The sequence below is a fragment of the Phodopus roborovskii genome, unplaced genomic scaffold, assembly GCF_943737965.1.
Source record: "Phodopus roborovskii unplaced genomic scaffold, PHOROB, whole genome shotgun sequence".
Taxonomy (NCBI): domain Eukaryota; kingdom Metazoa; phylum Chordata; class Mammalia; order Rodentia; family Cricetidae; genus Phodopus; species Phodopus roborovskii.
In genome coordinates this window covers 15022249-15092662 of record NW_026125444.1, presented here as the reverse complement: position 1 = coordinate 15092662, position 70414 = coordinate 15022249, and the positions used below count along the sequence as shown (strand labels likewise).

At 45.3% G+C, this 70414-nt stretch overlaps 2 protein-coding genes across 2 annotated transcripts; both read left to right on the top strand.

The window, feature by feature from the left end:
• The first annotated feature begins 13542 nt into the window (after positions 1–13542).
• Positions 13543–21786, top strand: Prrt4 (proline rich transmembrane protein 4). Its single transcript, XM_051175797.1, has 4 exons — positions 13543–14207; positions 14315–14419; positions 14737–14862; positions 19939–21786. Exons 1-4 carry the CDS (start codon positions 13568–13570, stop codon positions 21762–21764), a joined length of 2697 nt encoding a protein of 898 aa, XP_051031754.1. The 5' UTR covers positions 13543–13567; the 3' UTR covers positions 21765–21786.
• Positions 21787–26455: 4669 nt separating this feature from the next.
• Rbm28 (RNA binding motif protein 28) lies at positions 26456–57198 on the top strand. The gene is made up of 19 exons (XM_051175796.1): positions 26456–26654; positions 30037–30195; positions 30496–30590; positions 31209–31284; positions 31672–31764; positions 33360–33431; positions 35088–35250; positions 35350–35489; positions 37528–37600; positions 39033–39142; positions 43096–43169; positions 43800–43935; positions 44883–44947; positions 46682–46840; positions 49389–49538; positions 50025–50099; positions 52989–53242; positions 54159–54258; positions 56760–57198. Exons 1-19 carry the CDS (start codon positions 26537–26539, stop codon positions 56892–56894), a joined length of 2247 nt encoding a protein of 748 aa, XP_051031753.1. The 5' UTR covers positions 26456–26536; the 3' UTR covers positions 56895–57198.
• The last annotated feature ends 13216 nt before the right edge of the window (positions 57199–70414 follow it).

The window sequence follows — 70414 nt, the reverse complement described above, 5'->3', positions numbered from 1 at the left end:
AGTAGAAACGAGAGTAGACAAGTCTCTAGAAGACCAAAGAAGTATGTGGAAGTTGCTGAGTGTTTTTCCTCGTCCCTGGGATTTTCCTGTTAATTTTTTTAAAGATGTATTTATTTTTATTTTATGTATGTGAGTGTTTTGCCTGCAATGTAATATGTTGTGTGTAGCACATTCCTGCCTGTGGGGCCAGAAGTGGATGATGCCTGGGACTGGAGTAACAGACTGCTTTAGTCCCCATGTGGGTGCTGGGAACCAAACTGGGTCCTCTGGAAGAACAGCCAGTCCTCTTAATAGCTAAACCACCCATCTCTCTATCTCCTTTCCTACTGGCTTTTAAAATTGTTATAGATGTACTTGCCTTATTTTATGTATAAGAGTATTTTGCTTGCATGTATGGATGTGTAGTATGCACAAGTCTGGTCCTTCGGAGGTAAGAAGAAGGCTTGGATGGGTCCACTGGACCTGAAGTGACTGACAGTTGAGAAATACTATGTGGGTGCTGGGACGCGAACTTGGGCTCTTTGCAATAAGAAATGCTCTTAACCACTGAGCCATCTCTCCTGTCCCCAGCTCTCGCCCCTTTTCTTTTCTGAAACAGGGTCTCACTGTGTGTATTATATATGAGTTTCAGAAAAAAAATATTTCAAAAAATTATATCGAGGGCTGGCTGCTTTTCCAGAGGGTCTGGGTTTGATTCTCAGCATCCATATGGCAGCTCACTGCAGTCTGAAGCTCCGGTCCCAGGGGATCCAATGCCCTCTCCTGGCCTCCTCGGACCATGAATAATACACCTAGTACACAGACGTATGTGCAGGCTGTCTTTTCTTTCTTTCTTTCTATTGTGACAAAGCAACACGATCTAGGCAACTTATAAAATAAAGCTCTTTTATTCTTATTTTTGTTTTTTGAGTCAAGGTTTCTCTGTGGAGAAAAGCAAGCATTTAACTGAGGACTTGTTTACAATTTCAGAGGGTAAGTCCATGGACCACCATGGAGGGGAGCATGGCAGGAGGCGTGGCCTGCAGGAGTTTAGGCCTCACATGAGGAGGCAGCAACTGTGGAGGGCAGGGCTAACAGGGAATGCTGTAAGCATTTGAAACCTCAGAGCCCACCCCCCAGTGACACGGCGGTGGCTCCAACAAGGCCACACCTCCAAATCCTCCTCAGACAGTTCTACCAGCTGGGGACCCAACATTCTGTCATGTGAGCCTACAGGAACCATTCTCATTCAAGCAAACACGAGGCAAAGTAGTCATAAACGTGAAATCATACAGATGTTTTAATTAGGACAGTATTAGAATATTAATCAAATGTGAAAGAATTAATGATCTTATAAAATATTGAAGTGCTCTATTCAGAAACAAAAGTTGGTTTCTCCATTTATCAAGTTATCCCTCTCTCTCTTTTAGGGGGAACAGGGTGTATTAGTCAGGGTCCTCTAGAGGAACAGAATTTATGGGATGAACACATGCGCGCGCGCGCGCGCGCACACACACACACACACACACACACACAAGAGATTTATTAGACTGGCTTACAGGCTGTGGTCTAACAATGGCTATCTACCAACAGAAGTTCCAAGTACCCAGTAGGTGTTCAGTCCACAAGGCTGGATGTCTCTACTGGTCTTGAGTATGTGCTGGGTTCCTGAAGAAATAGGCTCTAATGGCAGTGAAGAGAAGGACTTCCCAGTGAGGGCAAGCAGGCAGAGAGAGCAGGCTTCCTTCTCCCAGGTCCTTTATACAGGCTGCCAGTAGAAGGGGCGGCCAGATTGAAGGTGGATCCTCCCACCTCATAGATCCAGATTAGAAGTTTCCACTTCAAATGATTTATTTAAGAAAAAAAAATCCCTTTTGATGTGTGCCCTGTTTTGGGTTTTAGTTAATTCCAGATGTAGTCAAGTTGACAACCAAAACTAGCTATCACACAGGGTCTCACTGTGTGGTCCTGGTTGAACTTGGAACTCCCTATGTAGACTAGGCTGGCCTTGAACTCAAAGATTTACCTACTTCTCCTTTCCAAGTGCTGAGATTAAAGGCATGCACCACCAGGTCTGGCTTTATCAAGTCCTATTTAATACCAATAAAATTTGTAGTTTTCTTTATATACATATTTCTTGGTATACTTATTTCTTTTTTTACAATTCATTTATATTTTATGTATACAGTTCTCTGTCTTCGTGTATGCCTGCACACCAAAACTCAATTGCAGATGGTTATGAACCACCCTGTGGTTGCTGAGAATTAAATGCAGGTCCTCTGGAAGATCAGTCAGTGCTCTTAATCTCTGAGCTATCTCTCCAGTCTAGATAAACTTATTTGTTTAATGCATTTGCCTATATTGAATGATATTTTTCTGCAAATTCTTGAGTAGCTTAAATTACCCTTTTCTTGTGATTTTCCAGTTGCTTCACAAAATTATGATATTTTGGTTCCTCTTTTCTCTGTGTGTAACACGTGTGAAGAGGCCAGTGGACAGCCTCAGGTGTGGAGAGGCCGGTGGACAGCCTCAGGTGTGGAGAGGCCGGTGGACAGCCTCAGGTGTGGAGAGGCCGGTGGACAGCCTCAGGTGTGGAGAGGCCGGTGGACAGCCTCAGGTGTGGAGAGGCCGGTGGACAGCCTCAGGTGTGGAGAGGCCGGTGGACAGCCTCAGGTGTGGAGAGGCCGGTGGACAGCCTCAGGAGCCATTCTGTTTCAATCTTTTCCTCCTCCACCTTCTCCTTGCCTTCCTGCTTCTTTGTGCTATTGTTTTGGCTACAACTTGCAATACAAAGTTAAATGTCATCATTGATAGTAACAGTGTCGCTTTCACTGAATGGGGAGCCCTCTTGCATTTAGCTGCTCAGTGTGGGGTTAGCTATTCTTTTAGAATGGAATGGCAGTTAAGGAAATATCTTCCATTATCAACTTTTAATATCTTGAATGTCTATTAAAATGACCAACTTCCTTATTGGCTAGTTGATATACTGTATTATGTTAATACATTTACATTTTTGTTGAGAATAATACTTTCAGAAGAGTACATACAAGTGTATGTAAAAAGGGAAAAGCATGTGTGCCTATTTTTATTTTAAAGGTTTCATATTTATTTATTTAAAATGTTATTTTATTTATATGTGTTACTAGTAGTTTCCCCTGCCAGCCTGGTCCCAGGGCCGCAACAACCCCAAATAACACACAGAGACACTGTATTATCTATAAAGCTATTGGCCAGTTATTAGCGTTTCTTATTGGCTAGCTTCATCTTAAATATTAACCCATTTCTATCAATCTAAGTATTTCCATGAGGTCTTATCTTACTGGAGAGAGGGTCCAAACCTCTTCTCTCAAGCCCCTACATGTTGACTCCTTTCCTACATCTCCCAGAATCCTCCTTGTCTCCTAGTCCCGCCTATCTTGCCTTCTTATTTGCCAACAGTGCTTTATTCATTAACCAATAAAAGAAACATATTTACAGAATGACATCTCCCATCATATATGCATTGGTGTCTTGTCTGTGTGAGTGTGTCAGATCTCCTGGAACTATAGATACAGACAATCATGAGCTGCATGTGGGAGCTGGGCTGGGAGTTGAACCTGGAGCCTTGGAAAGAACAGCCAATGCTCTTAACTGCTTACCACCTCTCCAGCTCCACATATTTATTTATTTTTGTGACAAGGTCTCATTATGTATTGGAATTCACCATGTGACTAGGCCTGCCTCTGCCTCCTGAGTGACGGGACTAAAAGCGTGCACTACCATACCCAGATATTTTTATTTCATGATTATGTGTGTCTAAGTGTGAACTTGTGCTGTGACTGCAGAGCCAAGCAGGTATCCTTCTGAAACTGGAGTTACAGGGGGTTGAGAGCCCACCATGGGTTCTCAGAGCAGAACTCCATCCTCTGCAAGAGTGGTGTGTGATCTTACCCACTGAGCTGTCTCTGATATGCTCATGAGAGAAGACAGGAGCAAGCACTCTGAAGCAGAATGAACAGAGCAGTCCACTGCCCCAACTATACTCCAGTCAGCTCCAGCTGGCCGAGTGGTGGTGCTGCAGCCTTTAATTCCAGCACCCGGGGGGCAGAGGCTGGTGGATCTCTGTGAGTTTGAGACCAGCCTGGTCTACAGAGCTAGATCTAGGATAGTTAGGGCTGTTAACAGAGAAGCCTTCTGATGATGGCTGAGCAAGACATTGATCTATATTTGAGTATAGCAGAATGTCATTAGGAGTCATTTTATTGCTGTGCTTTTTGTTGTTGCTTCCTTTTTTGTTTGTTTCGTGTTTTGTTTTTGTTTTAGAACAGTAGTATTTGATTTTTACCCTAGGTCCCTGGGATATATAGTCTCAGGTTCTTGGTCACCCAAGCAGTTTTGGGTGTGGTCTTCATCTCACGGAGTAGACCTTAAGTCAAATTATATATTGGTGGGTTACTCCTATAAGCTTTGTGCCATCATTACCTTGGCACATCCTGTGGCTGGGATGGTGTTTATGTTTCTCTTTTGGTAGCATTCAGAGTACCTTCTGAACATGCCAATACCTTCTGAACATGCCAATACCTTCTGAACATGCCAATGCCTTCTGAACATGCCAGCACATAGCAGTGAAGGCACCAGCTTACCCCCCCCCCTGTTCAGGGACTTGTGTAGGTATTGTCTTCAGCAACAGGACCTTGCCATCAATTTGTGGAGAGCAACCTGTAGTCTTGGCAAAAGCCTGGGTTGTTTGGGGATTCCCATGGCACCCATTTATCTGACAACTCAACTAGATGTAGCTCACTCCAGGTACTGGAAACTTCATTTGCTATCAAGAGATGACCAGGTGAGGCTTTTTGGAGGGGCAGGGAGGTTACAAGGCATGGTTTCTCTGTGTAATAACTCTGGCTGTCCTAGAACTTTCTTTGAAGACCAGGCTAGCCTTGAACTCACTGAGATACACCTGCCTCTGCCTCCCGAGGGCTGGGATGAAAGGTGTGCCCCACCACACCCACCTGTATTCAAGTTTTTATTACACAAATCTTTCACTTGCTTGATTAGCGTTACCCCAAGATGTTTTATGCTATTTGAGGCTATTGTGAAGTGTGTTGTTTCCCTGGTTTCTTTCTCTGTCTGTCATTTGTATCTAGGAGGGCTCTGATTTTTATGAGTTAATTTTATATCCTGCTGCTTCGCTGAAAGTGTTTATCAGCTGTAGGCATTTCCCCGTGTGATATTTAGGGTCATGTATGTATACTATCATATCATCTGCAAATAAAGATACTTTGACGTCTTCCTTTCCGATTTATATCCCCTTGATCTCTTTTGGTTGTCTTATTGTTCTAACCAAGACTTCAAGTACTATATTGGATAGGTATGAAAAGACAATCTTATCTTGCTCCTGAAAGAGAGAAAGAGAGAGACTTATTCTTTTTCTTTGGTCTTTACATTAGGGTTTGAGTATCAGGGCAACTGTAGCCTCATAAAATGAATTGGGCAATGTTTCTTCCATTTTTACTTTGTGGAATAATTTGAAGAGTATTGGTGTTAATCCTTTGAAAATCTGGTAGAACTCTTCATTAAAACTAGTTGGCCGTGGCATTTTTTTTTTTAAGTTGGGAGGCATTTAATGACTTCTATTTCACAGAGATTAAATGTTGCTGGAGTTTCTCTTGTCCTGCCAGATCCTGCTGCTGCTTCAGCCCCAAATGAACACACAGAGATGCTATATTAACTATTAAACTGTTGGCCAAAGGCTACGGCTTCTTTCTTATTAGCTAGCTCTGTCTTAATTATTAACCCACTTCTATTAATCTATGTATTTTCACATGGTCTTATCTTACTGGAGAACGGTCCAGACCTGTTACTTCTTTGTGGTCTACATGGCGACTGTTTTGTGGTCTTCCTTTGCCCGCCTTCCCCAGAATTCTTGTCATCTCCTAGTCCCCCCTATCTTCCTGCCTCTATTGGCCAGTGTTTTATTCATCAACCAATAAGAGTAACACATATACAGAAGGCCATCCCCATCAATATAGTTCTGTTTAAATTGCTTACCTAATCTTGATTTAACTTTGGTAAGTGGGATATTTACAGAAAATATCTATTTCTTTTAGATTTTCCAATTTGGTGGAGTGTAGGCTTTTATGTATGTCCTCATGATTCTATGGATTTCCTCTGTTTCTGTTGTTATGCCCCCCCCCTTTAGATTGTCTCTCTTCTCCTAGTTAATGTGGGTAAGGGTTTGTCAATTGTACTGATTTTCTCAAAGAACTCTTTTTTTCATTGATTTTTGTATTGGTTTTTGTTTGTGTGCTTTTATTTTATTGAGTTTGATTAGTTCTTACTGTCTACTTTTTTTTTTTTTTTTGTATGACTTTTTTTTGTCCTACAGCTTTCAGGAGTTAAGTACTAATTATGTTACTAGTTAAGTTACTAGTATGAGATCTTTCTTTTTCTTTCTTTCTTTCTTTCTTTCTTTCTTTCTTTCTTTCTTTCTTTCTTTCTGTAGGTACCTAGCTCTCTGAACTTGCCTCTTAGAACACTCTCATTGTGTCCCATAAGTTTATAGATGTTGTGTATTCACTTTTATTCAATTCTAGAAAGTCTTCAATTTCTTTCTTAGTTTCTGTCTTGAAAGAAAGAAATGAAATTAAAGAAAGACAACCATTTTTCATTCGTTAGTGAATTGTTCAGTTTCTACGAGTTTGTAAATTTCTGTTGTTGCTATCCAGCTGTAAGCTTGTGGTGGTCATATAGATGTAGGGTATTATTTCAACTTCCTGGTATCTGTTGAGACTTGCTTTGTGTCACAGTATGTATCGGTTTGGGAGAAGGTTCCGTGAGGTGCTGAGAAGAAGGTATACTATTTTATGTTTGGGTGAAATGTTCTGTAAATATCTGTCAGGTCCATTGGTTTATAACATCAGTTAGTTCCAAAATTTCTCTATTTAGTTTTTGTCTGGATGACCTGTCTATTAGCAATAATGGGGTATTGAAGTCTCCTACTATCAGTGTGTAGGGTCAATAGGTGATTTAAGGTACAGAAGTGTTTCTTTTACAAACTTAGTGCCCTTGTGTTTGTTGCAATATTAAGAATTGCAATGTCCTCTCTTGGTGGAGTTTTCCTTTGATGGGTGTGTAGTGTTCTTCCCTGTCTCTTCTGATTAGTTTTGGCTTGAAGTTTGTTTTCTCAGATATTTAAATGGCTACACCAACTCTGGAGGCAGAGACAGGCGAATCTCTGTGAGTTCAAGGCCAGCCTGGTCTACAACAGAGTGCGTTTTAGGACAGGCTCCAAAGCTACAGAGAAACCATGTTTCAAAAAACGAAAAAACAAACAAACACAAAAACAAGAGAGAGAGAGAGAGAGAGAGAGAGAGAGAGAGAGAGAGAGAGAGAGAGAGAGAGGAGAAGCAACAAGAAGAAATGAAATGGATACCTCAGTCAAAGAACATGTTAAATCTAAAAACAAAACAAAACCAATAAGCAAAAACCATAAAACTTTCTGGGATTATGGTGTTCTGGGATTAAAGGTGTATGTGCCCAGCCATTTCGTTTCTTCTGTGGTATCTTCCTCCCATCTCATCTCTTGCATTGGTGAAGCTTGCCTCTGAGGTTCCTGTTTGAGTTCCTAAACTTTTCATTGCCCAATTTTCCTTGGTTTGGGTTTTCTTTATTGATTCTATTTTTACTTTCAGGTCTTGAACTGTTTTTATTCATTTCCTTCCATGGTTTGTGTTTCATAGATTTCTTTAAGGGGTTTATTCATTTCCTCTTTAAGGACCTCTAGCATATTCATAAAGATACCAGGCAGTGGTGCATACCTTTAATCCCAGCAGTTGGGAGGCAAAGGCAGATGGATGGATCTCTGTGAGTTTGAGGCCAGCCTGGTCTACAAAGCTACACAGAGAAACCCTGTCTCAAAAAACAAAATGAAAAAATATCCATAGAGACTATTTTAAGATTTTTTAAAATGCTTAAGCCATGTTGCAATACCCAGGTATACTGTGGTATAGTAGTTGAGCTCTAGTGAAGTCATTGTCCTGTCTGTTATTAATTGTGTTTTTACAATGGTGTCTAGGCATCTGGGTTTGGGACGATTGTTATTCTAGGTGCTGATATCTAGTCTTGTCTTTGTTGGAAGGGCTATTTATTACTTGGTTTCTGTTACCCTCTTTACTTCTTAGAATGTGGTGGCTAGGTGTTGTCTGATAGAAAATTCTTCTGGGATCCTATAGGTGTGGTCACTGGGGTAAAATGTGCTTCTAGGTCCTGGAAGCTGACACTTAGGATTGGGGATGGGCTAGGATTCTGGGTGCTGAGGAGATCCTCTGGAGAGAGGAGAGCAGAGTGTTCCACCAGGATCTGCTCAGTCCCTCCTTGGGAATGGGGACAGAGAAGGAGCTGAGGCCACAGCAGGTGGTCTGTTGCAGAGCTGGGCATGTGTGATTGGATTTGGGAGGATGGAAGAAGAGGTGGAAATCTACAGGTAGCCTACCTGCTTCCCTGGCTAGAGTGGACAATAGCTTCCCAGGGAATGCCTGCAGGGGCTGGGAAGGAATAGGGAGAAGGGATTTTGGAGGGGAAGATCTGGGTGATGCTTGAAGAAGGAGGTCGGGGTGGCAGGAGGCTGAAGCAAGTGGTCTGCTACAGAGCTGGGGAAGCGGCTGGGCAGTGGTGGCCTTTAATCCCAGCACTCGGGAAGCGGGAGCAGGTGGATCTCTGTGAGTTCAAGGCCAGCCTGGTCTACAGAGCCAGTTCCCGGACAGGTTCCAAAACAATACAGAGAAACCCTGTCTGGTGAAACCAATAAGAGACTGGAGAGGGGTTGGAGGAACTGAGGGAGAGGGGAAGATCTGCATTAGCCTACCTGCCTCACTGTCTGAAGTCCTTTGGTCATTGTTAAAATTGGAATGTGGGGGTGAAGGGCTGGTCACAGACATGGTTAATCCCAGCACTTGGGAGGAAGAGGCAGATGGATCTCTGTGAGTTCCAGGCCGGCTGGTCCTACAGAGAGAGAGAGAGAGTTCCAGGGACAGCCAGAGCTGCATAGAGAGACCTTGTCTCTAAAACTCTGAACTCCCAGGCTGAGTTTGGTACTGTATGATGACTGACCTGGGCTGTCTTTGAAGAACTCCTACTATGTCCGCCTCATTGAGTTCTTCTTCTTGGCTTGTGGAATGCCTCAGAGTAGAGTTTTCCAGTCTCCAGCCTGATGAGCAAAAGGGATTGGTTGTATGAGAAGATTCAGAATTTCTGCATTCAGCAGTCCAATGACACCTTTGTTTTTGTATGGTGTCTCAGTTCAGAGGATGCCCAAGCTCTGCCAGTCCAGTGCGTCTTCTCAGAGGAAAACCCCACAGGCCCTACTGGCTATGGGAAGGGTGGATTGCTTCCTTATGCTTCAGAGTTAGGGAAGAAACCCAGGAATCTGATGGTGGTTCGATTGGTCTTTCCTTTAGCCTAGGCTCCCACAGCTCCTGCGGCCTTTGGATTGCTGTCTCTGTGCCTTCGTAGAACAATGTGCAAATCAACTTGACTCTCCATTTCCTTTCTGCCAGCGAGAGACAGCTTTTTGCTCAGGGCAGCCATGTCAGTAACTGCATGGCTGCCTGCCATGCTGCCTGCCTCACGAGGCCTGTAGCTTTTAGCTTTTGTCTCCTTTGTTGCTCTCTCCATCCTTGCAGAGTTACAAATCGACTTTAAAGTCTTCTTATCAAAGTTTTAATAGGGCTCTGGGAGGGAGTGAAATTAGAGGTATGAATTCAGTCACCATCTTCACCAATATCTTTGTAAAAATATAATTTTGGGGACTAGCCCTACTTGGTCATGGAGGATTGCAATGTGAATGTTCTGGGATATATTTATTTCTGTCTTTGCACTTAGAAGTCTTTAAGGGAACACGATTAGCAAGAAATGAGGCTTTCTATGAGGGAAGTTTAAAGAAAATGTCCCCAGTGGGACAACTGTTATCAAGCATCTAAAAAAAAAAAAAAAAAAAAAGAAAAGACAGAATCCTAGTATAGGCAGCCCCTAGTCGACTGAGGGAGTGGGGAACAGAGTAGGGACACATAGGGCATGTCTTTCCTGGTGTTTTGTTTGGGGGCATCACTTGCTACTGTGAAAATGTGTTTGGAGGCCTGATTCGGTCTTGTATCAGTTGATGGGGTAAGTTCTGTGATCAGGATATGAGTCTCAGATGCTTTTCTGAAATGCAACACATGGCTCCCTCCCTCACCCCTCCTGGGGCCAAATTACTATCTAGCTCTGCTTCCTGGGGCAGGACTAGATAATCTGTTTATTGAGGTTGGTTCTCAGGTAGCTTGGGCTAGCCTCAAAAATCCTTATGTAGCCAATCAAGTCTGGCCTTGAACTTGGATCGTCTTCCCTTTACCTCCTAAGGGCAGGGTAACAGAAAGGCCTTTATCATGCCTAGCAGAAAGGGGAATTCTTTTGTGGTTTTGTCTGTCTGTCTGATTGGTTAGTTGGTTTGTTGGTTGGTTTGGTTTTTTTGAGAGATTCTCAATCTGTAGATATGACTGATCTCAAACTTTCAATCTTTCTGCCTCCCAAGTGATGGAATAACAGGCATTTGCTCTCAGGTCTGTCTGCCTGTTTCTCTCTTTCACTGTGTGTGTGTGTGTGTGTGTGTGTGTGTGTGTGTGTGTGTGTTGTCTGGATTGGTCTTGAACTTGGAGTCCTCCTTCTTTCACCCTCTTGAGAAGCTAGAATCACTTACTGTCCATGCAAATTCTCCTTGCTGCCGAGGTAATTCCTTAAACACCTCACCCAGCCTACCTTCTAAAGCAGTGAGGAGCAAAAGAAAGGAGGTTTGGGGGTTATACTCAAGGTTGAAACCCCATAATATTTTTTTTTTCCCTCGGTGGCTTGTGATTCCTGATAAGGGGAGAGACTTAGCAGTCTGCAGTTCTCGGGGAAGCTTTGCATAGTGCGTGCAGTCTAGGCTGGCCTTGAACTTCTAATCTTCTGCCTCTACCTCCAAAAGGGTAGATTCACAGGCACGTGCTCAGTTTCCTGACACTATGAAATACAGCACCCTGGAGGAAGGAAAACATGAGGGGATTTAGAGACTCCAGACAAATAAACGAGCCACAACCGTTTAGTCAGTCAGTGCCTCAGTCCTTAGGCAGTGCAGCAGCCGTAGTAACTGCTCCATGTTGTTGGTCCCCACGCTGAGCTAGCCTTGGCTCGGCTTCTGCATTCCTGTGAGGCTGGGTGCTTTCTTTGATTTTACCTTCTCCTCTCATGTTTTAGCGGATCCACCTCGCTCAGCCACTTGTCTCACTATTCTTTCTCACAGACATTTCTGAAGCTGAGGATTTTGGAGAGGTTTTAGTTTATAAAAGAGATGTTATGAATGGGAATTGACATTTGGCAGTTGGTCTGCAAAGCGTAGGAGGCCCTCCTCGGCGGTTGTATAATGTTTGCAAACCACCAGGTGGTGGAGAAGACAAGCACAGAGCTGAGCAATCTTGAGCAATTTGGTAATTCCTGGGACTCACTTTAGCTGTCTCTAAAATGGGAACATAGTGATGCGACGCAGTGTCTTCACTCATCTTTAAGGCTTAACAGTGGAATGGATCGCCTGGGATGCTATCCTACGCAAAGCTACCTTTGCATGTGTGCATGCACACGTATGCATGTGTGTGTGTGTGTGTGTGTGTGTGTGTAAGAGTGCCCGCGGGCGCGCCCAGTGCCCTCACTGGAGGGTGTTTCCTGGGAATGGCGTGCTTGTGGGTGTGTGCTCTGGGCGGCCCTCGGAGCGTGTGGTTGCCAGCGCCAGGCTGAGAACGAGGCGACGGCTCTCCAGCCGCTGATTGGCAGCGCTGGGTGAATGAGTGCGCGCGTGGGGCCGGGGCAGAAGGCGGCTGTGGCTCCGCGCTGCTGTGCGCGCCCGCCTGCCGACCCGGGTAGGGGCGGACCGCCGGCGGGCGACGGGCGTCAGGCGAGCTGGGAGGAGGGAGAGGAGGGCCGGTGCGGGAGGCGGCGGGGAGGGCTGTGAGAGCCCGGCTGCCGCGGGGCCCCGGCGCGGGTGCTGGGCCGGGGAGCCGGGCTCACAGCCAGGAGGCGGCGCCGCGAGGAGGGAGCGGAGTGCGAGCGCGAGCGGAGCCCGGCCGCCCTCCGCCTGCGGAGAGCGCTGCGGGTCGTAGACCCGGCTGGGGACAGACCCGGAGCTTCGGGTCGGCTAAGCTGCGATCGCCCGGCAAGCAGAGGGGAGTCGGGGGTTCGGAGCTTGAGTCCCCGCATCGGGCGCAGCGGAGATCAGGCTAGACTTACAAAGCCTTGCCCAGCTGGGGCCCGCTGAGACAGGACGCCCCTTCTCTTGGGAGCTGGCCCCCCAGGACCCGCCGGAGGGAGAGGAGCAGGTCCGTCAGTCCAGGCTGGGGGACCGGAGTGTGATGTGCGCACGCGCGTGTGCATGTGTGCCTGCAAGGGGTGGGTGTGTAAGGGGCGTGGGGGATGATGGAGATGATGGTGTGCGGTGCGTCTGTACTGTGTGTTAGGGTTGTTTGTGCTTCTGACTGCAGGAAGAGAGAGAGAGAGAGAGAGAGACAGAGAGAGAGAGAGAGAGAGAGAGAGAGAGAGAGAGGGAGGGAGGGAGGGAGGGGGAACTAGAATCTACGTAGGAGGGAGAGGGGCTCAGCAGGGGGAGTGTGTGTGTGTAGGAGTGTGTGAAGGGTGCGTGGGTGAGTGTGTCACGGGTGGTAGGTGCGGCTGTGTGTGATGTAAAGGTACTGGGTGCACGTGTGTCCCCGGTTCAGCCTCCCTTCCCCCACCAGATGTGTTCTGGGGAGGGGGTGTAGCTTCCTGCAGCTGCCCCTTGCCCAGCTTGTCTGCCTGACCTCCTCTCTCGGGGAGCCAGAAGGCGTTAACTCCCCCCCACACACACACACTCCTAGGGTCAAGGGAGAGAGTAGCCCCAGGCCAAGCACCCAGAAAGAGGGGAAAGGCTCCGGAGAGCCTGGGCCAGGTCAGGGACCTTGCTTGTGTAGCACAGCCTGGGTAGCCTTCCAGCTCAGATCACCCAGGCTTGTGTTCTACTCTTCCTAAGGGCCTCGTGCTCCAGTGGATTCCCTCGCCCGGGGCTGGAGGTGGGGGATTCAACCCGGAGGGTTTGCTTTTTTGCCGCTGTATTGCTTGGAACACAGTGGGCCTCTGTGGATATTTGAGGAAGGAAGCTGCTGGAGGGGGTGGGGGGTGGGGGGACCTGCATCTGGGAGGCCAAGTCGATTCTCTCTGCTCTGGTTAAGGATGAGGGTGTTACTTGTAGTCAGACCTCAGTTCCCCTTGTGGGAGGGTTGGGTGCGCGTGTGGGGGGTGTGGATGCAGGAAAGAGCGAGCCTGCAGGTAGCAGAAGCGGCTGGCAAGAAGAGCTGTCATGACTCTCTCGGGCAGAACATTTTGCCCCTTGCTCCTACACCTGCTTCTCTGGGACTAGCGCTTCTGCCCAGGGTATCTGACCCTGGGAAAGAGAAGAGGGTGGTAGAAGCCCGGACTCACAGGACTACTCCTCCCTCTAGGGCCCTTGAGCTCATCAGGTGCGGAAGAAGTGGACCTCCGGCCCAGCCAGGCTGCTGAGCCAGGTGGGGCCATGGCAGGCCTAGGCTGCCTGGAGCTGGGACTGTTCTGCTGGGTTCTGCTTGCTGTCCCTGTGGGTCCCCAGCCTGCTTCCTCTGCGCCAGGTGCCCCTATCACCACTCTGACCCCACCACCTCAGAGCGAGGCCTCTATGCTGTCTCTCAACCTGGGACTAAACTTCAAATTCCATCTTCGGGGACCTGCTGCTGTCTGGGGGAGCCCTGTCACAGAGACCCACCCTCTCTCTCCTGGGCTAGGCCAGGAGTCCGGCAAAGAGGTGGAAAGGGATCTCAGGGCTGATCCTCTTTGGGAACTGCTGGTGGGTTCCCCTGGGAACTACATCTCAGAATGGGGCTCTGCTGATGGCAGCTCTACGCCCTGGGCCTCCTCCCTGCCTCCTGAGTCCACACCCCCCCTCTCAGGGCCCGCTGCTCCGTCTCAGCCTAGGGTGGGCACTGTGACCTGGGCCACTGCTCTGACAGCCACAGCGCCTCCAACCAGTGCTCCCAGGCTTCATCAGAGTGAGCTGGAGCTGAAATTTGGTGTGGCATTGAGAGCGGGGGCAGCTCCCACCCTTGGTCATCGCGCGCTGCCCCTGCTGCCCAGCCTGCGGGCCAGCCTGGCAGAGATCGCTGGGCGCCTGGGACCCTTTGGTAAGTAGCCATCCTATTTGAGGAGAATCCCTACTGGACACCAGTTGATAAACATCCACTGTCCATTAGTAGAGAGGAGGCAGCTTCAGCCCAGGCTCCTTTTGCAGGGTTCTTTGGAACTACTCTGTCCCCACTCCGGAACTTCTCAGGCCAGAGCTCCCCAGGCACAACCGCACATCCAAGCTCTGCTTTGGGAGTGTCAGATTCTCCAGGTGAGAATTTTGCTACTGTTATGAATTGTGATGTAAATATCTGTGTTTTTCGATGGTCTTGGGCGATCCTTGCGGAAGGGTCCATCAAAAACCCAAAGGAGTCGAGACCCACAGGTTGAGAGCCACTACTCTCGGACAAGGGCTGGTGCTCCCAGGGGAAGCAGTCTCTTTGCTATATTGACTCTGATTTGGTGACTGTAGTTTAATTCATGGTGCACATGTGGCTACAGTTTGTGGGGCAGTGACCTCCTCGGGACAAGCTTCGGGGAGGATAGGATGGTAGGATGGCATTTGAGCCACATATGTTCCTATCACAGGGCTCTTTGGAACCATTCCGTCCCTACCTCCACCTCTCCTGGAGAGAAAGTTCTCAAGCTCAAGCCTGTTGGACTCCGTGGCTTCCCCAAGCTCTGCCTCAATCAAGACAACACCAACACAACATGGTAAGCATACATGTGATTTGAAATAGACGCGCTATATGACTTGGGATCTTTCTATGTCATTGTCTTCATAGCCCTATCACCTTTCACGTCACCATCACTTAGGAGAAATTATACTTTAATGATCTAACAAGTATTGCCCGGGAAAGCGCCACATGGCGCTAGGTAAGGGTTCTCTGAGATATTTGCTACCATAAGCAGAGTAGGATAGAAAGAGCTAAGAGCTAGGCCAGGGCCAACTTGTGAAAGAGGTTACTTCATGATTTCTACAGCGTTTCCACTCACCCCACCCGAGTCGCTTGGACCTCCTTCCTACCCACATTCCACCCAGCCTTGGGGTTTTCTCCTCTGCTGTTTGATCTGCCATGACATGCTGTCAGACCTGGGCAAGGCTGAGCCCATCACAGAGAAAGCATTAAAGAGGAGAACATGAACAGACAGACAGATGCCATCTTTGTTCAGGGAGCCTTTCAGAACATGCACCTCAACAGGTGGATGGTGCAGAGGGAACAATTGACCTCTTTGACCTCTTCTCGCTTATGTGGGGTCTGACAATGATGCACTTTTTTCTTTTCAGAAACCCTAATGTCTTAAGATTGTGTAAGCGCTTGCTGGACCCCAAGAAACTCACTGAACAGTAGCTTCTTAACCTTGCTTCGCTTCTTACTTGCACTGCACCCCGAATGCACATCCAGACTCAGCCTTGTAGACACCCTTGCCTCGGCCCCACCCGGTGATGCGATAATAGAGTTCCTAGGGCAGAGGGCACAGGTGCCCCAAGAGAGGTTTTGCTAAATGAAGCCATATTCACCATGCGGAGGGACTCCCAGCCCAACTTTGCTCTACTAAAGACTTCCTGTGTCTGTGAAGCATCTAAGCCACCCTGTACTAAGCTCAGCCATGGACACTCTGGCTTTTTCCAGCCTCAGGCCTGACAGGGCACTGTATTTTATGGCTTTCTTCGGGCATCATCATAGTGGCCCCTCTGTGGTATATAAGGAATGGCCACTGCCCTGTCCAGTCAGTGCGCAGCAGTGACAGGATCTGCTGTGGGTGGGGGGCAGTTCTGTGCCTCAGGGGATAGATGCTGGCTGGCATTCTGTCAGCCTGGGTGACAGTGCTGGCCAGGCAGGTTTAATGAGTCTGGACAGTATCAGAGGCAGCCCAGCCTCACAACCCCCTCTCCACCCCCACCCCCCCCCCCGCCTCACTGGTGGTTGCAGGAACCCAGACTCTTCTTGCTGTTTCTCTTACATAAATCCAGAAGCCTGGGACAATCCTGGAGAGAGAGAGGGAGAGAGAGATGGAGAGGGAGAGGGAGGTGGAGAGAGAGAGGGAGAGGGAGGTGGGGAGAGAGAGAGAGATCACGTTTGTAACAAATACATTTTTTTGGTTTGTTTGTTTTAAGATAGGGTCTCATGTAGCCCAGGCAGGCCTCAAGCTGGCTTCATAGCTGAAACTTCCTCCTGCCTCTACCTCATAAGTGCTGGTGTTTCAGGTGTGTCCTACCATACCAAGCATCCTAGGATCTTTCTAACTGAGTGTCATTTACATTGTGCCACAACATAGCTTGTGTTCAACCCACTTACACATCGACAGTTCTTGGGTATGGGTTCTACCATACCCAAGGATTTCAAGCCCATTGGTAAGTCCTCAATGCTCTCTCTCTGTTCCCTGACCGACCATACTGGCAGGCCTGGGCTATGAATGGCCAATACCTTGGCCATCTAGTTGTTAAATATTTCCAGTGCCACTGTTACATGCTGGAGTTGGGGGTAGGGAGAAGGATGTAGCCAAACCATTAAGTGGGCTGCAGCTTCCAGCATTCCGCGTTGATTCCTTGGCCCTTTGATCTTGGCGGCTGGTGGATAATCAGACCTGGCTTTTCCTGGACCTAGCTTATCCTTTCCCACCCCCCTCCCGCCAGCCCTGTCTCACCAATTACTCATGTTGACATCCCATCTTTTCTTTTCTCTCACCCCTGAGGTCAAGGGGTCAGGAGAACAGGGTAGAACTTCCCTGAAGTGGTGGCCTGCTCAGGATTCATCTCCTGGGCAGATGGGGAATATGGGACCGCTGTCTTTTAGGGGAAACTCTAGGTGGTTTACTTCTGAAGAAGTTACACATGGAGAGATGAGATGCGGCCTTCACAGGCAGCAGCTAGGCACTCTCTCCTCCCTGCCTCCATCCACGCTTGGCCCAGTGGGGCAAACTCTGGTCCTCAGGAACACTGTTCCGGGCTGAGAAGTCCGTCTCTGAGACTTGAGGTGTCCCTTACGCTTTGCTCACTTTTGGGCTGGATTTTAGAAATGTTGATATTTGCTCTATCAGCCATTGTACTTGGGGACAGAGATGAGAAGTAGGGTTTCTTATGGCCCATAAGTGAGGAGTGAATGTGGTCTCTGGGAGCACTTGTCTGTGTGGCCAAATGAAACCAAGGTGATCCAGTAACTTTGTAGCAGTAGGTTAGAGCAGGGCTTCAAAAGGGCTTGGAAAAGGAGGACAAGGGTATATTAGTTTGACACAAGGCTGGTGCCTCTCCTGACCAGCAGACTACCTGTTTCCAATTGAATAGGTGTTGGGGAGAGTTTAGGTCCATGACCTAGTGTCCTTCAGACAACTCAAACTGAGGTAGAAGGTTGATGTTCATCACTGGACTTCTTGTCTTTCTAAACAAGTTTAGGGTGTGCTAAGGGCTTTCCACACAGATCATAGCCTTAAGTAGGTAAACCAAGAACTAACCTATGGAGCTGGAGACACAACTTGGTGGTAGAAAAAACATACTGCTCTCGTAAAGGACCTAGGTTGGTTCCCAGCACCTACACTGGATAGCTTACAACTGTCCATCACTCTAGCTCTAACATCCTCTTCTTGCTTTTTTGGGCATCTGTACTCACCTATAAATACTCATCCCAAACACACACAATTACACATAAAATAGATCTCTAGAAAAGAACTAATTTGAAGCCAGAACTGGTGATTGATCAGCGGTGAGCATTAACTAGTCATGAAACTGGCCAGAATTATACATTGAATGATCTTTTTTTCCATATCAGGCACATAAAATCTCATTCATCTTCACAACTATTCTGTGTAATAGGTGTTCTTACCCAGTTCGGATTTGAGGCATGGAATGGAATGGGGACCAGAGTGCATGCTTCCTCTTGTAGCTGGCAGGGAGCTGTGTGTGTGTGTTTAATTTTCTGCTTGCTACTTCCATGCCTTTCCTAGTTGTCCAATTCTTCTTCCCTTCTCTCTCTCTCTCTGTCTCTCTCTGTCTCTCTCTCTCCTCTCTCTCTCTCTCTCTCTCTCTCTCTCTCTCTCTCTCTCGCTGCCCGAGACTACTCCTTTTTCTTCTGTTAGGTGTTTGAAGTTCCCAGCAAGAGGGAGAACTGCCTGGGGTGTTTCCTCTCTCATCCAGCTGGGGCCTGGCTGGGACAAGAGCATAGCCATCAGAAGTCCCTTACTCGCCAGCACACACCTGTCTCCTGTCCCCCCCACCCCCTGGCTGGCTCTGTCCATCACTGTCACCTTTTCTCCCTCTGTTTTTGCCACAGCTTACTGCTGAATCTTCAGGGGGCAGAGGTAGATCGACTTCTAGCACCCCTCCCCTTCTGTTTGGCTATGGGATAATCTCTGAGTCTTACTTTTTTTTTGAGTCCCTCTTGCTCCAGATTCTGCTCTCCTGGAGCAGAACCAAGGGTCTCAATCCTTTCCACTCTTCACTGACTTCACTTCCCCCAAGGGATGGGGGAGTTGTTGGGGGCAGAGAATGAGGCTAGAGCCTGCGTTAGCAGACCCCCGGCACACTCGAGGGGGTTCACTTATTTAGATAGTATGCCACCCCACTATGACCTCCCTGATTGTTTCTTTTGGGAAGTTCAAGGCTGCCCTCTGAGACCCGGGGAGTCCATCCCAGTTCTATCTTGTATAAAATGGGAGTGGGGTAAAGAGACGCACATGGATGTCACTCTGTGGTAGCGCATGGGGTCAAGGGAGACAGTATTTAGTGTTAGCTTGGCATAATAGCTTATACTATAGCCCTAGCACCTAGGTAGTGGAGGCAAAATGTTGTGAGTTAAGAGGGCAGCCTGGTCTACAAATTGGGACACCATCTCATAAACATAACAAAACAAACAACAAGAAGTCCTAGACTAATGTTTTTGTAGCTGAGTCAGGATGGGTGGGGGTCCCTGCCATTCACTGGCTAAGCGTTGGGGTGTAGCCTGTAGGAAGGGCACTTAACAAGAAGTTGTGTTCTCCTTAGAGTACTAGGGAAGGGGAATCTCACTTCTTTTCCTGTTCTTCCTGTGCATGCATGTGTTCATGCATGTTCTCTGAATAGGGACAGGAGAGTGTTGAAAAGGGGCAGGGAAAGACTATTCTAGTCCTGGATGTGGTTAGGAGCCAGGTGTACGTGTGTGCGTGCGTGTGTGTGTGTGCGTGCGTGCGTGCGTGCGTGCGTGTGTGTGTGTTGGGGGAAGAGAAGCATATTGGGACTGTGGTATTGTGGGAAAGGGATGCAGATTGGTGCTCAGATCTGGGTCCTGGTAGTACGACTATCTGTGACCTTGGGGAGGTCCTTTTGCGGAATCTCAACTTCTTCTTTGGTAAATAAGAGGATTCATTTGTACAGTGAAAACTACCCAGTGCCTCCCACATGCCACGAATCATTTAAACGTGGAGATTCATATGTGTGCAAAGGAAACGAAAATTTTGTTCTCATAAAACTTGTTTTCTAGTGTGGGGATTGGTTTGGAGGGGGCAGCCACACCGTTCCTTCCAGTTACAAAGTTCAGGAACTCCTTAAGAAAACCCCTCCCCCAACCCAGTAAAATCAAGGAGCGATGAGGGGCGGGGGGGCGGGGGGATGAACCACTGTGGATAAATGGGAGGAGAGAGGTCTCTGAAAGCTTCAGCCTGGAGGGTGGGGCTCTGGAAGGAGAAGGGGAGAGATGAAAAACAGGCTCCTCGTAGATGCGCTCAGATTTCTTGCTGAGGGCTGGGAGTGTATGTGGCTGGGGCGGCGTTGGGGGGACTGACTGCTAATGGCTTCAGCCAAATGTTTTCTGTCCACAGAGCCCTCTGTCTCCACTTCTGGTCCATACGAACCCTTTCCTGCCAGTTTCGGGAATCCTTCAGTACAGCCTGAATGTGAGCCAGATTCTTGTAGTGAGTCAGAGTTGCCCGATGACCTGGGGCAGCCTCCTGCCTCCCCACTGCCTCTCTTCTTCTTGACCCTGGAGGCCGACTGGGCAGAGGCCAAGGCTCGCTGGGGCCTGGCCTGGGAAGCCCACGTCTATGGGGCAGGAGCCCTTTTTGGCCTGGTGGCCCTGCTGGCTCTGTTGGCTCTGGCCCTCTTGCCCTGGCGTTGCCCTCCGGGCGCCCCCTGCCTGGCGTTGCTGGATCTGCTGCTGCTCTCGGCGGGGACCACTCGGGCCTTCCCGCTCTTCTACGACGCCTACGGGCACGGCGACCGGCTGCCGACGCTCGCCTGGCTGCTGCTGCAGGACCTTCCGCAGCCCTGCCTAGCTGCAGGCCTGGGGCTGGCTTGCCTGCTGCTGTCCCGGCCGCGCTCACCGCGGTGCCCCGCCGGCTTGGCTGCACTGCTGCTCCTGGCGCTGGGGCTGGCGGCCGCGGCCACCCTGGGGAGCGCAGTGCACCGGCCCCTGCGGCCGCTGCGGCTCGCCTCCCGCGGCCTTCACGCCTTCCTCGCGGCCTTCCTGTCGGCGCTCCTGCTGGCGCTCTCTTGCTGGGGCGGCCCGCGGCGGCGAGCCGGAGCACCCCTGGGAGGATCTGGCTTCAAGGGCGCCACGCCTGTCCCGCAAGTGCGCAGCCCCTTCGCCCCGCGCGAGTCCTGGAGGCGCGCGGCGCGCACAGCCCCGGTGGCCGGCACCTTTGGGCTGCTGAGCGGAGCCCTGCAGGGCTATGAGGTGCTTCACGCCCTGGGCTACGGCGCTCAAGTCGGCTTGGAGGGGCCCTGGCCCTGGTGGGCCTTCCAGCTAGGGCTGCGCCTGGGCGAGGTGGGTGTCGCGCTCCCCTTGGCGCTGCTGGGTCTCTACCCCGCGCTCTGCAGCCCACGTGTGCCGAGGCGCTGCTGGGCCAAGCTCTTCCGATTGTCGCCGGGACATGCTGCCCCGCTGCTGCCAGGAGGCTGGGTCCCTGGAACCCGGGACAAGGAGCCCCTGGGTGGCGCGATTGCGCGTGGGGACGCGGAGCTGCTGCAGCTGTGTGCTCTAGCTGGCCCGGGCCCCGACCTCCTACTCCAGGGTGGCGGCTGCCGGGGCTTCGAAGGTGCTGGAGGCAAACCTACGCGATCCACAGCCTCCTCCCCTAGCAGTGATTGCACGGTGGACTTCCGCCCGCCTTCACCCATCAACCTGCGGCGCAGCATCGAGGAGGCCCTCTGCAGTGAGGCGCTGCTGGCTCCTGGCCTTTTCCAGGGCTCTGCCATTGGGGAAGTCCTTCCCGGGCTCGGCCTCTGCCGCACGGTCTCACTGGGGAACAAGGCAGGGGCGGGACCCAGTGAGAGATCGGACAAGGTCCCCGGATCCCCAGCGCCTCCCGAGCTCCCTTCTCCTGGGGCCTGGCCCGCAGGTAGCAGCGCCTCATCTGGCTCTCTGTGTGGACTCTCACGGGACAGCTCGTCCATGCTTCTGTGTTCCAGTCCCGACAGGCCCCCGCGCTGTCCGCTAGTCTGCGTCCTCAGTCCCCCGCGGCCCTCAGAAAGCAGCCCCAGCCTCCCGGCCTCAGGATCCTACCAGGCCCTATCCCCACCCTCCCGCGACTCCCCTGAACATTCTTCTGAGCTGCAGGCTGAGGAGGCATTGCTACAAGAGCAATTCCTGGATGCCTGCCGACAGATTGACGAGCTGAGCGTGGGCAGCGACACCATAGACCTGTGAAGAGGCGGCCATCTCACAGCCAAACCGTGTGTCCCTTTCTGGCTTCTCATCTGCCCAAGACCTGCACACTGTAATCATTCCCCAATTCTGCCTGGCTCAGATACCTCTTTTTGATTCCTCCTCATCCAGGGGCCCCTGGGTGGGTGGGTCAGCAACCAGGCGCTGTGGATTGGGAATCAGTGCCAACTTCTCTGGAGCCGTGGGTGCTGATGCCCCCAGCTGCAATTTTAGGCTGGCAGGGTCTCGCTTTCCTTGGCCTTCACCAGCAATAAGCTCCAAGGTGCTCCGCTCCTGACCACCCCACCCTTACCCTGGTGCTGAGTGAGACGGCTGACTCCAGAAGACCTAGGGCCCTGGCTGGGTTCCATTTCCTTCATGGAACCATTCCCTGAAGATGGCTCTGTGGCCCATCCAAGAGACCTTACAGCAGCTGGGTGGGAAATGGGCGTTTTCAAAGTCAACGTTCCAATAAAATATTTTCTGAGGACAATGTTCCGACCTTCTTGGAAAAGCTTAAAGGGGGATACAACTTGAGCAGCTCCACCAGAAGAGGCAGCCGAGTGGGTCTGCCTCAGGCTCCCGGGGACCTTCACACCAAAGTGAGGAGTTCTGAGAGCAGCCCTGGAAGCTGCCCATCTGACTGCCTGGCAAGTGTCTTTTCCTAGAGGGGACACAGTCCTGAGAGGTAGGGGGTAGGACACTTTAGCCCTTGGTGAAATGCCTTTGCTCTCAGAGCCTGGCATCAGGTCTTGGGAGACAGCTTCCTAGGAGCTGGTTAATAACGAAGATCTTTATGGAAAAATGGACACATGCTAAAGAGACCAGTGGCCTCGGGTCGGGCTATTTATCCAACAACCTGCCTGCCAACTTCCCATAAGAATTTACAAAGAGGAAACTGCCTCTTCTCATCAACAGGGCTCCTTCGAACTGGGCTCACAAGGACCCCAGCCCCCTTCCCCACAGAGCTCTCATCTCAGGCCCTTCATGGAGAAAGTCTGTCTCTACTGCCCACCTCCTGCTATAGCCCCAGCTTAGTTGTCAAAGTAGTGATCACAACAGAGACCCATGAGTACATCCAGCCACCAGAAGGGAGGATCCTCCCCTCCCCTGGAGTATTCAGCCTCCAGTTGTATATACTCTGCAGTTGTCATTTGGCTAAAATGTAATAATGGTCCACGGTGATACAAAAGCAGGGTCTTGGATCAGGTCTGAAAATGAAAAGCTGGAAGTGTTTGGCAGATGTTCTCTGCACATCACGGAGAGACCTGCAGAGGTAGACACATCAGGTTCAAAGAGGAAAAGGCTAGGAATCTTAGTGATCTACGCAAATGTACCCTTGTGTGTGTGTGTGTGTGTGTGCGCACACACACACACACACGCACGCACGCACGCGCACACACACACACACCCTAAACTTGGATCATCAGCTAATGGGGATTGGAGAAAGGAGGCAAGGAGCCAAAAGAGAAACAGGAAGAGAGGTAATGAGGGGCCGAGGCCTTTGTTCTCTGCAGATGAAGATTTGTGTTGATTGAGGAGTATATCAGGGCCTCAGGCCTCAGAGGGAGGGAGGAAGACAGGGGCTTCTGAGGGAGAATAGAGTCCTGGTGGAGAAGAGAAATGGGAGGCAGTGGTGCAGGTGAGGCTGAGGGATGGACCCGGAGTGGTCCTGACTGTGCCTCCTCCATCACCTGGCTTAGCGTGGCTCAGACATTCTTGCCGCATCCTCACTCTGGGCTGAGGCCCAGGGAACTGCCAGCTTCCTAATTACAGGCATTTCTCACTGGTGTCATAGTGTCTGCAGTGGGCTCAGCATCGGCACTGCATTGTCTCATGCAAGGAATGCTTGCTGCTCTGGGAAACTTGTCTTTCTTACCCCATTTTCCCTTCCAGTTTCTGCTCATCTGCAACTGCTTGCTCCCAGCTCCCGTCACCTCTTCCTCTTCCTCACACTCATCCTCTCCAGCTGCTCTCTCTTGCGCATTCTTCTCACCAAACCCGACTGGCGTCCTGTACTCCCCTCCCCTGAGCTCAGCAGCCCAAATCTAGAGCTTCCTCATCCAGTCTGTCTCTGTTTATCTCTCACAGACTGTTTTCTGTCTGAAAGCTCTGAATGCAGCTGATGAGAAAGGAGGCCAAAGGAATGTTTCTCTTTACTCACCGGATCCAACACTTGGCTGATTTTCCTTCATAAGAATCACTTCTAGGGTTGGAGAGATGGCTCAGCAATTGAGAGAAATTTCTTTTATTCCAGAGGACCTGAGTTCAGTTCCCAGCACTCACTCTGGGCTGCTCTAGGGATCTGATGCTCTCATCTGTCCATCATGGGCACCTCTCCACCATACACATCGTGCAACACACCCCTGCACTCACATGAATAAAAATAAAAATAAATCCTAAAAAGATTACCCCTAGCCCTTTCCCTTATAAAGAAGCCAAGATTTTGGTTAGCCCCACCCTTTTATCTTGGGCATTATCTCTTACCCAAAGCAGGCTTCTCAGGAAGAATAAAGGTTGACCCTAATACATACATCCTGCATTTCCAACTCTTAGTACTGGGAGAGATTGAGAGACAAGCTTTCGCTTATTCATAAATTCATCCACTCTATTAAAAATATTTATCCAATGCTCATAATGTCAGGTGACGAGGATAAAAGATCAAACAAGGGCACAAGACAGGACTACGTGATACTTTAGGTCTTGTGGAGGAAAGGCAGGTACTAGTTACAGAGTCAGTAACAACACGAGCAATTATTACAGTTGTGAGAAGTGGGAGGAATAAGAACTATTTAAGAACGCTTACATTAGAGAAGGTTTGGCTTAGGGGAGACCAAGGAGTGGAGCCAGAGGGATGGGGCCTGGCTTCCTTCCTTTCCAGGCTTCACCACATTGATGGATGAGGGAGAGACCAGCAGTTTATTTCCCTTGGAAGCCACCTTGCAGGGTCCCGTGACTCCTGCTATTTAATAAAGAACACTGCATGTGTCCTGAGTAGATGGATGAACAAATATTCTTGACTGAAGAACCGTGTGCCCTCGCTGATGTGAGTGAATAGAAGGGGATGGGACAGGAAACAGATGGGGATCCACATCTGAATAAAGGGGAAGATAAAAGGGTCAGTTTTACTGTGTATTCATTCACCTAGGGACATAGAACCCTGCACTATGGATATTTGCTGCCCCCTGGTGGATGTAGGGAGGTTAGTCTTTGTTCTTTAAGGAAAAAAAAATGTATTTAGGGTATTTAAAACATTTTTTTGTGAGGGTTACAAATGGATATTAAACTCCCCCATATCTACTACAGCTATGACTAGGCTCCCAAGACTTACAATTTAGTATTTGAGGATGTAATTTTGATTTTTAAGGTGGTAGTGTGATAAGGGAAAAGAATATGGAATCCTAAATCAATTTTATTCTTTTTACCCATTTTACTTTTTATGCTGGATAGGACTAACTTAGTGGTAGCCTTGACAATCTGTTTTTGTATCTCCATGCCTTTTTTTTTTACCCTGACTTATCTATTTAAATATAGCTGTGGTATGGGTTTTTTCCAAAAGCACATATTATTTATTCGAAGCTAGCTAGAGCGTCATACATTTCACGCTTAGCACCCCTCCCCTCCATCACTACCAATAAGTCATGCATCCATCTATCCAAAAATACCCTGAAAGTGGATGGCTCTCGGAAATTTTCACTGTATCTTCTCTCCTTTGTGGTGTTTTCTACCTACCATGTGGCTGTAATGCAAAAAAGTAACGTTTAAAAAAAGTGCCCCAGGGACTTTTTGCAGCCAGGCATTTTGCAAGTGCAGCAGTCTTCCATGTAGGACAGACAGTGACCCCACTGGGTGTCAAACACTGTGGTTAGCTCAGAGTCGGTCTGATGAATACACACGAAAGAAGATGTTCTTTCTCTGGGCAGCAGTGTGTTCTAGATCTGTGCATATAGTTGGGTGTTAGGTTTGCCTTGGGTGTGTTGTGATGTGATCTTGTACACATTTTTTTTTTTTTTTTGTAAGAGTGGGGAAAAAAAAATCTGTCTTTGGCTCCAGACTATTTTATATGAAGGCAGGACCCTGTCTTTCTTCAGTCAACCAGTTTTTAATCCCCAATGCCTGGGAGCTCAATGACTAATTATTGAAAATATAATTTTATATGTCCTTAGATTAATGAAAATATACTTTTTATAGTATTTGTTCTGTTTTAGTAGATAAAGTTTGTCTCTGAGGCTAGGTGACATTGTGTCTCATGTTTTCTGAGGATATGAAAATTGTTCAAATAATGTATGTTACATCCTTGTGTCTATGACGTTTTGGCTGAGGTTTTGCGTGTAATTTGGGAATCTCTGGAGACCCTTCAGAAAAAATTTATTGAACACCCACCCACTCCATGTCACATGTGGGCAAGACTTCGAGGGAAAATGATTTTCTACCTGGTGTGGTGAATTTGGGGTCGATCTCCTGAATGAAAGATTTCAAGAGAGGGTAAACTGTTGACGTCAAGTTTCACTGAGTGGCGGGGACGGTGCTAGGACTACACCTAGACCGTCGCTCAAGAAGCTCCGTCCCCAAACGGCTTTTTTTTTTTTTTTTTTTTTCATTCCGGAACTTGTCTTTCCTTCCCCACTGCGCTTCCTCCCCGGACTCTTTTGAGCAAGGAGCACTTCCGGAGTCTCCCGGCAACTTGGGGTGGTCCTTCCTGCCAGGGCTCACCCGTGGGCTCGCTCGCGCCGGTGAGGCTCCCTCGTGGCCTCACACGCTCGTTCCCCGGTCTTATGGCCGGTCTGACTCTATTTGTGGGCCGTCTCCCGCCCTCGGCTCGCAGTGAGCAGCTGGAAGAGCTGTTCAGTCAGGTGGGTCCGGTGAAGCAGTGCTTCGTGGTGACCGAGAAAGGTAAGGTGTGGGATGGCGGAGAGGGCTGGGCGTGCGTGCTCCTGGGAGCTGGAACACGCTGCATTTCAGGGAGCGATGCAGTTACAGGTTGTTTTGAGACAAGGGTCACACTGTAGCCCAAGCTGGCCTCGAATTCGCTACCTGCCTCAGCCTTCTGAGCCACCCCGGCTGTAAGCATCCCGTTCTTACCCCTCTCCAAAGGCACGGGACCGGGGACTCCGTTTCTTTTCTAAACTGACTCTGCCGTGGGTTTGCCAGCAAGGTCTATGCACGAAAGGCAAAGCACCCACTTAGCGTTCCTGTTGCGTTTCCCTCTTTATTACGCGTGTTCCAGTGTTCAAAGGCCTGGCGAAATGGCGGGCATCCCTGCATTTGGTAGGCTGTGGCAGGAGGATTGCTGGGAATTCGAGGACAGCCTGGTTTAAATGGCAAATTCAGGCCAGCTTGGATACATAGTGAGACCCTGTCTCAAACGAGCAACCTAAACTAACATTTAATAAAGCACCTGTATGGCCTATTGAGAACGAGATGATTGCCGGGCAGGTAGGGTCTTTAGTTTGATATGTTAACTTATTTAATGTTTACAACAACCTTATATGGTAGAGAGTCTTAATCCCATTTTGTTGTTGTTGTTTTTCTGTATTTGTATTTTGAGACAGGGTTTCTCTGTGTAGCTTTGTAGACCAGGCTGGCCTCGAACTCACAGAGGTCCACCTGTCTGTGCCTTCCAAGTGCTGGGATTGAAGGCGTGCGCCACCACTCCCTGGCTTAATCCCATTTTTTTCCCCTTTAAAATACAGGAATAAAAGCTTTAAGGACATTTAGTGATTTGAAATTTGCATGGTAAGTAGAGGACTCAATTTGATCAGCATAGTGGAGCTCTTAGTATGTTTTCCACTCATCTGTTTATGTGGCAAATACTTCTTGAATGCCAACTATATTCCAGAACCCTGTTGACTGTCCTTGGAATTGAGTAAATGTGTGACACTAAATCAGAAATCCTGTTCTTGTATATTAATGGTTGGAAAGACAGCCAATAAGTAACCAAATTATATGTTGGTAATGGTGGTAAATGAGGAGAAGAATAAAAAGAATGGGATAGGGAGGTGTGTGTGTGTCTGTGTGTGTGTGTCTGTGTGTGTGTGTCTGTGTGTGTGTGTCTGTGTGTGTGTCTGTGTGTGTGTGTCTGTGTGTGTGTCTGTGTGTGTGTGTGTCTGTGTGTGTGTGTGTCTGTGTGTGTGTGTCTGTGTGTGTCTGTGTGTCTGTGTGTGTGTCTGTGTGTGTGTCTGTGTGTGTGTGTTTGTGTGTGTGTCTGTGTGTGTGTCTGTGTGTGTGTCTGTGTGTGTGTGTCTGTGTGTGTGTCTGTGTGTGTGTCTGTGTGTGTGTGTGTGTCTGTGTGTGTGTCTGTGTGTGTGTCTGTGTGTGTGTGTCTGTGTGTGTGTCTGTGTGTGTGTCTCTGTGTGTGTGTGTCTGTGTGTGTGTCTGTGTGTGTGTGTCTGTCTGCGTGTGTGTTGGCTAGGAAAGACCTGCCTGAGGAGAGAGTGAACTTAAGAATTTCTACGGGACAGAACAGTCTGAATTCAGGAAGCAGCAACCCTAATATTAAAACAGGTATGTCTTTGTATAGAAAGAGAGCAGAGTGGCCAGGGTGACAAGGAATGTGGATAAAGGGAGAGAATTAGAAAATGAGGACCAGAGTATCAGGTCATATAGGACCTTACCAACCATTACAGATTTTTATTCTCCAGAGCAGTTGTTGGTTTTAAGAGCAATGACTGATCTTCTAGACTTATGTTTTAAAGGACTTTCTGGCTGCTGTGGGTGTTGGATAGATGTTTATCCGTAGAAGAGAGGGGACCAGCTGGTAGGCTCTAAGAGTAATTTGGGGAGAAATAGTGGTATTGGACCAAGATAATAGCAATAGAAGTGGGGAGAATTGTTTTGTATGTGGACATTGTTAAGGTAAAATAGGATCTGCTGAAGCATTAGATATGGCATGTAAGCCACAGAGGAAGAAGGGAGTTGGGTCTGATTCCAGGGACTTTGGCGTCAGACACTGGAGAGATGGACTGGCTTGCTGTACGCTTCATGTTCCGTTTCATTAGATTATCTCATATGAAGACGTGGTGTGGAGCAGAGAGAAGGAATTTTAATGATTTTCGTGTAGAAACATTTCTTTCTCAACCAGCCTTTCCTGGGATACTTGGATATTTTGTTACCCAGAACATACATTTAGATCCTTTTGATCTCAGCAGGTAACTGTCTCTGCCTTTCACACCTTTAATCCCAGCACTCCTTGGCAGAGGTAGGTGGGTATCAGTGAGTTGGAGGCTAAGCCTTGTCTACAAAGTGAGTTCAGGACAGCCAGGACTATTACAGAGAGGAACCCTGTCTTGAAAAAAAAGAAAGACCATGAGGCTGGCAAGGAAGAATTAACATAGTTCTTTTTAAAATTCTTTTTTTTTTTTTTTTTTTTTAAAGATTTATTTATTATGTATAGTGTTCTGCCTGTATGTATGACTACAGGCCAACAGAGGGCACCACAGCTCATTATAGATGGTTATGAGCCACCATGTGGTGGCTGGGATTTGAACTGAGGACCTTTGGAAGAGCAGTCAGTGCCCTTAACCACTGAACCATCTCTCTGGCCCCTAGAATTATTTCTTATGTGCCTGGGTATGTATGCATGTATGTATGCATGTGCATCATGTGTCTGCCTGGTGTCCTGGTGCCCTTGGAGGCCTGAAGAGGGTATTGCATCCCCTGGGACTAGAGTTACAGATGGTTGTGGGCCACCATTTAGGTGCTGGGAATTGAACCCCACTTTTGTGGAAGAAGAGTCAGTACTCTTAACCACTGAGCCTTCTCTCCAGTCCCTTAGCTTAGTTTTTAATACTGTTTTGACATTCACTTCTCTCTCTGAAACTACTCTTTGGAAAGAAGGGGTGGGATTCATGTTACCTAGGTTGGAGTGTTCTGAAGCTAAAATGAGGCCAGGAATCTATACCTTCTTGGAAAGTATTTGAGTAGATACTGAAATGCTAAGGTCTTGACATAGTGGTTTTTTAGGGCCTTACTCATTTATTGTTAATATCTTCTAATCTGATTTTTCAAATTTACCATATATATTTTTCCTATTCTTTCTGGTGATCTTTCATAGTTTAAAATTGAATTCTTCATGGGCCCCTCGTATTCTTAGATTATAAGACTGGAGTAAGAAGAGGCAATAACATCAAGATAGCAAATTGGAAGAGAGAGGAAGCCTTATAGTCCTGAGTAGAATGGGGAAGGGTCCCAGCCTTGTTTCCTTTCCCTTGAGACTTGTGTCTTTGATTGCTCACAGGTCTTCACTTTCATTTCCTTTCTTCTTGCATTGTTCTAGGGACCAAGGCATGCCGAGGCTTTGGCTATGTCACTTTCTCCATGCTGGAAGATGTTCAGAGGGCGCTCAAGGAGATCACTACCTTTGAAGGTTGCAAGATCAATGTGACTGTTGCCAAGAAAAAACTAAAGAACAAGTCCAAGGAAAAGAGGAAAAATGGTGAGTTTCTAGTAATTCCCCAAGAGGAAAGAAGACACTGAAAACTTGAAAACTGAAAGTGATCAGAAAACTGGGAGATAGCCTCTAGAACTTGTGCTCCCTAGTTTTCTTTTTGTTGTCAAAACCCCTCTGGTATGCTATGGCAGTCAGACATTCACTTGCATCTTGGTCTGGGAAATCGCATATTCCTGGATATTGCACACTTGAACCCATGGCAGATGCTGTCTGTATGGGTACCTTTTTCACTTACGTCTAGCCTAGAAGTGGGTTTGCAGACTTATCCCTTGTCTCTCCTTTTAGAAAATTCAGAGTCCCCAAAGAAGGAGCCAAAGCCCAAAAAAGCCAAGGTGGCAGATAAGAAAGCCAGATTAATTATCCGAAACCTCAGCTTTAAGGTAGGTGATTAACTAAGTACATGTTTTGAAGGGTGCTTGAACCAAGGCATGCTCATTGGTGGGACTCCTCACCAAGATGGTAGTTATTACTGGGAAATAAACCTTAGCCTGTTGAATTGAAAAAGCTTTATGACCTGAGTTTGATCTCTGGGTACCACGTGATGGAGGAAGAAAACCAACTCTTGCAAGTTGTCCTCTGATTTGCACACATGAGCACACAATTGCCCTCCCCCCAAATAAAATAAATCAATACAATTTTAAAAGACCTTATCAATCCCTTTAGGAAGCTACTACCGAGAAAGAGGTCTGTGTGCTCAGCTTTTCTTTCCTTCCCTTTCTGAGACAGGGTCTCGTGTAGCACATGTGCACATCAAACTTTCTAGCTAAGGCTAGCCTTTCCTGATCCTCCTGACTCTGTCTGGCTTTTTTCTTTTTGGCCTTTTAGATACAAAGGAAGCTGTCAGTCTGTTTATGCTTGTTTGCTGTTCTGGTTTTGAAAGTTTAAAAAAAAAAAGTAGGAATAAAAGTATTCAGACTCTTTCTAGAAAATGAACTTAGTAGTTGATATTTCATATTTATTTGCTGTGCTAATACTTCTCGTTTTCCTTTTGGCCTTAGTGTTCAGAAGATGACTTGAAAACGATATTTACTCCCTATGGAACTGTTCTGGAAGTGAATATCCCAAGGAAGCCAGGTACTTGTGCACCTTCATTTGGTGTGGATTTGATGAAGACTAATGTGAATTTTTCAATACTACTGAAGCAAAAATAACCCTTTTGTTGTGTTCTCTGTGGCCCTAGGCAGTATGATATTTGCAGAGTACCTGGCGTAGTACTTGACAATAGTGAAGGCCAAGTGCTAGTGTTATTCCTTGAAGATGTTTTTAAGAAGCTCAGACTTAGTCAGTACCACTGCTATTGACTGCTTGCTCTCCCAAAGCTGGAATAATAGAGGATAACTATTGTTTTGGGCAGGGACCTGATTGATTGGCAGGCTGTGGACTGTCAGCCTACTGCTGTGATCTTCCTATTCTGTTGGCTACCCCCTGCTGCCTCTAACTTTTTTGTACATTTGTTCACAGATGGAAAGATGCGTGGTTTTGCTTTTGTTCAGTTCAAAAACCTCCTTGAAGCAGGAAAAGCTCTCAAAGGCATGAACATGAAAGAGATAAAAGGTGAGTCTTTTACGCTCATACCATGGCCCAGTTATTTCTGGCACTTGAGTGAATTAGCACAGTAACCTCCTTTTTTCTTTCTTTTGTATGTTCAAAAGATGTTCCTACTTCTTAGGATCACATTGCTAAAATGGTAGCTCATGTAGCCCAGAGTAGCCTTGAATTCCCAAGTTGCCAAGGAACATCTTATCTTTCTGGCTCAACTTCCTAGTTCTGGGATTACAAGCATGCTTCACCACACTTATAATTTTTGGTGAAAATTTTTTAGTATTTGATCCTGGGCTAAACTTGGAAGAACTCATGGCAGGAGCCTTTCCTTCATTTGGTTTGAATGTCATTTTGAAGTTCCTAATACTATCTTGGACAGAACTGCTGATACATGCACGTTGGTGCCTACATTCCTCTGTTTTGGTTGAACCACTCTTTTCTCAATACCCATGGGCTATTAAACTGATAGTCTACTCTTGGTACCATCAGGTACCAGGCTGATGGAAGAGATCAACTTAGTTCCTTCCTAACTTTTGAGCAGGATTTCCATTTTCCCAGAATGTCTGTTTTGCTTCTTGCCTGTGTAACTGGAAACATAATTCTTTGTTTACCTCATATTATCCAAGGTGTGATGGCTGTGTTAAAAAAGCTGAATTTTTTTGTTTAAAGATTAGGCTGGGTGGTGTTGGTGCATGCCTTAACCCAGCACTCGGGAGGCAGAGGCAGGAGGATCTCTGTGAGTTTGAGGCCAGCCTGGTCTATAGAGCTAGTTCAGGGTAGGCTCCAAAGCAATACAGAGAAACCCTGTCTCAAAAAAACAAAACAAAACAAAACAAAAAACAAACAAACAAAAGTTAAGGATTAAAAAGAGCTACTGTAGGTATTTTTGGTTGGGACCACCAGCTCCCCCAAAACCAGACTTATTAATTATAAATGCTTGGCTGATAGCTTAGGCTTGTTACTAATTAGCTCTTACAACTTAAATTAACCCATTTATATTAACGTAGGTACTGGTATATGGCTCATGGCTTGTTACTTCTTTTTCTATGTGTCCTGTTTCCTCTTCCTGGCTGGTGACTCCACCCTCCTCCTTCCCAGCTCTCTTTTCCACAAGTTCTGCTTAACCTCCAGCTGCCTAGCGACTGACCATTTAGGGTCTTCATTAGACCAATGAGAGCAACAAATATTCATAGTGTAAAAAGATTGCTCCACGGTGAGCTATTAGGGACATTTCTAGTTTTGTTTTTGTTTTGAAACAGTATCTTACAAGGTAGTCCAGGAATTCAAGATCTTCTTTCCTCTCTATCTTTAAGAACCAATAGTTAGCCAGTCAGTGTCGCATGCCTTGAAGGCAGAGGTAGGCAGATCTCTGTGAGTTCAAGGCCAACCTGGTCTTCAGAGTTTCAAGACAGGTTCCAAAGCTACACACAGAAACTCTGTCTTGAAAAAAACAAAACAAAAAACGTAATAGTCAGGTTGGAGAGATGGCTCAGCACTTAAAGGCTAGGCTCACAATAGTCTTAGAATTGGTTCCCTTTTGATGGGAGGGAAGTAGGGATATTAAAAGAAGAAAGTCTCTCTGATCCGTCCTCTTCTTTTTTTGACAGGACGGACTGTGGCTGTGGATTGGGCTGTAGCAAAGGACAAATACAAAGATACTCAGCCTGCTTCTACCCCAGGTAAGCTGTGTTAGCATTAGGTAGGAGGGTTATTTGGGGCAGGGAGGGGGGAGGGGGAGACATAACACAATTCTTGTGTTTTTTTTGTTTGTTTTGAAACAGGGTTTCTCTATGTAGTCCTGGGACTTGCTATATAGATCAGTCTGCCCTTGAACTCACAGAAATCTCCCTGCTTCTGCCTCTGAAGTGCCATCATGCACAACATGTATTGGGGCTTTTATGTAGAGTGGGAATATTGAGCATAATATTAACAACAACAACAAAAAAGATCAGGCAGTGGTGGCACACACCTTTAATCTCAACACCCAGGAGGCAGAGGCAGGCAGCCTGGTCTACAAAGTGAGTTCCAGTATAATCGGGTACACAGAGAAACCCTGTCTCAAAAAAACAAAACAAAACAAAAAAAACAAAAAACAAAAAAAAAAAAGCATCTCCAAATTCATGTGGGCTCAAGGCTGCTTGTGTGGTAAGCTGATCCCCAAACATTGGATCTTTTGAGTCTAAAGTCTCTTCTGAGATATGGGTATGAGTGAGGAGGGCCTGAGTTTGTTCATTCTTCCCTGTATTTTCTCTCTTTTCATCATCCCATACTGATGAATCATTAAGGAGAGAGTAGAGCCAGGCATTGGTGGTGCACACCTTTAATCCCAGTACTCAAGAGGCAGAGGCAGGAGGATCTTTGTGAGTTCGAGTTCAGCCTGGTCTACAGAGCTAGTTCCAGGACAGGCTCCAAAGCAATACAGAGAAACCCTGTCTCAAAAAAACCAAAAAAAAAAAAAAAAAAAAAACAGAGAGAGAGAGAGAGCATGGTTGGAGGGCTCATTGGAGCACTCACTGGTTTCTCTTCTAGGGGATCTGAGCATCCACATGGTAGCTCACAAACATCCAACTATAGTTCCAGGGGATCTGAGAGCATTGTATGCTCATGGTGCATAGACACATAAGCAGGCAGAACACTCTCATATGCATAAAATATTTTAATTAAAAGTTTTGAAAAATGAAAGAAAACTTTAAATGCTTTTAAGTCAGAGTATTACACATTGAAACTAAAGCTCATGGAGGGCCAGAATGAGCAATGTGTTTGTGTGGTGTTTAAGTGGCCTGTCTGAAGAGTTTTGCTTGCTGTTCCTCACTTTCTGGGGCAGGTTAACCTTCAGGCTTCTGATGAGAACAAGAAAAGGAGGAATCAAATCTAAGTGGTGACAGCTTTGCTTTTTGTCTTCATATTTGCTGTTACTGTATGCTGTCATTTTTGGGGTCTCTGAGGAATTGATTCACAGACTGTGCTCAGCAAATCCTTGGGTGCTCAAATCTCTTAGAGAATTAATGTAATCCTTCCATGCATTTGAGATCTTCTCTAGATTAGTTGTCAACCTAATATAATACACAGCTTTGTAATAGTTGTTATACTGAATTGTCCAGGCACTATTGACACGATGTTTTTAAAAAATCTTTTTGTCTGTGGTTGATTGGATCTGAGGATGGAAAACCGATAGAAATGAAAGCCTGACTGTATGGTAAGAAAATAAATAAATAAATAAAAATAGGAAACCCTGAAAAGTCAAAGGAACAAGGAGCTTGGGTTATTAGTTATTCCTGTTAAAATAACCTTATTTTAGATAGTAAATGAATTCCTCTTTTTAATCTTCTCTACAGATGGGAAAAGGAGCAGTGAGCATAAGCATAAGGAAGCAGGTAAAAAGAATGGCAGGGTGGAAGAGCAAGAAGACGACGATGATGATGATGATGAAGATGATGACGAAGGTGATGATGGCGATGAAGAGGAAAGTAGAGAATCAACAATGAAAATTCAGAAGAGGTAGGCCTGTTCTGAGACACTGGGGACGACGGCGTTTTTCCTGAGCTCAGTCACTTATGTGTCAGCCCAGATGATGAGATCTGAACTGTGCTGTTGCAGAGCAGTGAAGAGAGCAGCTCCTGAAGAAAGCGCTGAGGAAGACCTTTCTGATGAAGACGGTGATGTGGAGGGAGGAGGGAGTGATGGTGGTGAAGGAACCGTGCAGAGTGGGAGCAGTGCTGAAGAACAAGAGGATGAAGGTTTGCTGGGGTCTTCATAAATGCCTTTCAGCCTTGAATAAATTACTGAGACATGCACACCAGCTCTGCCCAGGCCTCTTTGCAAATACTTTTTCTATCAAATTCTTGTTAACTACTAAAAAGGAGACTTTTATTTTCATTTTCTCAAATGCTTTTCTCCCCATCCCCGTATCCCCCTTTCCCCTCCCCCTCTCCCTCTCTTTTGAGACAGAACCTCATAGCCCAGGCTGACTTTGACGATGCTGTGTAGTAGACGATGAGCTTGATTTCTGACCCTCTTGCCTCTATCTGCTGGCTGATGGGCTTGCACCACCACTCCTAGTTTATGTGGCTGGGGATCAAACACAGGACTGTGCATGCAAGGCAGACACTCTACTAACTGTGCTGTATTCCTACTCCCCTCTGCCCCCTTTTTGAGACAGGTCTCCTAAAGCCTAGGCTGGCCTCAACCTCAGTATGTAGATGAGAATACCTTGAGCCCTGTGACTTCACTGTAATGACCAATGATGGGAGGATTACAGGTGTGCACCACTGTATCTGGTTTATGTGATGTTAGGGTTTGAACCCAGGGCTTCATGCATGCTAGGTCAGTGTTTACCAGCTGAGCTACATTCTGAATTTGTTTCTTTATTGTTTGCTTTGTTTTAAAGATGTGTTTGTGAAGATATTTGAGAATTTAGAGTCTTACTAGGAAATTTAAATTAGAAGTGCTACCACTTCTAATTGTCTAAGTTGAATGATAAACAGGATATATTACATGTTTACACAGTGAATATATTTAAAAAAACTCTTTGAGTTGAGATGTAGATAAGTTTTACAAACACAATTCTGAGTTTGAGATGAGATGAAGAATTATAAATTCAACTTGGGCTTCCATAACAAATTCCACATACTTGTGGCTCAAATGAGATGGATTTATTTCCTTATAGTTCTGGAGGTTAGAAGTCCCCAGATCAAGGTGCCCTGTTTCTGCCTACAGACTTTCCCTGCTCAGGGTCTTCACATAGTTTTTCCCCAAGCGTTGGGTTATGGAGAATAAAACAAAACACCCAGAACTCTGGTCTTTCTTCCTCCTCTAATAAAGATACTAGTCCTCCTGCCCATATGACTCCACTTAGCCTTAATTACCTCTCTGAAGTCTCCGTCTCCAAGGATAATGATACTAGGAGTTAAGGCTTTATGTATGAATTTTGGAGAGGCACAGTTTAGTTCCTAACAAGGATTTCAGGGAGCATTTTGTAGAGCTATTACCAATCCATGTTGCTCCCTTTATGGAGGATCATTAGACAGTGAGAAATGGTCGATAACTACTTTGTCCAAGTGGCTGTTTTTACTCAGCTGTTTTGCTCCCATTTCTCTAAGTCTGGTGTTCTGGTTTGGCCACATAAGAGATAGAGGCAATAAAGTTTTTTGTTCATGCGGACAGAGTCAAGGCTTTTGTATTGAGTTCACAATGAGACCTACAATTTGGATTCATTTGCATCTGTCATTTTCTTTTTTGAATCTGAAAACCTAGTGGGACTCAAGACGTTAAAGAATACAGCACAAAGGAGCTTAATGTAGAAATCCAAAATTGTTCACCGGTCCAACAGTTCTCCAGAGCAATCAGTTTTCCAGAACTTTTGTCTATATGCACATAGCATATATGAGGTTTTCTTTTTCTTTTTGGGATAGGATCTCAGAGTGAGACCGTTCTCTCTCTCTCTCTCTCTCTCTCTCTCTCTCTCTCTCTCTCTCTCTCTCTTTCTCATTTGTTTTGCTTGATCTCTGCCCTCCTCTCTTGTGGCTGGGGATTGAACCTATGTACTTGTTTATGTTAAACACATACCCTACCACTGAGCTACACCCACGGTCCCTCTGCTTTGCTTTTCTTTACGTTTGAGCATCTTTTAATGTATTTAGTTGTTTAAATTAAAATGTAAAATAATTTATGTAAAATATTTAAAAAAGTTAGCCCTTTGTCATATGACTTGCATTGTCTTTTTGAGTTTTTTGGTTTTGTTTTTTGTGTTGTTGTTGTTGTTGTTATTTACATTAGATGTCCCAGTCTCAAAGAAAAAGAAGAGGAAGTTGCCCTCCGACGTGAGCGAAGGGAAAACTGTTTTCATCAGGTACGCCTTCCTTATGCAGAGCGTTGCACCATCTGCCCGGGCCTCTTTGCTTTCCTCCTTTCCTCCTTTCCTCTCCCCTTCCCTTCCTCTCTCTTCCCTTTACTTAGCACTAAAGGTGGATGCTATCAGACTGTTAGCACATCTCATCTGAGGGATGTACCAGTCAGAAATTTAAGAGCAAGAACTTAAAACAGGAGGTAACTAGTAGGTAGGGTTCTTGTCCTGTCTAGATTTTATGTTTTATGGTTGGGGTGGCAACTTTTGAAACATTTCAGCTCTTAACTGGTTGTGACCTTTACTGTAGAAGACATACTGAGTTGATACCATTTGCCCTGGATATTTTTTCTCTTCATGCTTAACTTTTCTAGCCTCCTTTTTTAATTTTAATTTTTTGGTTTTTTGAGACAGGGTTTCTCTATATGGTTTTGGAGCCTGTCCTGGAACTATAGACCAGGCTGGCCTCAGACTCACAGATTCTTCAAGTTGTCCTCTAATTGTCACATGTGTTTCCTGGTATAATCACACATACACGCTAAATTTTTAAAAATATGTAAAAAATATTTTAGCTTTTTAGATTAAAGCTATTCAGTGTATAGTTCCTGTTTTTCTCTTTCCTTCCTTTCATTTCACCTTTCTCCTGTCTCCTATATTTGCCTAGTCATCTTTACCATGTTTTTCTTTTCTATTGTTTTGAAGGATTTTCTTGGAACATTTTAACTGAAATCCAGATTTCATAATTAACATGGAGGGGATATGTCTAATTCAATAAACGAAAGATATGTTTCTTACTAGCCTGCTGTGAAAATTTCTGGGTGTAGTAAGAGAAGCTAATTTTAGCCACATCCCATGACAAGAGGATGGCTTGGGTGTATAGTATTTGCTCATAGAATTGGTGTTGTCAAGGTGCAGATCTCAAGTAGGGACTAAAATCTGGGCAGTTGTGAGACTTTGCTGCTGGAGGTTCTGGGTCTTTTCTCTATGATACTGTCATTAAAATAATGAAGGCACACGGTGTTTCTGTAAAATATATCACTGTAAGGGTACAGCTAAGCAAAGTCTGTATGTACACTCATAGTTACCAGGACACAATGCAGCATATCTGTATCACTCCAGTGTTTTAGCTGTGATGCTCTTAGCCTAAGGGAATCTGTATCTGTAACTTTGAGTCTTTTTATTTGTCTATTAAGTTTTAAATTCCCAGGCGAGAGAATGTGATATTGGAAGGTTAGGAAGTTAGGACAAAAGGACAGAATCATATAGCAGAGGCTTAGCCACTAGGGGCCACTCTTGTGTACTGGTGCTATTTTTGAACAAGGGAGAATGGTTGTAAACAGGGAGCCATCAGAGTTGATGTCTAATTCATGTCCCTCATATTGAAATGCAAGATCTTACTTTGTCATTGAAAATTTTGTGGCCTGGTTTTGTTCCACAGAAACCTTTCATTTGACTCAGAAGAAGAAGATCTTGGGGAGGTCCTCCAGCAATTTGGTGATCTTAAATATGTCCGAATTGTCTTGCATCCAGACACAGAGCATTCTAAAGGTATTTGCCCTCAGCTGACCAGGCCCAGCATTAGTAAAGAGCATGAATTATGCCCTTCTGGGTGTTACAGAGTCTGACCAACCAGTCTTTTGGTTTCCACAAAAGCCCAAGGACACCCTGAAATTGTCTTCCATGATCTGAAAGTCAGCAATTTAATGGCTTTGCCAGCTTTAATTTTGTCTCAGCCTTGAAAGCTCTTGCTTGTTTACTTTAAGATAATGAATTCCATTTGTTGTTCTCCTTTGCATTTCAAATGTGATAGCATCTCCTGGGTATTAATAGTCTACACTGCTCAAAATTAATGGGGAACTGTTTTTTTCTTTGACGCTTTTGTTAGAGATGAAAACTGACAGAAACTTTTTTGCATGGCAACAGTCAGAAGGAAAACTATGTAAAAGGAGTGAGATATTTTCCCCTAATTCTATTTATTTTGTACTCTGAAGGCTAAGCATTCATTCTAGCACACTGCTGTGTATTAGAATACGAATATAGACACATATAGCATCAATCTATTTATAATCTTTGACTTCATGGACTGCATTCATTCTGCTCAAGCTACCTAAAACTTAACTTTTCCATTATGGTGTCCAAAATACTTGACAGAAAGAAAACAGGATTTATTTTGTTTTGGCACATGGCAGAACAGCTCAGCTCTTTCATAGAGGGCCAGGAGGCAGAGGCAGGGTGAAGCCAAGGACCTGTTAGTCTCCCCCGTTTCTTTGATTTTACCCTGGCCCCTAGACCATGAAGTACCCACCTTCAGTCTCCTAGGTGATTCTACATCCAGTCAGGTTGGTGATGAAAGATAAGCCATTATAAACATTGAGTTCGATTGTTTGGATTCTTGATTCCTTTACACTCTAGCAAATGTTGTATGCCCTCTCCTCAGAAGAATGCTCTTTCTGACAGTTTGTGGGTTCTTAAGTTTATCCATGGTTAAGAACTACTTACTGAACAGCTTCCTGGAGATTAGGGATGAAACTCTCCTTAGTCACATACCAATTTGCCAAGTTATTTAATCACTGTGAGCTTGGGTTTTTACATGGAAAATTACTATAGTAGTAAAATGTCTTCAACACTAAACTTCTTGGACCTCTTTCATTTCTGGTTTGTTTTTCTAGAATGGCCAGCTAGTGATAATGTTTCACTTATGTTTCTTTTTGAGTATAACAGTGTATTTAATATTTTTACAATGTAGTCTACAATTGATTTGCTAGATTTCTTTCCTTTTTCTTTTTCTTTTGGTCTATTGATCTTACTAGTTTCTGATTTTAAAAGCATAATTAAAAATTATTTTTCCTCCCTGAGCAGGGTTTCTCTGTGTAGCTCTGGATGTCCTGAAACTCATTCTGTAGACCAGGCTGGCCTTGAACTCAGAGATCCCTACCTCTGCCTCCTGAGTGCTGGGACTAAAGGTGTACACCATCACCACTACCAGCAATACTTTAATTTTTTAAACTGTATTGTCATTTACTAGCTCCAATTTGCTAAGTAAAGTTTGACACCTTTTCTATGCTCCACTAATAGTTTGTTTCTCTTGGCAAGCCATTTTATTACCCAGAAGAGTTACATGTGGTGACAGTTTGTTTATCTTGGCAAGCCATTTTATTACCCAGAAGAGCTACATGTGGTGATCCACATACTTGAGGGAGATGCTAACCCTGAACCCAAATACTGACATTGCAAGTTTCAGTGATTAAATTCTTACTCTTCTTATACTTTTGATATTTTTTCTTTTTGAGACAGGGTATCACTATATAGACCAGACTGGCCTGGAACTTACAGAAATCTGCTTGCCTCTACTTCCTGAGTGTTGGGATTAAAGGTGTTTTATACTGTACTTGGTCTGATTTTTCTTGATATGAGATGACTAGGCTAATTTGCATATTAGACATTTTTACCTCCTCCATCTTGTATTACTTTCATTACACTTGTCCTGCATTACCAAGTTTTTCATTACACTTGTCCTGTATTACCAAGTCAGGAATTTGTTCTAGGACCATGGCAAATACCAAAATTTGTGAGTGCTCAAGTTCTTCATATAAAATGACACAGTGTTTGCATATAACCTATGTACTTCTTTCCATATATTTTTTGTTTTGGTTTTCAGGACAAGGTTTTTCTGTGTAGTCCTGTGTGTCCTGGAACTCCATTTATAGACCAGGCTGGCCTTAAACTCACGAGATCCTGCCTGCCTCTGCCTCCCACATACTGTGATTAAAGACCCCTTGGCTCTTTCCGTATACCTTAATCTCTAGATCACATATATGCATTAAGGAATGAAAATAAAGCAACTTCCTTTTGAATTAGTTTAGCTAAGAATAAGCCCAGTATGAGTTCTACATTTCTCTAGTGTCTGCTGTATGTCCCTAATAAAAGGCTTTGCCGCATATTTTTGAACAGCACAGAAAACATGGCATGGAGAAGTAATGGGGGATTCTTTATAGAAATCTTGACAGGGGAAGAAGTAACTTTGTTCCTTCCAACTGACCTAGTATAGCAACAAAACTGCAACAGATGTTATCAGCCTACATTTACATGTTCCTCTCAACATTTATGACGCATTGTTGTTTAAGGTTTTTAGCAAATGATTAGTACAGTGCACACACACACTTAAACACTGTTTTGGGTCGAGGCATGGAAGAGAATGTAACCTAAGGTTAAAGCTATACATTTAACTTAGATTGCAAAAGCTGTGTAGGAAATCCAAGGCACAGTAAGACTTGTTGCTTATTTTCTTCAAGGCAGTTAAGCTTAAAGAGGCTGAGTACACAGTAGGACATAGGGTAAGTGCATAGCCTTAGATGACCTCAAGGCACATTACTGACTTGATGGCGAGGCCTGGGAAAAGTTTCTTCTCCTTGGTCAAGAGATGCTTTCATAAAAATGTATCAGTACACACTCACTCCTAAAGAACAAGGTAAGTTGTTGTTAGGTGGTTTTTAGAGAATGGCAAGTTCTGTATAGACAGTTTTTTCCCCAAGTATGCTTGTGCTGTGCATGGCTGACTCAACTAATGCATAGCCCATGGTTCTGAGCTTAAACTGTTTGTTTCTTCTGACTGTCTCTGTGCTGTAGCAGAGCAGGTAGTCCAGATTTCTGAAGTACTTCTTATTTTGGGGAAGATGCTACCTGACCAGTGCCTAAAGAGATGTGGATAGAGGGTGGGAAGGTTTCTAACACAGAAGTGAGACACTTGGCCCTGTCTGGGAGAGTTAGAGATCTCTCTAGATGGTGACTCTTAGGTTAGCCTATTGTATGTGTGCTTTAGATTAATCTACCTAGATTCCTTCCAGTACACGGCAGAAGATAATAAATGCCCTATCTCTGGGAGACATGGTAGTGTTTTCATGTGAGAGAATTCTTTTTTGACTTTTGAAATACACTAATAACATATTTGAAACTTTTTTATTTTTTTATTTTGAGATTTACTGTGAGGTGAACTTGTGCAAAGTTGCTTTTAATCTATAGTAGACATTTATTTAGATGATTGGTCCTGCATCTGACCAGTGGAAGGCATGCTTTGTAAAGATTCTAGAGCAGAAGCCAACGGTTGAGGTCATGGCTGTCTTCCTGCCATATTTATATAATAGCCTCTTTTACCCCAAGAGGTGTATTATCTGCTGTTATTTGATGCCTCCCAGGTGACTCTTAAGACCATGAGGTGTAATATCAGAGTTAAATAGTTCTGCTTCATCTTTCACTGTACTACTAGGGACTCTGTGATGGTGAATTAAATGGTTAGCTGGATTTCTCTGTCATTTTATGTGGGTGTTATTAAGGAGATAGTTGATGAGACCAAATGCTAAGAACAGATGTGTATGCTATGGTGTCTGGCTCCGATCCTGCACCACTTAACATAGTACCTGTCCCATAGATACTGTGGATATTCTTAGGGTTTTTGCTTACTGTGGAATGAGAAGTGTCTCACTAAACTTTGTGTCTTGGTGCAGGTTGTGGATTCGCACAGTTCATGACTCAGGAAGCAGCTCAGAAATGCCTTGCAGCTGCCTCTCCAGAGGCTGAGGTAAGGAAAATATGTCCTTCCCCTATGCCTAGAACATAGTAGCTCTTAGATGCGAGATCTGATCCTTACACCAGGTTTTATTATTACTAATAAAGTGAAGGCTTGAGCACTTAGTATGTATTCAGCACTGAGCTTTGCATTTGCTGCCTTAATTATCCACTGAGAGTACAGTTACCCGTATTTCTTACCCATGTTACCCCATTCTAGGCTAATAAGGTATTAGCCTAGGTATTAATGCCATCTGGGAAACTAGATGCACATTTGATAGACAAAGTGTAGAGAATTTTTCTGTGCTTTTAAATGAAGTATATAGTTTTTGAGACGTTATCGTGTATTGTCATTGTCTCTTAAATACTCTGTTTCACTAGCTTTAGAATACTGAACATTTGTTCACAGTTTAGGCCTGTTTTAGAGCTACAACTGTAAAGTTAAATCCTTACTGCTGATTGCCTTAAGTATATGCACATGTGACCTTTTGTACAATTGTAAAAGTGAGTGTGAGTCTCAAGGGTCCACATGTAGTCAGCTAGGCCTGGCTTTCACAGCATAATTACAGCATACTAAATGATATTCCTTCTTATGTCCTTTCTGCTTTTAAGTATTTGAAGAGAAGGTAACAATATGTTTCAGGGTGGTGGGCTTAAGCTAGATGGCCGGCTGCTCAAGATTGACTTGGCTGTGACCCGTGATGAGGCAGCAAAGCTTCAGACAAAGAAGGTGAAGAAGCCGACTGGGACCCGGAACCTCTATCTGGCCCGAGAAGGCTGTGAGTAGTGGAAGATAGGAACCAATCATCTGAGTAGCTGGCTCTGGAACATGAGAGTGAGCCAGCGATTATATTTTGAGATGTGTTTCCCATGAAAACCCCAAATTTCCTCCTTGGAGTGTTGCATTGCTGTTTGATCCACTTCAGTAGATGTGGCTTTGTTAGGACCCTTCACCCAGTTTGCAGATTGCCCTCAGTCTCGTTCTTCCCTCTGTCTGGTCGCATTAGGTGTTTCCGCTGTAGGTTAGAAGCACGAAGCAGAAGAACTCAAATTACCTGCTTCTCATCTTCATTTCTTATGTATGAGGTTTTGTTTTGTTGCTTTTTTGTTAGATGTTGGAAAATACAACTGAAATTACTTGTGGGATTATTGATAGATTTAAATTTACCTAGTACCTTTCTTTTAATGTCAGAAAAGAATGAGAAATTAGCTTTAAGTTAAAAAGTTTCTGGCATTTATCAGCCTAACTCTGTGTAGATACATAGTAACAGCTGGTAATATTAGGCCATCAGCACTTGGCCCTAAGGCCTGTGAGACCATAACTCTCCTTTGTGGTGGCTCATCTAACTCTTGAGTGATTGGCCCCGAGTGCACGAGGAACGGCTGAGTTTCTGGGCAGATTGTTGGTGGGACACTTTGTGTTCCATCCAGATACCTGCACTATAGCTGCTTTCAGACTTCATCCATACCTTTCTGTCCAACTTGCAGCATGAATGTGATGCTGTTTTGCAGGCAGAAAGGAACAAAATCACAAAATGTTCAGAGCTTGTCTTTAGAGCAAATCTAAGTCTGGGACTTGGCCCTGTAGCTATTTTTGGACCTAACTAACTGGCCAACACAGTCCTCAGGGACCTGTTCAGAGTTTGCATCATTCAAATCACATTCTTTCTGTTGCTCAGTGAACATTCCCTTGGTGACATCTTGGCCTTTTTCCTTCTTTCTGCAGTGATCCGTGCTGGGACGAAGGCTGCCGAGGGTGTGAGTGCCGCAGATATGGCCAAACGAGAACGGGTGGGTAGATGAGGCACCAAACGAGAACGGGTGGGTAGATGAGGCACCAAACGAGAACGGGTGGGTAGATGAGGCACCAAACGAGAACGGGTGGGTAGATGAGGCACCAGCCTTAAGGTTTTCTCCATGGTTTTGTAAACAGATCAGAGACAACTATTGCTGCTACATTTGCTTACGAAGAGCTATGTATAAAGACCATATTTTTGCCTTGTTGGATGTATACAGGTGAAGGAGAAGTAACTGAACATTAGTCCTAATGCCGTGTCAGTACTCTGTTCCATTGCAGAACTCAGTCTTATTCTCTGTTTCTGTAGTATTCATGTATGGTGAGGACATGCTGCTGATCATGCAGGAGGCGTGGAGGAGGGGCTGTGTGTTTTGTTAGTGTAACTGTAGAACAACAGAAAGGAAGCTCTGTGGGCAGGCTTACTAGGAAAGGGAGGACGTGGGTTTTGGAAAGAGTAGCCAAGATGTCATTTGGGAGGGGTTAGTGTCTCCAAATTACACGTTATTGTAGGACAATTTCATATTATGGGTGTTTCTACTATTAACTGACCCTCTTGCTGCCTAGTGATGCTCTCGGCAGTTGTTACTTTTATACATATTACTCCTTTTGTTTTCCGCAATGGTCTCATTGAATTTCCAATCCTCCTCCCTCTCTACCTCCTGAGTACCAGGATTACAGGCAGGCTGCATCGTGCATTGTGTGCAGTTTACGTGTGCCGAGGATTGAACTGCAGGTGCTGTGTGTGCTGTGCAGGCACTTCACCAGCTTGGCAGCCCAGAGCCATTGGGGCGGCTCAGTGGGTACAGTGCTACTCAACAAGCCTAATGCCCTGAGTTGATCCCTCTACAGTTGTCCTTTGACCCACCCCTACCTCGTGCATAAGTGTGTACACAGGCACATGCGTAATAATAAAACTACAAAACCAGCTTAGAATGGGAGAGATACAGGACAGCTGTGGAACCATAAGGTTCAAGAGGTGCTGAGCAGCAAGTGTACTATAATGATAGGCAGAGGCAATGCCTTTCCGGCATGGTTTTGTAGTAGTGTTCTCAATGTTTTTAAGAGTGGACATCTGGACATTATGGTATTTGGGGAAGTAGTACCATAAGCTTGCTAAATTATTTATGTGCATTATAAAGAGTAAGTTTACTTTCTTTAGGAGGGAAGTACTTAGACTTAGGTGTTGGGTGGCTGAGGACTGAGTATAGACGCTACCTTTAGTATTACTTCTAAGAATACTTGTATTAAGCTGGACAATAGTAGCGCATGCTTTTAATTCCAGCACTTGGGAGACAGAGGCAGGTGAATCTCTGAGTTCAAGGCCAGCCAGGGTTACACAGGGAAGCCCTGTCTTGAAAAATCAATAAAAATAAAATAAACTTTTTAAAAATAAAGAATACTTGTGCTGGGCCACATTTTGAGTTATGCATTTTTTTTAAAAAAATCTAATTTGGCTTCATGTCAGTGTTGAGAGTTAAATATTGATTTGCAGTTTCCTTTTTATAGTTGAAAATTTGAATCTTAAAATTTGGATGGCTTTTTGGTTCCGATCTGATTTGAGCTCATGATCATCTTGCCTCCTTGAGCCTGCCTTTCTCTCTGCTGGGCATTGTAAGGCCACAGGTGCATCCATGGCTGTGGCATGGGGTTATGATTTTTTTTCTTTCGGAGAGCCTGCCTAATGGGTGCATAATATGCTAAGAGTTTGTCTTTTTCTTCTCTCCCAGTTTGAGCTACTGAAACATCAGAAACTCAAGAACCAGAATATCTTTGTCTCCCAGACCAGGCTTTGCCTGCATAATCTGCCAAAGGCTGTGGATGATAAACAACTAAGGAAGCTGCTGCTGGATGCTACTAGAGGAGAGAAGGGTGTGCGCATTAAGGAGGTGAGAGATGCCTTGTCATTCACATCTTGCAGTCATGAGCATTCACTTCCTGCCATGGTGCCAGCATGCTAACAGATTTTCTTTTGGACACATCGGCATGCAAAGTTGAGTTTGGCAGTTTTCTTGTTTTTATTTTTTTTCCTTTGGGGAACTGTCTTTCATGTCTGACTGGATTATAGCAAAATGTAGGGAAATCTCTGTCATGTATTAATTTAGCAGGCGTTCAATGTCTACTGTGTCATCAGCATTATATAGGTGTTGTAATGTGAGTTTTGTTGCAGAGAATACAATTTATGTGGTTTGTTTTCTAAAAGAATGTTGTCTGTCTGTGTGTGCACGCAGGCAGAGGAGGGGAGGGGAGAGGAGAAAAAGGAAGACGGGGAGAGGACATGGGAGCACATGCCAAGGCACATATGTAGATGTTAGAAGGCAGTTTCTTCTCAGTGGGTCTTCACCCTCCGTCTTGTTCTAGATGGGCTCTCTTGTTCACTATGCCCATGCTCACTCTTAGAGCTGCTGTCTCCACAGAGTTTTCTGTCTTTCCATCCCGCCACAGGATCTGAGATTGCAGACACATCATCACGCCTGGCTTTTACAGGGCCCTGGGCACCTGAACTCAGCCCTCATGCTTACATGGCAAGCATGTACTCACTCTGCCTTCTTCTTATTCCCCAAAACAGCGCTTAACTATGTGAGACTTACATAATATCCCACAGACAGCACAGAGGACCAGGCATGTCTTCAGTTGAATTAGAAAACTCTGGGTTCACATGAGTACTTGCTCCAGCTCTGTCTCTTGAGGCCCTTATTGTTTATACTGATGTGAAACTTGGTTTCTCCAGACAGACAGAGCTCTTTGAAACTAAATATTATCTCATTATCCCCAATCTTGGATGTTGTCAATTGGCATAGAGTAGTCTCTTAATCTTTATATTTAAAAATGGCATTGCCAGTATTTTAGGTGTGTGCTTTGCTGTTTCTTAGCTGTAAACTGTATGCCTAGTACTGAAAAGCTTCTTTAAAGTGTCCCCTTGATATTGAGGGAATAACATGAGAGAATGCTGACCAGTGAGAACACGTCTGACAGCACTGTTAGTAATGAGTGCCTGCAGTACTTTGTTTCTGTTAGTAATGAGTACCTGCAGTACTTTGTTTCTGTTAGTAATGAGTACCTGCACTATTTTGCTTGTGCCCATTTAGAATCCATTACAGTTTAGTGCACTTCTGTATATTGTACAATATGAGCATGATTGTGTAATCATTCCCTCCAAGATAAAACCTCCATTTTAGAGGGAAGGTTGGTCCTTAAGCTTGGGAAGTAGACAGCTCAAAGGCTCAGGAAGTCCATGAAATTGACCAGAGACACGAGGCCTCTCGATCCTCAAACATATGTAAGAAGTAAGGACTGTTGACTGGCAGAGGTGCCTAGCTCAGACCAGCCAAACTACTAGACGAGGTAGAGAGCTGGTGAGCTGCCTGGAAGAGGCTACCTGGGAAAGACACTCTAACCTGTTGAGTTGCATGCAGCCTGTGCAGTGTACTGCGGGTGTCCAGCTTGTGAGCTGTCGCCCAGAGACGTTTCTGTTCTCTGTAAATCACCCAGTAACCTCATGGTTCACCAGTCGGACTTTGGTGGTACCCTTGCCTTGGTCTGTCTCTGGTTCCCTATCTTGGGTGAATAGATTTTTGTTCCTGTCTCTCCAGGAATCATGTCTCACAACAGCATTCTATTGATTTTTGTTCTTAATTCTTTTATTTATGTAAGTGCTGTGCCTGTGTGAGATGTCTTGAATGACATTTTAAGTGAATGAGTATCCTGAAGTAAGGAATTCATTCTTCTCTTCATCCTCTGCGGTGGAAAGAGTAATGTCTACACACGCAGTAGGGTATAGTGTGCACGTGTCTTTCGTACCCCCCCACTACAGAAGAACAAGAGCTCTGTGTCCCTCATGACCCTAGGGATCCTGTCCAGGGATTCAGAGAAAACCTGCATGAGAGTTTCTGACTCCACCTCCAGAGCTGAGACTTGCGGTGTTCTTAGACTTACGAGGGTAAAGGGATAGTCTTTCCCATACTGGACATAGCTTTCTCATCTAAAACCATCAGGTCTTCTTTCCCCCCTGCTCTGTTAATTTCTTTTCAGAGGCTTACTTCAGTGCTGGGATCTCTGGAGAGTTCTCCATTGTCAGCAATAACTTGTTCACGTTCTAGAGAGTCATGTACCTCTCAGTTGTATGTGTTCTGAACAAGTATCTATTATAAATTCCCCAGGGTATTGGAGAGATGCAGGTATTGCTCTTGCAGAGGACCTGATTTTGGTCCCCAACATTCATATCTGGTAGCTCACAACTGCTTCCAGTCCAGCTCCAGGGGATCCATTGCCTTCTTCTGGACTCCCATGGGTGCTACATTCAAGTGCACGTGGGCACACATGGCCACACACATGCAAGCTTTAAAAAAATAAAAAAATTTCTCTTTTAATTTCTTATTTGTAACTACTGTCTTTCTTTCTTTCTTTCTTTCTTTTTTTTTTTTTTTCTACTCACAGTGTAGAGTGATGCGGGACCTTAAAGCAGTTCATGGAAAAATGAAGGGTCAGTCCCTGGGCTATGCCTTTGCAGAGTTCCAAAACCATGAGCATGCCCTCAGAGCCCTCCGCCATATCAACAACAACCCAGAAATCTTTGGCTCTCTGAAGGTGAGCCTCATCCTCCAGGGAGACCCCATTTTTTGAGAGTTTAACTGCCCACTATCCCCGATATTTGAAGGGTGTGAAAGAGTACCAAGTGGGCTGGGCGGAGGTGGGGAAAACAGATGGTAACTCTAGGTAAGAAGATGCTTATAAAACGGTAGACCGAGCCGGGCATTGGTGGCGCACGCCTTAATCCCAGCACTTGGGAGGCAAAGACAGGAGAATCTCTGTGAGTTCAAGACCAGCCTGGTCTACAGAGCTAGTTCTAGGACAGGCTCCAAAGCAATTCAGAGAAACCCTGTCTTGAAAAACAAACAAACAAACAAACAAAAAACCCCACATGTAGACATGATGGACTGCTTGAAGAACTGGCATTTAAAGAAGACATGAGAAGCAGCCCCATGTTTACAGAGGGTGGGTGGAAGAACCAAGTAGGCTTATTGCACTCACAGGTTACAAAGTCTTACTAATGACGTTCTATCTCCCTGACAGAGACCCATAGTGGAGTTCTCTTTAGAAGATCGAAGGAAACTTAAAGTAAAGGAGCTGAGGATCCAACGCAGCCTGGTATTGAACCTAAATACCTGATTGGGTTCAGTTTTGTCACTTGTTTATTTTTGTGTGTGTGTGTGTGTGTGTGTGTGTGTGTGAGAGAGAGAGAGAGAGAGAGGGCGGACATGAGCATGCCTACCTTTGTGTGTTTGTGTGTGTGAGAGAGAGAGAGGACATGAGCATGCCTACCTTTGTGTGTGTGTGTGAGAGAGAGAGAGAGAGAGAGAGGGAGAGGACATGAGCATGCCTAACTTTGTGCCTGTGCCATTGCTTCTGAAGGTCAGAAGACGACTCGGGATGTTGATTCTCTCTTTGTACCATGTGTCCTAGAGATTGAACTCAGGCCATCAGGCTTGGTGGCTTGGTTGCTTTTGGTTGTTTATAACAATCTCACTGGGTAGCTCTAGCTAACCCAGAACTCTCAGAGATGCTTCTGCCTCAGCTACTGGGATTAAAGGTGTATGCTGTCATGTCTAGCATGACAAATAAAGCACAAATTTATTTATTTATTTATTTATTTATTTTTTAAAGGGGCTTATTTAAACTTCCTTTTTAAAATTTGTGCTTCTATAAAGTAGGATTTTACTCAGTTTCTCCTAAGACGGTGGTGTTTTCTTCTTTGCTATCCCTCTCCTGAGCTGCACAGGAGAAGGGAAAGGGAGAAAACGCAAACCAAGGTTCCGATCCATCTTGAGTTCTTTATGGTATGTGGGGGCCGTGTCAATCATCATCTGAGACAGGGTCTTCCTTTGTCGTCTAAGCTTGTCTTGAACTCTAAATCCTCCCGTTTCTGCTTGACACCAGGTATTTTTAGATCATTTCAGCTAGTGTGGAGAGAGGAAGAGCAGCTCTGTGCTCTGTTCCTTTCTTAGCTGCATGTTCCCTGGCCAGTTACCTCTCTTCCTTGGACCTCAGTTTGTAAGATGGGTTAACATGGGCCTTCATCCCTCATCTGAGGAGAATTAGATGAGCAGATGCACCATTGCCCAGCTTGTTGTCAGTTCTCTTACCCGTCTTCCCTTGGGACATTCAGGGCTGGGTTATTTTGAGGTCCTTAGTTCTTATAGTACTCATCAATACTACATACAGTTTGTGTGTGTAGAGAGTATTCATAGTGTTTGATGAATACTGAAAGCGTGACAAACAGATAAGTGATAGCAGTGGCCTTCATGGAGAACCTGGGGGTCTCATCCTTGTACATGACAACTTTTTCCCCAGGTAATATAATTGCCTTTAGCCATTGCTTCAGGGGCGTTTCTGAAGCTGGCTGTATTTTCTTTGATTTCTTCATTGCCTGCTTATGTTCATACTGCACTTTCATTATAAAAGTGGTCCTTTCTCCTGACGTATGGGGACATTTCTCACTTTCCTCATTCACAGCAAGTGACCCTTCCACTGAAAGATAAGTCCTCATTGCATAGGCTTTCATCAGCTTCCTTGGTTATTTGTTTGTTTTTTTGTTTTGTTTTTTGTTTTATTTATGTGTGTCTTGTTACTACTGTTCTGTTGTGATCAAAAGCAGCTTAGGAAAGGGAGAGTTTGTTTGAGCTCATGCTTCCAAAGGGTAAGAGCCCATCATGGCAGGGAGGTCTAGCAACAAGCGACAGGCAGGGTGAAACAAATGCAACACATCTTTACATAGTTTAACAGATGCAGCACAAACAAATGCACCACATCTTTACATAGTTAAACAGATACAGCACAAATGCAACACATCTTTACATAGTTAAACAGATGCAGCACAGACAAATGTGTGTCTTTGCCTAGTTAAAATAGTATTCTACAGCACCAAAATGCTCCACCACCTGGGGACCAAGCATTCAAACACTTGAGTCTGTGGGGGACATTTTCATTCACACCCACCACTGTCTTTTATTTCCACTAGTCTAGGAATCCCAAAGGTAAACATTTTATTGTTTGTAACTGTATCTTACCACTTACAAACAGACTGGAGCATAGTAGGCATTTGACGCTCTAGCATCTCCTTCCTTCCTTCCTCCATCTCCGACATTTTTACCTCCTTCATGTTGACCTGGGTTTTCAGTCTATGCCATTTCCCTTCTCTGGAGGAATTTGTTTAGCATTTCTTTCAAAGTAGATTTCCTGGCAACTGTTGTTTTTGTTTATTTTTAACTGAGTCAGTCATTCACTTTTGTAAAAGATAATTTCTTTACATACAGAATCTAGACTGGTAATTTTGTCTTTTGGAACTTCAACCACCTCATGCTATCTTCTTTTTCCTGTACATGGTTTACTGCAATGTGACTGATAAATCTAGTTGTGGAGCTTGGGGTGTCTGTTGTTTTTCTGTCAGCTCTTAGATCTCTGGCTTAATGTCTATCACTGTCTTGAAAATTTCCTAGCTGTATTATGTTAAGTAGTCCTCCATTGCTTTGTTTCTGCTGCTGGTGTTCCCCTTGTTCATGTGTTACATTGTGTGTGTGTGTGTGTGTGTGTGTGTGTGTTGGGGGCAAGGGGCAGGTGTTTTTTAAAACAGGATCTCAAATAGCCCAGATCCATTCCCTTCCTTCCCAGTGACTAGGATTCCAGGTGTGGGCTGTCATGCCTGGCCCAGGTTTTACCTTTGACAATTGTTCCTTCCTACTGGCTTTTCAATGTTGGGCTACTGCTCTCTGTTTCTGGGTTTTGTTTTTGTTGAGTTTGTTTTGAGAGAGAGATAGATAGAGAGAGAGAGAGAGTATACGTGTGCGTGTGCCCTCTCTAGTAGCTATTTATTACTAGGCAGTGGCTGTAAACTGCTCGTATGCACTTTGCTGAAGTCTCCAGCTATGTGGAAAAAGAGTTCCTCTTTCAGCACACTCAATAGCAGGCTCAACACTCTGCTGAGTGTTCCAGCAAGTAACCTCATCCAGAAACCAGGTGGCAATTTCTTGTTTTCTGCAGCAAAAAACAGCACCCAAGCCTGTAACTAGTAAGCCCCAAAAGGAGCAAAAAGAACTTGGAAAAGACAAGAAACAGAAAGCAGTGAGCCCTACACAGAATCAAAGTCAGGCTTCTGGGGAGCAGAAAGGGAAGGCCCGCCCCACCTCGTGGACAGGGTTCCAGACCAAGGCTGAAGTGGAGCATGTGGAGCTGCCTGATGGGAAGAAGAGAAGAAAGGTCCTGGCACTCCCTTCACACCGAGGCCCTAAAATTAGGTGAGATGCAGGAGGCCATTAGAAGAGGGTGCTTCTAAGTGCATTTGTTTTGATGCAGCATTTGTTTGGGTAGAGGGTGTTGGTGGTGTGCTGGTTCCTCCATGGGAAGTTAACAGAAAGGTCTCAGCCCCAGCAGAAATGTTGCCTTGGATCAGATGGTACAGGAAACCTCGGAGGAACCATCAGGGCAGACTGCATACCATTCTTGTCCTTTCAGAGCTTTTCCTGTCAGCTGAAGCTCACTTATTCTTTCTGTTTGGGATCATAGATTAGTGCTATGTACAGTCAGTGCTGTGACAGTACATAATGTATTTCTACCCCCCCCCCCAAAAAAAGCAATCTTGGTAAGTAACTGAAGGTTTTTTATTTCCATTGAAGTCTTAGCAAAAATAAGTGGAGACAAACAAATGAATATATAACTATTGTGACTTAGGATATGCTGTATAGACTCCATTTAAGAGTGACTAAGCCAGGTGATCGTGGTGCATGCCTTTAATCCCAGCACTTGGGCATCAGAGGCAGGTGAATCTTTAAATAGGAGACCAGCCTGATCTAAAGAGCAAGTTGTAGGATAGTCAGGACCACAAAGAGAAACCTATCTTGAAAAAAAAGAAACAGCTATGTAGAAAAAAAAATTTTGTCTCACGCTCTTTAAAAGATGCTGAGGATGGGACTGGAGAGATGGCTCAGCACTTAAGAGCATTGGCTGCTCTTCCAGAGGACCCAGGTTCAATTCCCAGCAGCCACATGACAGCTCACCAATGGCTGTAACAACAGTTCTGGGACACCCAACATCCATGGCAAAATACCAATGTACATAAAATAAAATAAATAAGTAAAAAAGAGAGAGAGCGATGCCAAGGATACTAACCAGAGAAAGAATTAATGCAGCATCTACCCGGCTGTCCTATTTCAGGTTACGGGACAAAGGCAAAGCGAAGTCCCTTCCTCCTAAGAAGTCAAAGCCCCAGATAGGCCAGCAGAAGCAGAAGAAGCAACAATTACCTTCTGTGCAGGTGAGTTCTGTGGGGCTTGTGGTTTGGGTGCTGTGGCTCTGTGGAGCTGAGCAGAAGGTCAACTTTCTGGGTAGCTGGGTAGAAAGTAAGGCTTCTCCATTCGGGGCTGCAGCTCTGCAGAGGGTGAGGTTCAGTAGTAAAAGTGGAGAGGAAAGTAAGCCTTTATGATGTGTCATTCTACTTGAGCAGTTATCTTGTGTTTCCTGTTTTCTGTACTGCTTTCCCCTAGTATGGAAGCAAATCCTACTAGTAAATGTGTCTCAATAGATTGCTCAGAAAAACTTTAGACTACATTTCTGATGGCCAACTCTTCACACAAACACATGTCATTGTCAAAGCTACTGAGATTAATCAGAAGCTCCTTATACTCTCTAATATATAGCCCCTATTAAAAATTTCCTAATTGTCTCAATAATGTTCTTTATTTTTGATTAGTACCTGTTAGGATGCTAACAAAGTCCACACATTACATTTGCATTATTCATCCCTCCTTCCCTTTCTTTCTCCATCCTATGGTACTTGTCCTTTCTTACCACATTCTTTTCCCCCTATGTTGTTAATTTGTTGGATTAACAGTCATTTGTCCTTGAGGATGTATTTTATGTTGAATTCAGCCACTTACTTATACACTATCATGTAACTTGTACCCGTGGAACCTTGTATTGACTGTCAGCTGGTAGAATGGTCTAGAGGTGTAACCAGATTTAGTTTGGTTGTTCACTGTTAGTAATGCCAAGAACAGTCAGGAGGTGTCAAAATTGTTCACTTTATTGTTCGATTTAGAAAATCCCCTCCCAGCTTCTCAGTTTTTAGTTGTTTGCCTTTTCAGTGCTTGGGATCTAACCCAAGGCTGTTGGCAGAGTTTCTGTTCCGCCTGCTCTGCTGCCGTTAGCCCCAGATAAATACAGAGGCTTATATTTATTATAAACCGTTTGGCCAATGGCTTAGGCTTCTTAATGGCTAGCTGTCAATTATTAACCCATAAATATTAATCTGTGTATTTCTACATGGCATTATCTTACTGGAGAATGCTCAGCATCCCATCTTCTCAGTAGCTACATGGTGTCTCTGGTAGCTTCTCTCTGCCTTTCTCTTCCCAGCATTCTCCGTGTCTGGTAGACCCACTTATGCTTCCTGCCTGGCTACTGGCCAATCAGTGTTTTACTAAACCAATAAGAGAAGCACATTCACAGCACACAGGCAGGATGTGTCATGCTTAGGAAGTGCTCTGCTGTTGACCTATGTCCCTAGCTGCTCCTCTTTAACTTTTAAAAACAATGGATTACCATGTACACCTGTGATTTCATTCTGGGTTATAGAATGGTGATTTTCCAATTCACACAGCCCCTTTGTACTTAAAAATAGAGTTCTAAGACGTGTAGGAAGGAGAATCTTACATACAGGAAAGACAAGGTTAGATGACTTTTTTCTTTCCCCCTTCTTGCTCTGTGAGTTTCAGAGTTGTGAACTATTGCCAACCAACCTGCTATGTGGCCTGTGAGTCTGATAGATATATACGTGTGTGTGTGTGTGTGTGTGTGTATTATGAAATCCCGGATTTTTCCTATAACTCTGTGTTTCAATCAGATGTGGTCATCATTCTTGTCCTCTAACAGAAGCATCTTTGGATCAGCTCCCTGTCCTTCTGAAATGACCTTGTCTGTCTTTGGTAGTGTTGCTTTCTTGTACAAGATGTTCTAGGCCCATCTTAGTGGTTTCTTTCCCAGTTTCTGGCAATAGCCCTTTTCCCAAGGAGCTCTAGTTCTTTTTAATAGAAAATATTGGTCCTGCGATCCCTATTTTTACTTTTTTCAAATAAAGACATTCTTTTATGTGTATGGGTCTCTTGCCTGCATGTATGTCTCTGTACTACAGACGTGGGTGGTGTCCATAAAGACCAGGAGAGGGCATTGAATCCCCTGGGTCTGGAGTTAACAGGTGTTTTATGATGCATTGTGGATACTGGAAATAGAGCCTGAATCCTCTGGGAGGGCAGCCAGTGCCTTTAACCCCTGAGCTATCTCTCTAGCTCTAGTCCTGGGTGCCTGTACATGTGAGGTGAAGATTTACCTCCCTTCCCTTTAAGAGTAGGAGAGTCACTAGCATCCTGTCCTGCTCAAATCTGTCTCTGAGAAATTTCTGACCACATCATATTATATTACAGAGATCTAGTCTCTGAAATTTTTAAGTGAAATTCTTGGGGCAAGGGCAAACAGCGATGTGCAAATCGGGTTCCTCTCTGGAAATCGTTTTCCTAATGTACCAGCTTGCATTCTGTTTGGGATGTCTTGACAGGTGATATTTAGTGTTTGACATTAACTGGGCATGGGTGGCATTTGGAAGGAGGAGAGATGATGGTCAGGAGTCCTTAAGTACATAGTGAGTTTCGGGTCTGTAGAAAAGAAGGCAGACAGACAAGTAGAAAGCAAGAAAGCAAAGGGAGGGAGGGAAAGGAAGAAAAAGGAAAAGAATGATTGTTTTATGTCTACTTTCTCTCACAGGCACCTAAGAAAAAAGCTAAGGAAAATAAGGCAGAAGCCCACTTCAACCAACTGGTTGAACAGTACAAGCAGAAGTTGTTGGGCCCTTCTAAAGGACCATCTCTTATGAAGAGAAGCAAGTGGTTTGATACTTGATGCCCCTGCCGAAAGCCTTGTCTTTCGTAGATGGAAAGAGCATCCTGATGGTACCCCATTCGTGGGGACTCTGTAGGGTGTGAGGGTGTGTTCATTCTTGGTCCCTTCTCCAGCATGGGAGGAAGACATACCTGAAAGCTCACTGGAGTTTTTACATCTTACCCATATTACTGCTGAAGCTGTGCTTGTAATTGTAATTCATTTCTATTTTCTTCTTCGATAGAAACTATTGTAAAAAAATGTTTTGAAGTACTGAATTTTTAGATGCATATTTTATTATGGAATCTGTAAATGAGGAATTGTTTGTGACTTTTGGATGTGTCTCATTTTTAATATACATAAATACATTATTTATGAGTTTTTTCTCTAAATGAACATTTTTTTAAACATTTTTAATTCAATTCCATAGTTTGCAAGAGCTAAGAACAGAGGAAAATGTTTACTAACGTGGTCTCTGAATGTGGTAGACATTTGACTTGCAACTGAAGGTCCTGGGCCTGGTACCAAGCAGCACTTAAGTGTCCGCCCCTGAAGGGGTAATACTGGCTGGAAATCAGATTGCAGTGACCAGACATTACCTGACCAAGGTTGACCCAAGTGTATCCCACGGAACACTGTGTCCCGGGGCCTGAGAGCTCATGGATGATGTGGGAAAAGCAGTGAGTGTGAGGCTTAGGCTCTACCTACCCTAAGTGCCGAGGAGGTGGCAGAGTCTCAGTTTAGTCATCCTAAATAAGGGATTGAACTAAATGTTCTCCAGGCTGTCCCTGCCCTACATACTCCTTAAGCGCTCTTTACCCATACTTTCCTTCTCTTTTCTAAAGGGAACTGGGGTGGAGGGTATGGATATTAGAGAGTCTTTCCTTCTCTTTTCTAAAGGGAACTGGGGTGGAGGGTATGGATATTAGAGAGTCTTTCCTTCTCTTTTCTAAAGGGAACTGGGGTGGAGGGTATGGATATTAGAGAGTCTTTCCTTCTCTTTTCTAAAGGGAACTGGGGTGGAGGGTATGGATATTAGAGAGTCTTTCCTTCTCTTTTCTAAAGGGAACTGGGGTGGAGGGTATGGATATTAGAGAGTCTTTCCTTCTCTTTTCTAAAGGGAACTGGGGTGGAGGGTATGGGCATTAGAGAGTCAAGGTCCACATGGATGCTGGGGGTACGAAGATGAAATACAGTGGGGCAAACCAGTCCCTGGGCTGCACAGCTCTGATACAGTTGTGGCGCAGAGGCCCTCATGTCTGTCCCCTTGGCCTGGAGAACATTTCCTTAGGCTCTATCGTCTCAGATCTCCACTGAGCTCTCGGCTCTCCTGGTGTTGTCCTGAGTATCTAAGGTAGGCTGTTCTTCCCTGCCCCAACCTACATCTAGCTGAATCCTTTCTCTTACCCTGTTTGTTTTCTGCTGCACTGATTGTCTAAGTCATCTCCCCTGTTAAATTGTCTGCTCTGAGGAGACTGTCTTGTTCACCTCTACTCGGATGGCACTCTGGTGAATAGTGGGCATGGAATAAATATGTATTGAATGAAAAGAAAGGAAAAAGAACACTAGTGCTTTGTATACAAGGAAATGCTGAGGGCATAGCTCAGCTTGCTGATTGCCTGGCCTAATGCAGTGTCTTAAAGGACCCTTTCCCAGACCCATCGCTGAGTCACAGAGCTATTTCATGGCAGTGCTTGGGAAAACCAGTTGTTACTCCTGAATGCCCTTAGTGGGTTTGGAGCTGGTGAAGGGGAAATGATGAAAACGTTTAGACCCTTTGGAGGTATCCAAGGACAGGTGCTGCCTTTAGGGTCAGTTCGAGGCAGAGTGATGGGAATTTTGAACATTCTTGCATCTGTCCAAGAGATGGGGTAGAAAGAACCTTATGGAGAGTGTCCGAATGGCCACAACCTGCCAGCCAGTTGGTCTGTTTCCCTTGGCTGTCTCTGTCGGCTTGCCAGACACTTTTCCTCCAGTACACATATACCCTTAATATTTGAAAATGTCTCTTAGCATTTAAGATTACAAAAAAAAAAATTGCTGTTCTTTCTGAGAGTGTTGCCAGATTCTCCTAGATCCAGATATTTCTCTAACATCTTTAGCAACCCTGTGTGTTAAAACATGAGTCAGTTGCTTGGAAAATTATTGCACAGTTCTTTAAGGAGTGATATGAGGACGCATTACATTACCCTGTTTCTCAATGAGCAGACTCCATATATGGCGTCTTCCTTTGAGCCACCTTCCCATGGGTTCCTCAGTCAGCTCCTTGTCCCCTTGCCACGGGAGTGCTAATGCGGGGGGGGGGGGGGCTTGTGCTTCTGCTCTGCCTTCTAGTGGGGTGTTTCAGGAAATGGGGTTTCTCAGTTAATATGAGGGTTGCGTCCCATGTTGCTTGGTTATTAAGGGTAACAGCTGAGGCTAAAGGCCATAGTGAGAATGACCAAGTTTCATGTAACTTCTTACTTGATTATATGCACTAGGTTGGCTCAGAGAAAAACCTCTAAGGAGAGAACCGTAAGCGGGATGCAGCTTTTTCTCTGCCTTGTTTTTTCTTGGCTAGATGGCAGTTTTGAAGTTGCTTCTCTGGAGTCAGCCTGTGGTAGAGAATATGCCCCAGCTACCGTAGAAACAAGAATCATGGGTTCCTCTGTTAGAACCCTAGAGCTTGTGATTCCTTGAAAGACAGTCACATGCCTCTGAACAAAGGGGCTCGTCAGTCCATGTTGTCACTTGAATGTACATCACAAAGCATGCTTAGACAAACCAGGACCAGTGCCATGGGTGGTCCTTCATTGACTGAAATGTTAAGTGACACACAGCTATGTCTTTTTTGTTGTTGTTGTTGTTTATTTTTTGAGACAGGTTTCTCTGTGTAACAGCTCTGACTGGCCTGGAACTCGCTCTGTAGGCCAGGCTGGTCTGGAACTCAGATCCGCCTGCCTCTGCTTCCCAAGTGCTGGGATTAAAGGTATGTGCCATGACCTCCCGACTGATTTTGTTTTGAAAAGAAGTTTTTCCAACTATAATTCAGAGCCCAGAACCTCAAGGCTCCAAAGAGCTTCTTATCCATTTGGCTTGCACTTGTCTGAGGAGGCCGATGGCCAAATGTGCCACAGTGAGTGCTGACACTGTGTCACCTTAGGGAATGCAAATCTGCCTTCTCAGCTCTCCAGCTGCCCTACTTAACCAGCTCTCTCCTTAATATTGTTTCACCTCACTGTGACATGAGTGACAAGCGCCTGTCAATTCTGTCATTCGGGGAGCAAGTCTGCTGATGCAACCTGGGACATTCCTTCCCTTCTTCGAAGATTTCTCTTTCATGGCTGAATCCACATTGTCACAGGTCTGCAAGATGCTGAGACAGTTTGTATTTTAGTTGTTCTCAGCTCCTGCTCTCCACTCACCTCTAACTGGCTTGTTAAGAGCCAGGGTGGGATTTCTCTTGAGCCAAACAGACTTCCAGATTCCTCATTGACTAGTTAGAGGTAATTAATGCACACAGACTACCTTTCTTTTGTTTCCCACTCGTTTCCAGGGTCTTTTGCGGAGCCTGGATGGGGTGTTACTGGGCAGTCCACTTTGGAGTGGTATTAAGACATGGTCTACAGTTAACTTCGTTTCTGATTCTGAACTGGTGATTGGCTACAGACTGATGCTGCTTCCAAGCTGATGAAGGAATATGCTGGGAAGGCTGTTGGACACTTCCTGGGGGAAACTGCAGAGTGGCCAAAAAGACCTTTTGGTCCGTCCCAACTGTGTCTTGATAAACACCAAATCTGCAGTGTGCAGTGTGCTGCCCAGAGCTCACTCCCTTTTATCAGTAGTGAGCCTTCACCGCTGCAGAGCCTTCTCAAACTCACTAGACACTGATCAGGACATCATCTTTGTCCTTGAAAGCAAGGGTTACATTTTACACTCTCCTACAAACACTGACACCCAACGCTGATTTAGCCATAGTAAGAGCTTCTGTGATCTGTGAGCTCTCTAGAGGTCTATCGTTCCAAGGCATAGCTGGACTTGTGAAGAGCAGTGGGATCATTTCCTAAGGTGATGTAAGTAGAAGAGCGCTGAGTAATAGTGAATGACAGTGGTATACTGCCCGCAGTTTGGATAGACTCCTGTATCCGTTCTGCTATGATTTGTCTGTAGCAATCTTCCTCACCAATACCACTCATCATTCTAGTTCAGGCTCAAGGTTCCCCTCAGGGACCTCAACTATCCCAGGCATAAAGGTCAGTCGCTCAGAGTCACTGGCATACTGGTTGGCCTGTCACTCAACAGCATATGCTACTGGGGCTTGCTGGTCTTTTCGTTGGGTTTTGTTGTTCCCTGAAAGCTCACCTGGCACGTAGCTGTCCTTAGTGCTAGGTTACTAAGGATGGTTACTGAACTGTTGCAGTGATCTTTTACACACATACACAAGCATACCACACACACTTATATATACTCTATGTTGTATGTATCTTCTCTATAGCCTCATTCCGCTCCTATTGGTTACTTTTAAAATGTTATTTCCTTCTCCCCTGCACTGCAACGACTCCTTCAATCTGTCTGAAGTATCCATCCTATTCCTTTCTGTCTCCCTGCCACCCAAAGGGATGCCAGCCCTTAAGTGCAGGGCCGGATGGTGAGGGCCGAACGCAGGCAACTCAGTGCCACGTAACTGTCAAGCGTCTCTTCTCCCAGCCAGTCCCCCAGCTCTCCCTTTGTCCTTTTCCTCTCCCTTGGGCCTGTTAGACATGTGCCTTATACTTAAGTCATGAGAGACTCAAAAGCCATGCTTTGGATGCTACCACAGGACACACGCTGTCTTTGTGTTGCAGCCCTAGCATGTGGCACCTCAGATGGACTGAGGTCTGGGCCAGTGTGAGTTTTACAAAGGATGGGATTAAGGTGTCCCCCTAATAAGACGTGAGTGCAAACACTGGCCAGAGGTTGCCTGGCCCTCCAAGCATTGCATCTTAGCATCAGGGCTCTTGTAGGGAGCCGTCCCTGCATTCTCCATTACAAGATGGTGCCTGCATCCGGCTGGCGTTGAGAGTAAACAAGTCAGTGCGCAGGTGCAGGGTGATTTTCCCTCCCTTGGCCTCTGCCTCTCCCGTGGCTGTCATATGGGCCCATGGGCTGCAGCCAATCAGGAGGCGACACGTCCGAGGCGAAGGTTGTAAACCTATATAAGGGTTGGGTTTTGGATGTTTGGTGTCTCCGCTCTGTAAGCTTATGCTCTCCCTCTCAAGATGCATTAAAACTTTACTGCAGAAGGATCCTGAGTGTGCCGCGTCGTTCTTGCTGGCGAGACGGTAGCGAGGGACAGGCTCTGTGGATGCGGAAGCTTTGGTTATTTCAAAAGCGGCCTTTACTACCAAGAAAATGAGCAACTCACCAAATCAGCAAGAGGAGAAGCTTGAGTGCTGGCAATACCCCTGGAGGGACACGTCTTGCCTTTCATGGGACAGCAGCTGAGAGGTGGTGTCCCCATGCCAGCTGCACCCCCCTGATTCTGGACCTGTCAATGGGAAGGAAACTCCTGGGGTTTTCTTCCAGAAGGCAAATTAACTCTGAGCCATTTCACACGTCCTCTCCTGACAGACAGATAACCCATATCCATTCAGAAACTCAAGTGACTGCTGAATGCAGTAGTAACCAAACATTAATTGTCTCATTGTATTAAGTTATGGATGAATTGAATCCACAGGTTCCCTGCAGACACAAGAGTGGCAAATTACAAAGGCATCATGTAAAAACTGACAAATTATACACAATTTAAATAAAAAAAACATTGTATATTATTTGTAAATTGTATGCAGCATATTCTTTTAAAATTAAAATTTTATGAAAGTATGTTTAAAACTACAATAAATTTATGTGCATACATTTTAATCCCAGAGATTCTCTTTTTAAACATTGCAACACCACCTATTTTATTTAGGATTTTATGTAGGGCAGACTGACTTAGAACATACGATTCTCCAGCATCAGCCTCCCACGTGGTGGGATCACAAGCATGTCCTGTTGACCCTTTTTCTTCTGCTCACACTGGATCTGGCTTTGGCCCGCCCACTGCTTTGGAGTGTCACATTTCTGTTATTTTGTTACACAGGTCTGCCTAGCCCTCCCCTGGTCTCCCCTCAGACTGTTCTGTGAGGTTGGGGTGTGGCTCAGTGGTATTGGGCATGCCTAGTTCCTATGGAGCTCCTGGTTTCATTCTGCAGCTCCTTGAGGGGAAAGACTGTTTTGTTCTGCTGAAATATTTGCCAGCTGTGGGCTTCAGATGGGGCCCTGGCTTTCTGAGGTTAATGCCTGACACGTGCATGGCTGTCAGGGAGGGAGCCGGCCCTACCAGGGAAAACCCAGGAAGACTCAACCCTTTTCCTTACAGGTTCTTAATGCACCGAGTGTTACAGGAAGTTCAAGTGAGGCGCTTTGATGTCAAAAGACACCTTCAGTCTGGAAGGATTTGAAACCCTTTTCGAATCACACCCTGGGGTGGGGCTTGGTGTTGTCTAACCCTAGCATGAAAGATCCCTGTGATGTGTGCTGAGCTGAGCAGGGCTCATACTATACAAACCCTGGCTGAGTAGGGCTGCCTGGCTTCAAGTCCTTCTCATCTCTAGAATGCTTTGCCTCAAGCTGGCAAAGGACATGCAAGGGGCAAGCATTCCCTTGCTGTGATATAGCAAGGGGAGAATCCCCAAGCTATGTGTGCCACAGTGGCTAGAACGGGCCCGCTGTCTCTAGGGCTGTTGTCTCTATTTAAGGAACCGGAAAACACATCTTATTAGGTACCAAATGCTTTTAGGGTTAAAGTACTCTCTCTTTCAAATCAGGTAGTAAGAAAAGGAAGACACTTCACTTTTGAGGCAAGGTCTCATATCCTAGGTTGGCATTGAACTAGCCACAAGGCTAAGAATGACTTTGAACTTCTGGTCCTCCCAAGTGCTGGGATCATTTGCATGCTCCAGCACACCTGGCTTATTTGGTGCTGGGGATGGAAGCCAGGACCTCATGCATGCTAAGCAAACACTATCAACTGCACTACACCCTAGGCCCCAGGAAGGGCATTTTCAATGTCACGTTCTTTGACTGGTGAAGCCTTTGAAAACTTCCCATATGTAATTAATTTGAAGTTTTTAATATAATTCTCAACCTGAAAATTAAGCCCTCTGCTTGGTCACCTTTCCCCCCCTTTCCTCTCCCTTAAGTCAAAAGGAACCACTTAGAGATATTTTTACATTTTTCTGTGTGTGTGTGTGTGTGTGTGTGTGTGTGTGTGTACTTGCATATGCATGAGTGTATAAGAAGTCTTTGAGCCCAGAATACATTCGTTTAAGGATTTTCTTCACTGTGACCAGGCTCTGTACCTTGGCTGACTACAGAGTTGCTCATACACAGCCGCCGTGGGTGGGTTCCACTTGCTTTTATAACCCTCTTTCCCAGAATCCAGAATCCAAAGACATCTTCTTTCCCCTGGAGGTCAGATAATGGCTGTTGTCCATAGCCATGAAAATCTTCAGGGAGAGCCATGGCAATTTGACAAGGGCTATTAAAGGGACATTAGGCTTGAAGTACCAGCACAGGGAATCACATACCTTTGAACCCTACTGCAAGATCTGTAGGACAGCTGCCAACACTGGCCAGTTGGGAGTCTGTCTCTCCAGCCCTCAGCTGTGTGTGGGTTCTTCTGGCACCCAGCCACTGGAGCGAGTCCCGTGGAAGGAGACAAGCTCTTGGGAGAACTGTTTGCTTCTGCTCTCTCACTCTTCACAAGAGGGTAGGTGCTGCAAACTCAACAGTTACTAATAACAGTGGCAATTACCCTGCTAGGCTATCTCATCAAGCAAATTGTCTGCCCACCCCAGTCCTCATGTCCAGAACCAGAAGGCAATGTCTGCCAAGGCAAGCAGTGGTTTCTCTTCCCTGCGCAGACCTGTGGCAGGGACTCACTGCAGCCCTGCCCAGATACCACATACATTTTCCCACACTCCGGAAACTCAACTAATTAGCAGAGGTTAAAGACCGTCTACAGAATCGTTTGGAGTCTCTGGCATTCCCTGCAAAGGAGCTTTCTGTTCTGTTCTGTTCAACTTAGTGTACCTGGAAACAGCAGGCTCTTAAAATTAGTGCAGTGTCATGGGTCTCCCCGAGAGGCCCCAGCACGGGGGTCCTGGGCACCCAGACATTTCAGCAGCATACGCAGGTTGGAATGTCGCATCTCAGATCAGGACAGGGCTCATATGTGTTCCCAGGAATCTGCTACAGAACCTCTTGGGTTTGGAGCCTCTTGGTGATACTGGGTCTTAACTAGGATCTGTGTTCTTTCCTGGACAGGCGGGGCAGGGCTGCCTGTCCCCCACCTCCTGAGACTGACACTACCTCTGCCCACCTTTGTAGCCCACCTCCCCCAGGAAACTGTGATGGAGACCCAAGGTGCTGGACCCCCAATCTTTTTGTGTATGCGTTAGGGAGTGAGAAAGCCCAAATCACAGTTGTTAGCAAACTCTTAGGAAAATGTCTGGGGTAAAGATCTTGGAGATCAGTGGAAACAAGAGGATGTGAGAAGCTTGGGAGAAGGGTCTCCCTTGCTCTCTGCCCCTAGTACTCTGAGTGGGTTCACCGGAAATGGGAGAGGCTAACCAGATAGGGTGATGCCCACCTTCATGGCTATGGACCAATGTCCACCTTCTTCCACTCCAGTAGGGAGAGCTTACCCTTGGATAAACAGCCAGAGAGGCAGTTTATCCTGGAGGTATCGCTAGCCCCAACTCTAGCCTATGCAGGCAGTCCAGGACGCCTGGGAGAGACTTAGCTGCCCACATCACTGCAGGGACAGTGGATTGTGTTCTCTTCATGTATAACTTGCACAAGGCAGTGTCTGTATGACATGAGCAAGTTCTCTGCCAGGAGTATCAGTAATTACCCATGCTCACTGTGTCTCACCTGCTGAGGACCCCAGCATCCTCGCCAGCAGTTCAACCACACCAGACACTTGCAGTTGGCATATGCCAATCTTGCTGTAAGGGAACAGCCTTCTTTGCCAAAGCAGAAGATGCCATTAACCCTGCCTGTTGCTAGGCATACACTGAGTTTGTGGACATAATTTCAGGGACATTAGCATCCTTTATCCTCACACTACAAGGTCTAGAAAGGGATTCTGCTAGCAAGTACATTGATCAGAAAAGTCAGGCAAATGTGCCTACCTCCGTTCGAAGACACCTGCTCCATGGCAATGCCCCTCCAGGGCTGTGGAGAACTTCCATAGGAGCCCCCAGTGGAGCATGGGGGAGGACCCAGAGCTCAGAGCTTCTGGTAGGAAGGGGCTGGTGCTGTCCTTAGAGCTGTATGCTTCCAGTGGAATGGTCAAGGAAGAGAAAGGGGATTGTGTTTCCCAGTCTCTGCCAGATTCTCACAGGGAAAGCCTGGCTTACAAGGAAATGAGAAAAATAAAAAATAGCCTCCATAGCCTTCACACCAGTTTGGTGTTCCCCCCCCCCCAGGAGGAGTTTGATTGTGGATGTAAGTTGGGATTTAAAATTGAGGCACCTCCAAATAGAGTTCTTTTTGGAAAATTCAAGATAAATATTTGTCAATTTAAACACCGAATTGGCTAATGAGGGAATTATTTTATGAAGGTAGTGAACAACTTGAATGTCTTTAAATAAGACTTGGTTCAGTGGGCTGAAAAGATGGCTTAGCAAGCAATGGCACATGCTGGCAAGCCTGATGGAACCTGGCATTGATCTCCCAATCCAATAGGGTAGAAGGAAAGAACCAACTCCCACAAGTTGTCCTCTGACCCCAATATGCAGACCATAGTGTGCGTATGCCCCCATAACATACACACCAAATAAATAAAAACATTTAAAGATTTTAAAAAAGTCTGCTTGGTTCAAGTAAGGAAGGGGGTTGTAACAAAAATGTGATCACCATAAAGACATACAATCCTGAATTGTAGCTTTACAACAGGAACTACAGTGATTTGATCGTTTAGGGTCTTGGGAACCAAACTCAGATCCTCTGCAGAAGCAATACAAGCTTCTAACCACCAAGCATCTCTCCAGCCCCAGAAGGCAACCTTTATGGATCCAGTTCTCCTGCTTTTGCATGGGCTCTGAGGAGTGAACTCACTAGTCAGGCTCGGTCCACAGCTTGTGGAACCGTTTTCAGAGCCAACAGGTTCTAAGATGAGCGTTCCAGACTTGACCAAGATAACCTGCTTTTCAAAAGAGGTAGCAGCCAGCAAAAAAGATCATCCTGAAGATGTTTATATACACATACAAACACATTTAAATTATTTATGCCAACAATAATCATTATTTTAAAACAATTTCCTATTTATTTTAGAAAGTGTGTGTGTGTGTGTGTGTGTGTGTGTGTGTGTGTGTGTGTGTGTGTGGGTGTGTGTCATATGGGGGTCAAAGGACAACAAGTTAGAGCTGGTTCTGTTGTTCTGTTCCACAATATGGGCCCTGGGCATCAAGCTCACGTCATCAAGCTTGGCAGCAGTCTAACCTACTGAACCACTTGCTTTTAACATTTCTTTTAAAATCGGATATAGTTTACAAAACTCTCTTAAATTCTGTTACCTGCTGGGTGTGGTGGCATATGCCTTTGATCCTAGCACTTAGAAGGCAGAGACAAAAGGATCTCAGTGAGTTCGAGGCCAGTCTGGTTTGCACAGTGAGTTCCAGGACAGCCAGCGCTACATAGAGAACCCCTGTCTCAAAACAAATAACAAACAAAAGCAAAAATTCTATTACCTAAATTTTTTGTTTGTTTGCTTTTTTTGGTTTTGTTTTAGTTTTTCAAGACATGGTTTCTCTAACAGAGACCTGACTGTCTTGGAACTCTCTCTTTAGACCAGGCTGGCCTTGAACTCACAGAGATCTGCCTACCTCTGCCTCTCTAATGCTGGGATTTAAGGCATGTGCCACCATGCCTGGCCTAAGATTTTAATGTAGTATGCAAAACCCAACTTAGAGATGTCATATATCTATCTCTACTGAGCCAAGTGTAAAACAAGGTTTGTCTCTAGTTATATTTTCCCATTTTCCAAATACTTGGACTTTGAAATAGCACAATTATTGAGCATAAAACCACTTCAAATAAATGGTGGTTCTTCTCCAAACATGCTTGCCTGTATTTCATTTTCTCCTGAGAAATCAGATGCTTGTCTACGCTCCCATGGGGTCTGGTTCATACGCTACTGCTTGGAGTAACTTCCTCAGCTTTTAAGTTGAGCTCAGTTCATCACACTGCATCTCATACTTGTCCTGCACATCTACTGAAACACGAGGGGGGGCCAAGACACCCGGTGACCAATGCTGTGTGTCCTTCTCCATCTGGGCCAATAGAGTTCTTTCCAACCCAGAGAAGTTAAACTTCATTGGGTTTCTCTATGAAGCAAAACATGGGGTGTTTTGACACTTCCAGATTGTTGGGTGGAGGGAACAAATGCCTCTTTAGTGTCTTTATGATCAGGGATCATAGAATCACTAAAGACAGCAAGGTTGTAGTAAGCGGGATAAGCTATAGAAAAATGCAAACTCATGTGGCTGGAGAGGTGGCTCAGTGGCCAAAAGCACTGGCTGTTTTTCCACAGGACCTGAGTTCGGTTCCCAGTAGCTCACAACTGCCTGAACTTCAGCTCCTGGGCATCTGACTCCCTTTCCTGACCTCTGTGGGCATCTTTACTCAGTTGTAACACACCCATCCATAGAAACATGCACGTATGCACAATTTTTTAAAAATCTCTAAAATACAAAATTGTATGTTGGAGGAGTGGCAGAAGAAAGATTGAATGCTACCAAATAAATGGACTTTTTAATAACAAAAATAAATCAAATGTTCTGAAAACAAAACAATAATACATCAAAACAAAATAAATTCCAAATGAACGCCCAGAATAAACCAATGGACCATGGGCTAAACTAAAGATGGCCTGACCCTCAGAAAGAACTCATCAGCATCCACTCCAGGAGGCAATGCTTAACCGTGGGGCACAGTGGTCCATGTGGGTACCGGATAATAATTCAGGTGACTCTTCTGATGAAAGTGGATCTGCTTGAGGCCCCATATTGGATGCCAAATAGTGTCAGTACAAAAGTATAGTTCTCATCTCAAGGAAAATAAGATCGTTTATCCTGGAGCAAATTATGCATAACAGCGCCTTGGGTACATAGATGTTGGTTACTCCAAATACTGTATCCCAATGCAGTAACAGAGTTTCAGAATGGGGGGGGGGGAAGGCTGTCAATAAAGATAATTAAAAATGCATTGTTTTCCATGGCTCCGTAATACTAGATGGTTTTGATATGTCATCACTTACTCGGTCAGCTCCATGTATGCTAGACACTTCCTTGGTTTCAGTCTTAGTTCCTTTTCCTGTTTCTGTGATAAAATACTCCAACAAAGTCAGGCGTGGTGGTACACCTCTTTCATCCCAGTACTTGGGAAGCAGATCTCTGAGAGTTCGAGGCCAGCCTGGTCTACAGGGCGAGTTTCAGGACAGCCAGAGCTGCTACACAGAACCATGAAAGCTCTGATGCTGGACTCACTTTCTCCTTTTCATTCAGTCTTCGACCCGGCCCATGAAACAGTGCTGCCCATTAGGATGGGCCTTCCCATTTCAATGAGCCCAGTTAAGAAAACCCTCACAGGCATGCACAGAGAGAGACCCATAGCTAAGAACACCCCTCACAGACTTCCAAGAGATGTATCTCAGCTGATTGTAGATTTTGTCCAATCAACAATACCAACCATCACACTGCTTGGCCTTCAGTATTAGAAATTCTGTGAAGAATGACCTTGAACATGTATCTTTATATTAACCACATTTTTTTTTTTTTTTTTTTTTTTTTTTTTTTTTGCTGTGTTTTGACATCTGGTGACCTTCCTGATCCGGGGGAGACAACCCCTGCATAGCTAGCTAACACTGAGAGCAGCTGTTCTCAACCTTCCTAATGCTGTGACCCTTTATTTAACACATTTCCTTATATTGTGGTGTCTTCCAACCATATAATTATTTTCATTATTACTTCGTAACTGTAATTCTGCTACTATTATGAATCACGATATAAATATTCGTGTCTTCTGATTACCTTAGGTGACCCCAAAGGGGTTGTGACCCACAGGATGAGAACCTGCTGATCTTGAGTTTGCCTTTGATAGGCAGAAATCAGTTCTGCAATGAGATCCTCAGTCACTTCCTTTATTATTTAACTCTCATACATTAAGCCGATATACTCCCGATCCTAGATCTCCCCACCCAAGGCTAGGTACTGTAATAGAACACTGACTAAGACTTTTGCTAAGCAGGCACTCTATCAGCTGAGCAACACCCTCCTCTTAAATGGGCATCATTTCCATTCTAGGATGACCTCATCTTATTTTAACTTACTACATCTGCAACAACCCTGTTGTGAGTACACATCCACAAGGGCTGGGTTAACACTGCAACATATTCTTTGGGGGAATTTCACAATCCACTCAGAATTTATTTACTTGGACTTACGGTGTATACGGTGGTTTGGATAAAAATGCCC

Excerpts from the sequence above, each read along its gene's own strand:
- Prrt4 (XM_051175797.1), top strand. The coding sequence starts at position 13,568 with ATGGCAGGCCTAGGCTGCCTGGAGCTGGGACTGTTCTGCTGGGTTCTG. Across the intron at positions 14,208-14,314 it reads TGGGCGCCTGGGACCCTTTG|GGTTCTTTGGAACTACTCTG; the intron begins GTAAGTAGCCAT and ends CTCCTTTTGCAG. Across the intron at positions 14,863-19,938 it reads GACAACACCAACACAACATG|AGCCCTCTGTCTCCACTTCT; the intron begins GTAAGCATACAT and ends TTCTGTCCACAG.
- Rbm28 (XM_051175796.1), top strand. The coding sequence starts at position 26,537 with ATGGCCGGTCTGACTCTATTTGTGGGCCGTCTCCCGCCCTCGGCTCGC. Across the intron at positions 31,285-31,671 it reads GAATATCCCAAGGAAGCCAG|ATGGAAAGATGCGTGGTTTT; the intron begins GTACTTGTGCAC and ends ATTTGTTCACAG. Across the intron at positions 33,432-35,087 it reads TCAGCCTGCTTCTACCCCAG|ATGGGAAAAGGAGCAGTGAG; the intron begins GTAAGCTGTGTT and ends TCTTCTCTACAG.